This window comes from Schistocerca serialis, chromosome 4, assembly GCF_023864345.2.
Source record: "Schistocerca serialis cubense isolate TAMUIC-IGC-003099 chromosome 4, iqSchSeri2.2, whole genome shotgun sequence".
In the NCBI taxonomy this organism is placed as follows: domain Eukaryota; kingdom Metazoa; phylum Arthropoda; class Insecta; order Orthoptera; family Acrididae; genus Schistocerca; species Schistocerca serialis.
In genome coordinates, this window is record NC_064641.1 from 753445275 (window position 1) to 753517363 (window position 72089).

The window sequence follows — 72089 nt, forward strand, 5'->3', positions numbered from 1 at the left end:
TGACTTCAGTAACCAATGATGTGCATCTAATATTACTTATCTGGTAGCTGCTGTCATAAGGGGATTGAACATCATTTGCATTATCAATTTTCATATGTGTCATGTTTAATCCAGTCATAAAATTCTCAATAATTTTTGAACTGGATGTTTAATTGGTAGCTAATTTGAAATTACCCTGTGATAAACATATTTACAGCCGTGGACCAAGGTAAGAGATTTTCATTGGCCGTTCCAAAGAAAGAAATAAAGGGAGAGGGAAAATTGTCATTCTCCTCTCCCCCAACACTTTGGCTGCAGCACTGTATAATGACTTCTGCCATTTGTGATTATCTTATTATCTCTTCACTTACTATTTCTTAATCATCCCAATAGCATATGTCCTTAGTATTGTGCATGTATTTGTATTCATTGTTTTTGCCAAATGCATTCAGTTATTGTCCTTTTTCCGTTTCAGTGCTTTTGTGACAGTTGCAAGATACCTGTAAAACTTTGAGTGCTTGTATTTAACATTTTTGAGAACATGGAAACATTTCAAGAGAAACTTAAAAGAGAATCGAGTAAAATAATACAATGGCAAGTGAAAAAGGACTTGCAGTTTAAGCAAATGAAACAAAAATTACAAGAACTTGAAGAATTAGTAGAAAGACAAAGGAAAAGTCTATTACAACAGCAAATGAATTGTGAAGAAGTGTCTCAGGAATATGCTAATGAAGTGAAGCATCAAGAGGAACTCAAAGAAAAGTGAGAACTTTAAATATTGAATCAACACTCATTTTAAGGAAGGTTAAGGGTGTAAGAGGGTGCAGGAAAATGATATGGTGGAAGGTTTTTGTACTTTAGCTGAGAGAAATGTGAAACTGAAGATGGAATAGATTTTTTGGCCCAGTGTGTACTGTTTTCTGAAATAATGATGTTTCAAGGAATTTCTGTTATTCTTTATTTGTGCAACCAGAACAACTAGCTCAGACTTATTACATTTCCAACATTTAATTCCCTGTAAGGATCTGTAATTTGTCTTATCTTTCTGTGGTATGAACTCATGATATATCTTTTGTTGTACTCTACTGTTCGTGAAAATATTACCACCATGAAAAAATCAAGCAAGTGACATGTAAGTTTTAGCATTTTCATAACAAGCTGTGATACATAAATTATTAGAATTACAGGATAACAACAAGTGTGTGGACCCACTCTGAATGTGTGATCTGATCAGTATTTCCTGAAATACTTTCTTAGGAAAACAATTAAGTGCTGTGGAGCTATACTGATCATTGTGAATCATTGTCGGGCTGTGTCAAACATTGTTTGAGAGATTACTATCCCTTTTACATGACACTGTGTGACTTAAATACTGAGGTTTAAAGGAGACAGTTTATCAGCACTGATGAACATTTCCTGTCATGTTGCATCTTATTGGTTTTTATTTTGCTTTATCTTTCTAATATCCAAATAATAATGAGAGTAACTGAATATTTTTGTGTTAATGTCATTGACTGATTCATTTGCATGTCATATTCTGTAAATCCTATCATGAAGGGTAGCATTTAGCAATGTGGTTTGTGAAGGGGTCAAGTTGGTCCAAGTGTTACATACCTCGTATAAGGTCTTGATGACACTGCAGGATGGTAGACAGGGTGGCAAGCATGGAGAACCAGCTCCCTGGCCATCCTGGGATCATATGGGCAGTGTAAAAACAACAGATTTATTTAACAGAATTCATATAGCACCCAAAGACATTGTCTCGATAGTGGCCAATGCCTTCAGACAATGACACCCAAATCACCACAACACCAGTGACGGACGCCAATGGTCAGAGTCACTCGTGTCTGTGGCATAGTGATTGCAGCTGCAACAGAGGCTCATCGACAGCAGAGGTACATGGAAGCATCAAATGCCAACAGCTGGTGGCAGTAAGTCAGAAGCGAGGTGTCGTCAGGTGCAGTCTGCGAATCAAAGATCCCCAGGTAATGTCCTGGAGTCAACTGGAATCAGCCAGTAGTAGGCCACCTGCTAGAAGGCACCAGACTGCTCATATTTTTGGCATCAAAGGCATGAATATTGTAGAAAATTGTGTCAAGGTAATGCACTGCATGTTAGGTGGCTTCACTTTGATCAGGGGAAGAGATGGGAAATGCATGCATTCCCTAGAACAGGGGCGGGCAGGAATCCTGCACGTGTGTGATACTTGCTCGTGTGTAGTTAGCAGGTGTTCTGCTTGCACACAGGTGCAAGCTAGCCCCCCGCTTCTCTCCCCTTCCCAATATACCGTCTCTCTGCTCCTTCCTCTGTAATGCATTTTGTTTTCTAGCTTGCTTTATTGAATGAGGAAATATGGTTAGTAGGAGTGCTTGAAAGAAATCATGGTTTGAAAGAGTACCTATTACCTACGATACGTTTTATTTAATTATCACAGGTGGAGTTTACAACACGTTTAATGTCTGGAACAAAATTTCTACATACAGACAAATGCAAACAGTTACGTAAATTTTCATCACTGATGTTTGCTCTTAACCGAGACTTATTAATTTTCATAACAGAAAAAAATCTCTCACAAATGTATGTCGAGCCAAACATTGACATTATCTTTGAGGCTTCACGATGGAGATGAGGAAACTCTTGCTGGGGAAAGTCGTGATAAAAGTCTATTACACGTCTTGCCAAAAAGGAACTTGTCTCTGAGACGAGAGTTACACTGTAGATATATTAATTCCATTTGCAAATTGGGATGAATATCATCTACAGAAACAGCAAATGGTCTCGAGAACCATTCAAAAGCTTGGGATGAATATGATATATCCCCGAATCGCTTGAGAAATTCATCTTTTATTGCACTAAGTACGGAAACATATTCTTTGCAATTCTGTTCTCGCACAGTAGACAGAATAGGGAAATGTATTGCATTCCCTGACAAGAGCTGTCATTCCCAAAGCTCAAGCTTGTTAGTGAAAGCTTGCACCTTCTCAGTCATTTCACAGATTAGCTGATTTTCTCCTTGCAAACTTGTGATCAATGCATTCATGTGTCCGGTAATGTATACTAAAAATGCAAGGTCAGCAACCCACTCTGGATCTTTTAACTTGAGATCGTACCTTCCTTTGTTCTTTAAAAACGATTTATTGGTATTGTCAGCTCAAAAAATCTGTTGAGTACATTACCGCGGCTAAGCCAGCGGCCTTCACTGTGGTATGGTATGCCACCGTACTCTTTCCCAATTTCAGCTAAGTATGTATGATACTGTCTACGTGTAAGCCTGTGGGATCTCAAATATTTAACTGTCTGAAGAACCACTTGCATGACGTTCCCCAGTTTTGCTGGTTTTGCACAGAGTACTTCTTGGTGCAAAATGCAGTGGATGCTGTACAATGATTCTCCTGTACACTGTAGCTTTTTTCTTAGTAATCCAACAAATCCCATTTGTTCCCCTTTCATTGCAGGCGTTCTGTCTGTTGTCACTGACGCCAAATGTTACCAGTTTAAGCCAGCTGAATCGGCAGCTTCTTCAACGGCTTTTAGGATGTCTGCGCCAGTGCTCGTGTTTTTTAAAGATATCATATCTAAAAAATCCTCTTTTATGCACAGAGCAGTGTCCACGCCACAGACATAAATCACTAATTGTGTAGTGTCTGAAATATTTGTGGACTCATCAAGTGTGATGGAAAATGCAGTGCACTGCACTCCTTAATTGACGGTAAATGTCATCTGCCATGGCACTTATACGGCGACTTACAGTCCGTCAAGAAAGAGTGATAGCTCGAAACTGATTTGCATTCAGTGGGAAAAGTAAATCAGCAGCATCATTGATGCACTCCTTTATAAACTCGCCTTCAGCAAATGGTTTTCCAGCTCTCGCTATATTAAGCGCAATCTTATAACTTGAACGTACCACTGGGCTATCATTGTTGTCGTCCTGAAAAATTGAAAACAGTGATCCATACAATGTTAAATCAATTAGATGAGAGACATGAAGAAAGAAAGTGACAACAGCAACTTACGTCAGATTCATCTAGTATCGTCAGATCGCTCTTCTTATGCTTAGCAAATTTCCCCATCCACTCAGAATTCTACAATAAATTGTACTCGTCCTTGTGAAATTTATTATAATGGCATTCAATACTAAATTTCCACTGACCAGCAAGAATACTGCCACATATTAAACATTTTGAATTTTCACGTTCTTGCACAAAGAAAAAATGATTGTCCCATTCCCTTTTAAAAGATAGCAAATCTCCACTTCTCCGTTTCCTTGATTCACTCTGCATTTTCCAGTTCTTGAAATACAACGTTCACTACGTAGTGGCCACTTCGCATCAGCATCCACAGCTTAGCCTGGTTAGAGAGCCTGAGCCTGGTTCTACACTACTGCAACCTGCCGGCTGTCGCCACAGCCCCGGTCGATGATTGCACGCGTGCAGCACACGAGCAGCGCTGTGCAGTTATGAGCCTTGTGCAACGTTTGCCTTCCCCTGCCCTAGAATTAGTTACGTCATGCTTACATACAGACAAAATGGTTGCTGTTTGTCTAAGAATACGAAGAGGAGCAACAGCCAATCAGGCAATTAACATACGATGGTATGGCTATCCACTCAGAACATTAACAGAGGAATAGGTGTTGGATCCCACCATTTGTAAATAGCTTCAATAGATCAGGTGAAGTCATACCTGTGTGGTGAAATTTCTTCAAACTTATTTTTTATTGCTGTAGTGTTAAATGCAGAGGAGAGACTGGATAGGTGGAAAGAGTACATTGAAGGCCTCTATGAGGGGAAGACTTGTCTGATGATGTGACAGAAGAAGAAACAAGAGTTGATATAGAAGAGATAGGGGATCCAGTATTAGAATTAGAATATAAAAGAGCCTTGTAAGACTTAAGAGCAAATAAGGCAGAAGGGATAGATAACATCCCATCAGAATTTCTAAAATCACCAGGGAAAATGACAAAAAAATGACTGCGTATTCACAATGTTGAGTAGAATGAATGAGTCTGGTGATATTAGCATCTGACTCTCAGAGAAACATCATCCACACAGTTCCCAAGATTGCAAGAGCCAACAAGTGTGAGAATTGTTTCACAATCGGCTTAACAGCAAACGCATCCAAGTTGCTGACAAGAATAATATACAGAAGAATGGAAAAGAAAATTGAGGATTTTTTATATGATGCTCAGCTTGGCTTTAGGAAAGGTAAAGATGGTAGAAAAGCAGTTGTGACAAGGCAGTTGATAATGGAAGCAATGCCGAAGAAAAATCAAGATATGTTCATAGGATTTGTCGACCTGGAAAAAGTGTTTGACAACGTAAAATGGTGCAAGATGTTCGAAATTCTGAGAAAAATAAGGATATACTTTAGAGAAAGATAGGTAATATACAATATGTACAAGAGCCAAGAGGGACAATAAGTGTGGAAGACTGAGAACGAAGTGCTTGGATTAGAAAGGTTGCAAGGCAGAAATGTAGTCTTCCATCTCTGCTGTTCAATCTCTACATCAAAGAAGCAATAATGGAGATAAAATAAATTTTCAAGAGTGGAATTAAAATTCAAGGTGAAAGGATATCAATGATAAGATTCACTGATGACGTTGCTATCCTCAGTGAAAGTAAAAAAATTACAGGCTGTGTTGAATGAAATGAATAGTCTAATGATTACAGAATACGGATGGAGAGTAAATCAAAGAAAGATAAAAATAATGAGGTGTAGCAGAAGTAAGAATGGGGGGAAACTTAATTTTAGGATTTATGATCACAAAACAGATGACGTAAAGAATTCTGCTACCTTGGCAGCAAAATAACCCACGACGGACAGAGCAAGGAGGACATAAAAAGCAGACTAGCACTGGCGAAAATGGCTTTCCTGGCCGAGAGAAGTCTACTGGTATCAACCATAAGCCAATCTGAGGAAGAAATTTCTGAGAATGTATGCTTGTAGCAGAGCGTTGTAGGTTGTGAAATATAGATTGCGGAAAAACTGAAAAAGAAGAGAATTGAAGCATCTAAGATGTGGTGCTACAGAAGAATGTTGTAAATCAGGTAGACTGATAAGGCAAAAAATGAGGTGGTTCTCTGCAGAACTGGTGATGAAAGGAACATATGGAAAGCACTGACAAAAAGGAGGAACAGGATGGTAGGACAACTGTAAAGATATCGTGGAATAACTTCCATGGTTCTAGAGAAAACTGTAGAGGGTAAAAATTGTAGAGGAACACCGAGTTTGGAATACATCCAGCTAATAACTGAGGATGTAAGTTGCAAGTGCTCTGAGATCAAGAGGTTGGTGCAATAGAGGAATTTGTGGTGGACCACATCAAGTGATTCAGAAGACTGATGACGACACAAAAAAAAGTGTGAATCATATGTTGCAGGAAAAGGTTAGGTGGACCTGTAGAAGGGATGACCTATACTGTGTTTTGGAGATAAATTTTGAGAGGAACACTAGCACTGTCAGGATTGTAAATGATTGAGGAGTGTCCAAACAGTGCTTAGAAGGAATGGCAGTGAATTCTGTTTTCTCATTAGTGAAGAGTTCTCCAAACTAATGAAATATAATGAGACATAGCTTGATCATATGGATTAATGAAATAGATGTGTCCATACACAAATGAAAGTAGAAAGTATATCTCAGAGCTTTGCCATTAATAATATGGGCTTGTGATTGTCTCACAGCATGTACTTCACCAGATACTATGTTGCGAAATTCATTTAAAATAAATATCAATGGCCTATATATACAACTGGGTTAAATCAGTGCAGCAAGATGGTGATCGTCTCATTAAGCCTGAATAGGCAACACATAATTTTTCTTATATGTGTACTTTAATGTATAGCAGTGATATTGATAGAACCCTTATTTAACGAAATTGAAATACTGCTTATTGATTGTTTATAAAGCTAAAAAAGCAAATAGTTTGCACATTTTTCAGTAAATTTAGTTAAAACACAGCTTAAAACATAGCAATGGTATGCAATGGATGCATGCTGGAATCATTGCCTTAACTATAATTTAAGTAATAGATCGGAGAAATACCTCAAATGTGACCTGTGACAAAGGTGTGGTTACTGATTGTAAATGAAGTGCTGGCATTCACTATAGGCAACACAGTGAAAAGGGCTTAGAATGAACTTAACTGAATGAGTACTTGGTATAAATGAATTATGTTGATGATTTGAAATTGAAGGAATTAAATAGCTGATAGAAATGATGGATTAATGTGGCAGGTGTAATTCTACAGAGTGTTTTCTGGAAATAGTATCTTTTATTCTGTTAAAAATGTTACATATTTAGGGCGACATCTTTCATCAAAGGACAGGGATATGAGATGTAAGATATCACTTCCATGAAGTGATGTATTGCAGGGAGTTCTGTACATGTATATTGTGTGGAGATATGGTATGGTTTGTGCATGTTAATGAGTGTGAGGGAAGCAGTAATTCTGCAACAAGTGGCCACCTCTGTACTTTTGTTAACACTCAATGGAATTGTCAAAGGTAAACAGCATACAATTGCATATGGGCAGGGTGGCAATTCTTCTGGAAACTCTGGAATTGTCAGGGAACGTCAGGAATCTCATAAAATCTCAAGAAATTCTGTGTTTTTAACCTAGCATTGAAATTGAATTTTAGTGAGGTTTACAAAAGACAAATTTTAAAATAACTACTATTTCAAAATGTGTTAATTACAAGAACATTATCCCATATGAATTATTGATGTTTAAAAGCTGCAGCTAAATTACTGCTTATGGCTGGTATATAGGTGCCTCAAGAGGGAAGAAAAGTCATTATTGTGATGTGCTGCCCCCCTCCCTTCCCCACAGCTCACCATTAATTTATCAGTTTATCAGGGGCTTCTTGACACCATCTTCCTCCTCACATCTAGAATTCTCAGCAATTTTTTTTTCTTTCCTAGCTTGAATTGCCTCCCTGATGGGAATTTTGATAGCTGTAAGTTGGAAGAATATAACCATGTCTTCAGAATGATACTTCAGTTCAAACTCATTTCCCTGGCCCCCTCTCACTGTTATACATTTGATTAGTACTAACAGAATATAAAGCCAACTGTTCTGCGAGAATGCTATCCCAGTGTCCATCTTTGTTGAAACCCTAATTGAGTAAATTTTTACACGTGAACAATATTTGGAAAAGAGAGAGAGAAATACTTGAGTTAGATAAATATATGATTAAATAATAAAGTACCGGTAGTATATTAAAACACCAACAATGGAAATGAACAAAAAGAAGTAGGTAACAGATTTTAAAAATTCTATTAATTATTTTAGCACATACAATTTGAATATAGCAAAGTGCATTTCACTGAAGGCTGGAAAGAGATAAAGGTACCTTTAATGCCATGGGTATCACTGCTTATTCTGACACAACAGCTGAAATTGTGGCTTAAAGTTCATCACTGCTACTTTCATGGTCCCTTGATGTAGTGAAGAACTGAAAAATTTTTAATTGCCACCAGTGTTGAAAATGATGATTAACTGCTTAATCCAAAAGTACCATAACTTCTCTCTGAACACCAAACCAAAAACTATTCAAAGTTTTTCCTTGAAAATTCAGATTTGTGATTGGAGTCACAGGGCAGCTCTGCAAATCCTTCCTGAGATTTTAGGAAGAGGTGGTTCACATGTTCCATTCCAATAACAAAAGGTTTCTGAATACAATCTAACTAATTGTAATTTGGTTGTGATAGAAAATAAATCTGAAAATTATTTTTTCATATCAAATTATCGATTATAATATGCTTAACCAAATCAATATCAAACATAGTATCAAGAATAAAGCTATCTGTACATGAAAATATTTCATATTAGTTATTTTCTACTTTATGCTCCCAGATATTTAATTTAATCATAAGAGCCTGGTTTTCGTGTTTCAGTGTAAATATATTGCATTCTCCCCACTCCCACTCTCATAGAGACATATTTAGCTCGTTGAATTTTTTAAAGATATCTGACATGATAATTCGTACAGCCAGTTTGTAGTGTGGAAGATATTGACTTATTCAGAATTTCTTTTAGACAAAGATAATATTATTTGATCTTTTAACACCATCAGTTTCTAAGCCTGTCCTCATGGCATCCATCACACTTCTGTATGCAGAAAAACTGCACTGAAATTTGATTCTGTTTCATCAAATAAGTTTGAGAAGAGAAGACTTTTATATGCTTGACATATAGTCAGATTGATAATTTTAATTACATTTTGTAATTGAGCATTTAGATCTGCAGTAATTTTCTTACCCAGTAAAGCTTCTTGATGAATCAGGCAATCAGTAACATGAGTAGAGTCACTGCTTGCAGATTTAATTTTAATATGAAATCAAGCTATTCTCACAGTTGTTGTTCTTCCAGCATCTGTGGTATGTATGTTCAGAACAATTTCATTCATTTTTACTCCCACTGGTAGGTAACACAAGTTCTTTGCCTACAATATGTGGTTTCTTAACCTATTAAATAAGATACTTCATATGGACCAATTTTGGCTTTTCTGTGATTCCAGTAGCCATTCAAAAATCTCTACAGTTTTATTATGGTGGAAAGAATGTTTGTATAAGTTTCCGTTCTAAGGCTGTACAGACCAGGATCGGTAGTATGCCAATTGGGCAAAATCATGTGAGCATTGAGGCAATCATTCCTCTGATGCACCAGCATATATGCGTAATATGTGAGCATGCTTGTGTATAGAACTAAATGATTTTGTTACAAGTGTAAAAAATTACAACTTAAAAACAAAATTTGTTAAGGCAGCAAAAGAAGTGGCAAATAATAGATTTGTTTTGGGTAGTGAAAACAAATCAAAGGCATTAGGGTTAGTGATCAAAGCTGAAACAAGTGCCACAGCAAGTGGTGGTGATATTTCTGAAATCAAGATATAGGACAAAACTGTTGTAAACGTTGCTCAAATTTAAATTTCTGAATTATTTAATGCATTCTTTGTAAATGTAAACAAATTGAACATCAATGTAGCTAATTACATGGATAAGGTAAATTACTGTAATACTGAGCAATTTGAAGGTGAACTTTTCAGTACATTAAGCAAAACTACTGTAAAAGAGCAAAACTACTGTTAAAATATATAGAAAATATGATACTATCACTAAAAAGAAAATAGCAGGATGGGATGGGATACCTGTAAAAGTGTTAAAAACAGCCTCTAAAGTAATTGCACAACTACTATCTACAATAATTAATTAGTCCCTTCAAGAAAGTTACTTTCTAGACACACTTAAGTATGCAGCAGTTAAGCCACTATTCAAAACAAGGTGCAAAAGAATATATGGGAAACTATTGCCCAATCTCTCTTCTTCCATCACTATCAAAAATATTTGAAAAGGTAGTTACAATACAAATTCAAAATTTCATAGAAAAATTTAAGATAATCTCAAAGAATCAGTACGGATTTCAAAAAGGCAAAACGTGCAATATCTGCTATAAACCATTTTGTAAATAAAATTAGCTCCTCTCTAGACAACCGACTGCACGCCACAGCAACTTTTTGTGACCTATCAAAAACCTTTGGTAGTTGAACCACTCCTTGTTAGACTTTAAACTGGAAAAATATGGAATTAGGGCTACTGTATTAGAAGGGTTAAGTCCTTCCTAACCAATCGAAGACAAAGAGTGGTTATACCGTCAGAGAGAGGAACTTATACTTTAGAATGGAAAACTATTTCACAAGGAATGCCACAATGTTCTGTCTTTGATCCCATTGTGTTTCTATTTTACATAAATAATCTAGCACATAATATTGTCACTCAGTTTTATTTGCAGATGACACATCTGTAATCATTGAAAGTAATAGCACTGACCAAATTCCTCAAACTGTGTAAATACTTTAGAAAAATTAGATACCTGATTTGCTTTAAATGGATTAAAATTAAATGTATAAAAGACTCAGTTAATGCAGTTTAAAACAAAACAAGCAGGATTAAATTATTTTCAAATCAATCGCAAAAGCCAGGATTTCCAGGAAAGTAACTGTTTGAAATTCCTAAGAATGCAACTGGATAAAAATCATGGGGCTCACATTTACGGTACCTTGGAAATAAATTAAATAGCGTAGCATTTGCAATGAAAATATTGTACAATGGTAGCAGCATGGACATAAGAAAAGTAGTACATCACAGCTACTTCGAATTAGTAATATGGTGCGGAATTGTATTTTGGAGTACCTCTTGCCGCATGTGCCGAATACCAAAATTTGGGAAAACAGTTATTAGAAATATGCTACTTCAAAATATATATTTTGTAAATAACTCTCAAAACAGTAGAGAACAAAATATTTATATGTACAACTATTATACCAAAAGTAGTGGAGAGCTGCAGATGTTTTGTGTTAAAGCTACCTCTTAGTGTGTTAAAATTTAGTTGACAACCACACACTTATGGGCTCCCTTTAACTTAAAAAAAGACGAAAATATGATATTTAGGTTAATTTTTACACTTATATTTTTTTCTGATTTGGAAAGTTACATAATGCTATCTTTTCTGCCATATTACCAGATACTACTAATGTAGTTACAAACAGTATCTTCTCTGCTCCAGCTATCTGTATTATGTAAATATTTATTACTAAAAAAGTATGAGTTTTTATGAATTACTTAATCAAAAACCCCTGACTGAAAACTTTTGAGAATTACCAAAAATATTGTTTGGTTAATATGTTAGCAGTCAGTGCAAACAGAGTGGGCAATATTTTTCTGTGTAAAGTGTTAAAAAAGTTTGACATTTTGCATATTTTGCATAACTGAATTTATAGTATAAAATATGCATGTTGGCAACACTGTTTCCAGCACTCTTCTGTTTATAACAAATGAGTGAGAACTTGCGCATAAACTGTTCTGCATCGAGTTTTGTGTTTGGTTTGAACTTTTTATTACATTCAATGTCAGTGAGTAAATACAGTAGTGAAAGAGTGAGGGGGCTGTATGGACTACGAAACAGATACAAGAAGGTGGTGTTTAAGAAAACTGAAGAATACTTCACAGTTATTGGAAATCTGTCAGAGCTTTCCAGAAATATCTTCATCCTCAAGTAACGCTATTTTTATGACATCGATTGTGCAGGAATTGCTACGCTCACTACAAGAAGAAATTTAGTGACAACCCACCTGAACGATCACCATCACCTGAATGTGAAACTGAAGAAGACATTTCAAATGTTTATATACCTGGGTGTAAAGTTGTTGATGCATTGAACGTTAGCATTTCTGCTGTAGCCCATACTATACCCACTCTTAAACATCCAGGACAGGTAAGAAGCACAAGAAGAAAACAGTATGTAAAAAGAAAAGTGGAAGAAATTGAAACAAATTTTACACAAGCAAACATCATCAAAACTTTATGAAGTTTATAATGTAGATGCACTTGGTGCAGAACCTGAAGATAGTGTGCATGAATCTGATGTTTGGTCTCAAAACCGAAATACTGCTATCTCAGCAGCCACTTTACTGAGAAGGTACAGTCACTGACACTGATACCAGGTAGCTACTCTAAGCAACAGATACAGAAATACTTACCCACAGCCTCACATTATTTGATTTCAAAAGCTCATGAAATAAAGAATGAAAAAGGTATTTGGACATGCCCAGATTCTTACTGTGGGCATCCGTTGTAAGGTGATATGCTTACTGTTGCTCTAGAATATTACATAAGTGATGACCAAGATTGCAGCAGGCAAAGTCCTAACCAGGCTGGTGGTATCTCTGTTAGTGGAAATAGTGAAAAGGTTAAAAAGATATATGACAAAATTAATAAGAGAAGCAGATTTCCTAATGAAAAAGGAGAATACAAGTTTAAAAATTGGTCTCACAAAATTCTACTTCTTACGACCAAAATAGGTAAAAAACCAGCCAGTGCAGGAACTATGCATATGGGTTTACTGCACTAGTTTGAAACCTCTTTGCTTTGCCATAAGCAGTGTCACAGAAAAGAAGTACACAGAGATGGGCCTGATTCTTTTGTGTATACAAGAGTCACAAGATAAATGTTGCAGGAATGTGCATTGTGTCCTGGTGCTGAAGTGATGACTGTTGAAGCATTGACAATGATGTAACCTATGCATTGTGGGAGGAAGGAGAGTTGGTGAAGAAGACAGTAGAGCCAGAGAAATTTGTTACAGAGGTTAGACATTGGGTCGATAAAGGAACAGCTCACCAGCGTATCCGGAAGATTTGGAGACAGGCCATAGTAGAAGTAAAATCAGCCACATCCCTGAATACTGACACATTAGCTCTTCATTTCAACTTTGATGAGAACTGGTCTGTTGAACTAAATTCAAAGTTACCACTGCCACTTATCACAGGTATCAATATTCACATGCTGCTCACTTCCTCGGAACATCAAACTGTTTTGCTATTGTCAGCGTTGATATTATTCATGACAGTGCTCATGCATCCTACGCTGTCAGTGCGATAACTGGTGACATAGCATCTAGAGGCCATGCAATTCCTAAGCATGTGTATGTGACTGATGATGTAGTGTCTCATTTTAAAAACCGCTTTCAGCTTTATGATCTTGGTCAACACTGTACTACAGGGATTAAGACAAAAAATGGATAGTTGCAGCAACAGGTCATGGAAAAAGTGCATGTGATGGGGTAAGAGGTCTCTGTAAACATCTTGCAACAAGATGTAATCTTCAGCATGGAGCTGCTGACGCTATAAGAGATCTACTGGATTTGTACACACTATATCAACATTAGTAACAAACATGAAACTCTTAATTCTAATGAAAGCACATTAAGGGAATTCTGTTTAAAAAAGAGAGAAGATTGGTCTACTATGAAGCCTGTGGTGGGAATTCAATCAAGTCATTACTGGGTTGCATCCTGGAGTGATACATACATTGCAAGAATGGTCCTCCACAAAATGCAGCCTGTTACTCTGTGAAAAATGCAGAGAATGTAGTAAACATCAGAAGACTTTTTCATTTCCTGTGTGTATCACAATCAGTGGGGAGGGACTGATAATAATTGTGTCTCATGATCTGCAAGATATAACCATCTCCGTTATAACACCATATCATCTTGCCAGTACTTTCAAACGGCCATCATCAAAAGATCAGTGTGCAGTTCCCGTGTCCCAAGTACTGCTCTTGTTGGATCATCCTTGTCCGTGTGCAAATTCAGCTCAGTTATACATTTTCAATGAGAAGTAGGTGAAAAAAATGAATGAACTCTTTTCAGCAGAACAGTGTTGATTGTTACATTGTAGACAATTTTAATTCATGGCAACTCATGAAGAAGTAAAATGATGATAGAAGACAATAATAATTTGTGAATACTATCATAAAAAGAAAAATGGGTATAAAATTCTATACTGTATCTCATTTTTGTTATAAAATGTTTCAAGCAAAATTATGAATTGTTTTCCCACTCACTTATAATGCTGTAAAGTAATTGTTTTGATTCAGGAATATCAGTTTCCATGACATTTACTTAAAATCAGCAATCAATTTAAACAGTTAAGTGACCACAATTTTTTGAGCTTGTAAGTAGAACTATGTCTACTTAAAAATTCTCATGTTTTGTATAGATAGGTATTGTCCACACTGATTGTACATTCCCTAAGTACAATGACCAACTAATGCACCATGAAATTTTTAGAACATTTAGGATGGAGGTTTTGGAGAAAATAATTTCTAAATAACCAAAAAATTTCAGATTCTGTTCATCTTTATGTACAAATATTTTGATAGTTTAAGAATTTCATGCATTAATGTCATAGCTGACAGCAGTCCTTCCTCTTCATCATTTCTCAAGACAGTTAACATTCCCTAACTATTCATACGTTCAAAACATAATTATGAAATTCGAAAAAATTACAAATTTTCATAGTTTATAAAAATATTTAAATAAAGCTTAGAGGTGTGTATGTATTAATCATGTCTCATTGTATTGGGAATAAAGTATTTACTGAAAATAAATTCAGATCTCTACCAATTTTGGTTTCTTTATTGCATTTGTTCAGTTTTCCCTTTGTTACGACATTTTCACAAATACTCTCATTTAGAGAGGTCTGTATTGTTTTAATGAATCATCAGAAACTCAAAATATTGTAGTTTTGGAGAGGTATCATGTGGAACTTCAACATATATCATTTTCAGCAAACTTTGAAATAGTGATACGACACATTCACTGTTGACCTGCATGATTTGAGATGAAATCGACCAGCAGATCATTTTCAATATTATTACAACACCACAAATCAAAATAATTTTATGCTGCCCATCCACCATTTAAAACGTTATGCCTGAACTCCACACTAAACCTGATATATTTAAAAAATTCTGGAACATTTGCAATGTAGTGCCAGTGGTGTGTTGGAGCAAAATGCGGTTGGCATCTCTGCAAACACCTGTGTTTAATGTGTGATTGCCAGAAGTTTCATTGTTGTATGTCTGTTAGTTGCTGTTCAGTGTTGTATCGGGTAGAACATTGTGTCACATAGTTAGCTAATTTCGAGATGGCAGAGTTAGAGGAGCAACGTGTTTGCATTAAATTTTGTGTGAAACTCAAGAAAACCTTTACAGACACACACCAACTGATACAGGAAGCCTACAGTGATGAGTGCTTGATCTGTACTCAGGTGTTACAAATGGTTCACATGCTTTAAAAATGGAAGTTAAAGATGAACCTCATTCAGGACACTCTTTGACGTGTACAGACTGCGCTCATGTAAGGAACGTCAGTGAATTTATGCGTGCCAATCAAAGGCAGGCTGACTGAAAGATTGCAGAAGAATGTAACATTTCAGTTGGATCATGCCATGAAATCATGACACAACATCTTGTAATTCCTCATGTTGCCACCAGGTTTGTCCCACGGCTCATGAGTCAAAGCCAGAACGACCTTCGCCTTGCAATCTGTTAAGAGCTTTTTGATTGCTTAAATGAGAATGAGATGTTCCTCGAGAGAATCATAACTAGTGATGAGTTGTGGATGATGTTGAGACCAAGGTTCAATCTTCACAGTGGGCTGGGAAAGGTTCTCGAAGACCAAAAAAGCTCGTCAGGTCAGGTCAAATGTCAAAACCTTGTTGCTAGTTTTATTTGACTTTGAAGAATTTGTTCACCATTAATTAATGTCACAGGGACACACTGTCAATTAATGGTACTATCGGAACATGTTGTGATGCCTGCAAAAAAAAAAAAAAAAGTTAGAAGAAAACGGCCTGAAATGTGGCGAGACAGTTCATGGCTCTTGCATCACAATAATGCACCTGCACATTCGTCCCTGTTGGTGTATCACTGTTGCACAAAATATGATGTCACTGTGCTGCCCTATCCTCCCCACTCTCCAGATCTGGCCTCTGCAGCCTTTTTTTAATTTCCAAAGTTGAAAATCCGTTTAAAAGGGTGAAGATTTGCAGTGATGGACTAGATAAAAGAAAATTCACAGACAGCGTTTTGTGTGATCCAGCAAGAGGTGGACCAAGACTGCTTCCAGAAATGGAAACAGCATTGGGAACGGTGTATCAATCATCGAGGAGAGTATTTCAGAGGAGAACATGCACAGTAAGTAACAAGTAAATGTAGAAAAATTTTGTGGACAAAGTTCTGGAATTTTTTGAAAAGACCTCATATGGGTATGAAAATTTATAGCAAAGTGAAAGGAAGAAAATTGGTCAATATAAATTTTTAAATGCTGAAAAAAGCTTTATATGAGAAACTAGTGCAGAAATGTTACAATTCAGTAGAAGAATTCGTGAAGAACAACCTGAAAGTTTGAGGAGGAGAGAGCAATACTTAGGACTGTTAATATTTAAAATTTTGTTTCTTTCTATCAAAAATTATTAGTTGTATATTAAATACATATTCAGTACAGTATATTATGTTAATGATATCACAAAAAAAATGTAAACCAATTTTCATATTTTGGCTGAGATCCAAAAAGCATCTGACTCAGTGCCATTCCTATGCTTTTTGTCAAAAGTATGGCCATATGGGGTATCAAATGAAATTTGTGACTGGATTGAGGACTTTTTGATAGGGAGGACACAGCATGTTGTCTTGGATGGAGAGTCATTGTCAGATGTAGAAGTAACTTTGGGTGTGCCCCAGGGAAATGTGTTGGGACCTTTGCTGTTCATATTGTACCAGGTGGTTATAATTAAACTTTCCCTATTTAACACTTAATAACATGAAAACTAATTAGCATATTAGTACCAAACTTGATAGCATTAATGTCCAGAGTATGAGATGCATGATTTCCATGTGTTACAGTGCCCCTGTCCAGTTCCAACTATGGCCACCAGGTGCCATGATCAGTCATTGGGATTCATAGTCTCACACACCTGCCCAGTTGCAGTGCACTTGTTGACATGTCAACATGAGCTTGGATAAAAGGAGCAGGGCATTATTGGTGAAGCTTTATTATCAAAACAACAGTAATACTGCAGCTTTACTTCGAGAATATCACCTGCTGAAAAGTTTATGGAAGGGTTTTCTTTCTCTGTCTGTTGTACGGAGCATGATGAAGAAACTCGAATCAACTAGAGAACTGGGCATCACTCTTGGAAGAGGCAGATGACCATTTGCACCACATATGGCTGATAAAATCACTGTTGCTATGGCAGACAGCGGTGCACGCAATTCTGGATTGTCAGGCAGTGTCCATGCTGTGTCATGATGGTTGAACATCCCGTGGTCCACTGTATGGAAGATGCTTCGAATCATTCTCAAATAGTATCTGTACAAGATCCATATCATACAGCAGCTTGCACCACAGGATGCACAACAATGAGTTGATTTCACTCTCCACTTTCTCACAAGGATTGCAGTTGATGAGGGCTGGCCCTGGACCATCTTATGAACAGACAAAGCTCATTTTTCTCTGTTGGGTGAGGTGAACACACAGAACTGCCAAGTGTGGAGATCATCAGCTCCAATCACTGTGCACGAAGTTCTTCTGTATGGTGAATGTGTCACGGTATGGTGTGGCTTCACAGCTATGTTCATCATTGCACAATCCTTTTTTGAAGAGGTTGGTGCTCAAGGACCAAAGATGTGCAGTGTGACTGGCTGGCATTATTGCAATATGCTTCGTAGCATGTCATACTCGCCCTATGGGAGAGAGATGCATTGAACTCAACAGGTTTCATACAAGATGGGGCCCCACCACACATCACTCATGAAGATCACCTGCTTCTCCGAAACAAATTTGGAAATGATCAAATTATCAGCTGATCGTTTCCAGATGCTTGGCCAGCACAACCACTTGATCTCACTCCTTGTGATTTCTGGTTGTGGGGCTACCTGAAGGACAGGGTTTACCAGGGGAACATTCACACATGTGCTGATCTGAAGCATAGCATATCAAGAGAAGTAGCCAGCATGCATAAGGACATGATTCTTTCTACTATGCAGATTACAATCTTGCACTTTCAGACTCTTCTGGACACTGATGGGCGCCATATTGAGTCTCTTTTGGAGCAGTAATGGTACCAGTGTGTAATGGTGTGATGCATCATAGCAGCACATTAAAAGTGTTCAATTGAATGAATTCTGCTTTATTTTTCTTCCCCATGTGCTTGACATTAATACTACCAAGTTTGGTCCTCATATGGTAATTATTTTCCATGTTATAACATGTTGAATAGGGAAGGTTTAATTATAACCACCCAGTATATTAATGACCTTGTAGACAATGTTAGTAGTAAAATCAGGCTTTTTGCAGATGATGCAGTTATCTATAATGAAAGAAGCTGCGTAAATTTTCAGTCAGGTCTTTATAAGATTTCAGTGTGGTACAGAGATTGGCAAGTAGCTCCAAATGTTCAGAAATGTAAAATTTTGCACTTCACAAAAGAAAAGTAGTATCCTATGACTATAAAATCAGTGAATCACTGTTGGAATCATCCAATTTATACAAGTGTCAGAGATATGAAATGGAATGATCACGTAGGTTCAGTCATGGGTAAAGCAGGTGATAGGCTTCTATTTATTGGTAGAATACTGGGGAAGTGCAGTCAGTCTACAAAGGAGATTGCTTACCAATCACTTGTGTGAGCGGTTCTAGAATATTGCTCACGTGTGTTGGACTCATACTAGATAGGACTAACAGGGAATATTAAATATACAGAGAAGGGCAGCATGAATGGTCACAGGTTTGTTTAATCCATGGGAGAGTGTCACAGAGATACTGAAGTAACTGAACTGGAAGACTCTTGAAGACAGACATAAAGTATGCTGAGAAAGTCTATTAACAAAATTTCAAGAACCATCTTTAAATGATTACCATAGGAGTGTACTACATCCCCTACATATTGCTCACATATGGATTGTGATGATAAAATTAGAATAATTACTGCATGCCCAGAGGCATTCAAACAATCGTTCTTCCGTGCTACAAACATGAATGGAACAGGAAGAACTGTGCCCTCTGCCATGTACCTCACAGTGGTCTGAATAGTATAGATGTAGGTGTAGATGTACATCAAGTTAATGACTTGAAATTGTATGTTATAAGAAAATAAACTTCTATCCTTCTGTTCTATTTTGTCCTACAAGTTTTGCTCTCTTGTTCCTGGTTCTATACATCCCCTGCACTTTTTCACCAGTCACTTGTATAGGGGTTAAATGCAAAGTGAATAATGGAAAATCCAGGTTGGAGTATCAATAATATTTTGAAATGGATAGATTTCTACTCACCATAAAGGTAACACACTGAGCTGCAGGCTGGCACGACAGAAATACTGGAACACATTGAGCTTCTGACCAAAGCCTTCTACAGAAAGGAAAACACACACACATTCACACAAGCAGGTGCACCTCATATACATGATCACTGTCTCTGCTCACTGTGGCCAGAAACAGGACTCAGTGTGTCATCTTTACAGTGAGTAGCAGTCTGTCCTTTTCAAAATATTGTCAAGGTGCAAAGCAATATATATAGGAGAGGTATATATTATTCCACTGACTATTAACTAGAACAAACCAAAAATATTTTGTTCTTAAATGATAATTGTATCAATCTCTGATTTTTAGTGGAGCACTGTTTAGGACATTTAGGAACATATGGCACTTTTATGATTTTGTTTCCAAACAACTTATAATATTAAAACACAAGAAGAAAAGAGAACGACATGAGAATCATGGTCATTGCTCTACATCACTTTTGTTCTCACTTCATAGAAAGCAAAGATTGAATCTCATTTGTCAGGCACTGTATTTAGTACTTGAGTTTACAAATACGTTATATAGTGTTAATAATTTATTTATTTATTATATAGTTTTCTGGACTGGCATTACTGACATATTTTGATACTTTCAGAGTCCAGCACACCCGTAAAATTTCTGGAATACTGCAAGAATATTTTCAAAGTATGAATACCACTTTTGTGTCATTTGAAAGAACTAGAGACAATCTAATTTCTCGAAATGATTCCATTAAGGAGAATTATGAACAACTGATAGAAAAATTTGATGTTTTACATAGCAGACATCTCAATGAGGCAAACCACTACAGGAAACTCTGTATGTAAATCTCCATTGCTATATTGGGTATAGTTGCAAAGTTTTATAAATTAATTTGAAACTTGATATTTTGTACACTTAGATAATTTTAACTTGTTGTCACTTAAAAGTACCAGCATCATTCATCTGTGATTTCTTTTTATAGCATTTGAGGAATCATTAATCGGGAAATGCTTTCTCACCTTTTACAGAATTTATTCAAAACTCATGAAAGATTATGTCATCAGTTTCAGATTTACACTAAGGAATGTGCTGTAATTAGCTGGAACATTTTAAGTGAGCTAGATGTTTAACAAAGTAATATTATATAATTTTTTTAACCTGGTGCATGGAGAAAGCAAGCCAGCAAAACTTAGTTATTTATTGTCCTATTTTCTGCCAATTCCCTTCTGATAGTGTGTCATATTTAGCAGAGTATATCTACATAAATTCCTTCACTTGTAATTTGTATCTCTAGGATAATTTAATAATGGATGGCAACTTCTTAATTGGAAAATACCTCCAACATATGTTCCCTTATTGAGACAGACTGGTACAATGGTACAAATTGAGGGACTACCTAAACTATGGCGCACATAATTACGTCCTGAATACTTTAGGATTAAAAGAGACCAATCACCAAAAAACAAAAGCATTGAGTTGTCAATAGGGACACACAGAAGAATGAAAACTGGCTAGCTTTGGAGTTATCCTTCGATGAACTAGAGTAATATAAAATACACACACTCCTATGCCACTACATGGTACTGGCTAGGCTAATGCTATTTTTCTCTAATGCACTTGTTGTGATGGGGGTAGTGTTGGGTGGGGTATGGAGAGGGAGGTGGGAGGCAGGAGAGGGTCTGGGGATGGGTGGCCAGTGGCTTAGAGGGACGCAGCTGGTTTGCGGGCTGGGATGCAGAAGGGAGGGATGGTAAGTATATGGGCTGGCACAATTGCAGTCGCTGGTAGGAAGTGGCACACACTGAAGGCGACATGGGGACATGAACTGGGAGGGAATGGCAGTAGGAAGGAAGAGGAATCTGTTGGGTGGAGTGTGCAGGGACAGTGGATTGCCTGAGATTGAGGCCGGTATGATTACGGGAGCAGAGGATATGCTGTAAGGCTAACTCCTGTGTGTAGTTCATAGAAACTGTAGGTGGAGGCAAGGATCCATATGGCTTGGGCTTGAAGCAGCCTCTGAAATTGCACATTTTGTGCTCAGTTGCATGTTGTGCCACTGGGTGGTCAGCGTCTTTTTTTGCAGCAAATAGGTGGTGGCCATTCATCCTCGTGGACAACTGGTTGGTAGTCATATCAGGATAAAAGGCTGTGCAATATTTGCAGCAGAGTAGGTATATGACATGGCTGCTTTCATGACTTTGATTCTAAAGTATTTACATTCTACAAGAACTTCTGTACAAAATTGATAATTGCATCCTAGGTTCCTGAGACATTACTGTATTACCATTTAGCCTCCTGTGAAGGTGGGTTGTCACATTATAAACACCTCACCACCTATGTGATAGATCACTCTGTGTGTGTGTGTGTGTGTGTGTGTGTGTGTGTGTGTGTGAGAGAGAGAGAGAGAGAGAGAGAGAGAGAGAGAGAGAGAGAGAGAGAGAGAGAGAGACCAGCTGTTGCAAATCTTCAAAATCTACCAAATTATTACCAGCAACAATAACACTCATCATTGCCACAACATTAGGATGTACACAATGGTTTACCAAAAGTTGTCATTTACTTTTATCATTGCAGTGAGATCATTTGGTATTAACAGATTAGTACTTATTGCTGTATGTGATGTATGTTCACACCGCCTTGCAAAATGCTGTGAATTGTTTCAAGGCATAAACTGCGTTGAGGTGCAGTGACATTGATTGCTTGTTTTCTGTTTGCATGCTGGAATGATGACACAAATGTGCTGAAAGTTGATGATGCCTGCAGCAGTGGTCATTTTCAGTGCGTGTATGACCTTCATGATCACTTAATGAAAATAACCAATGTTTGAAAATATAATATGGACAGATAAAAAGCTACTCACCAAGCAGCTGCAGGAGAAAATGGAAACTGGCTCTGAAAGCTCATGTTCCCACATCTCTTATGTGTTCTCTCCTGCCACCTTTATTATCATTTGTACCACTCAAACACATGTATTCCATTATTCCATCATTTTTCAGGTGTGCATCTGGGATATTTTTGATTCAGGTGCTGATACTTTTGCTGACAACCTTTCAGCCATTCTCATGGTGTGCTACTTGCAAGTTTTTAAATCTCTTTACACACTGTGAAGTAAATGCACATTTTTCAGAGGTAACAGTGTTGGTTAACAAGAGTGTGAGTCATTGATTACACTTGATGTGTCTAATAATAAAACAAAGCAAACAGAATCTGCAAATGCACAGTGCTTATAAAGTGTGTTGTTGTTAATTACGGGTGACATATAAAGACCTGGAATATGTTCTGTGAGAGTGTAGACTTGAAATGAATGGTGGCTTCCATAATTTCTAGAACTGGAAACATTTATCTAGAGTGGGCAGGTTTTTGCTAATTGTATTACCACAGCCTCTTTGACTACTGAATCCTTGGAATGGCCAGTGGAAATACGGTGTTCAGCCACAGCTGATTTGTTCGGCTGTAGAAGGCAGGTGTATCACTGGTATTCAGTGCAACATTCTTTTACAAAGTATATTGTTTGTCTTATATATCTTTTATCACACTCACACAGAATTTCATATATACCCACCTTTTGTAGAAACAAATCATCCTTCACAGATTCCAGAAGAGTTGCCGTCTTGGTTAGTAGAAGGGAGTCACATCAGCTTTATGCTTTTTCATTATATTTGCAATTTTTGAAGAGATATTTCCCACTTTGGCAGAAAGGCTGTAGATTCTACATCTCTTTCTTCTTGTTCTTCTTTTGGGTGGTCTGGTGTAAGTGCTTGCAGAACTCTCTTAATTTGATGTTTTTTATATCCATTCTTATGAAATATTTCTTCCAAGTGTATCAGTTCACTTGGTAAGCTGTCAGTTTTGGACACTGCATGAACCCTCTGTACCAAAGCTTTAAGTGCATGAACCCTCTGTACCAAAGCTTTAAGTGCACTCATAGTTTGTGAAGGGTGATAGCAGCTAGATGCCTGCAACTATAAATCAGTATGAGTGGGCTTTTGGTAAACGCTATGCCTTGAAAAGAAAGAGATGTAAAGCCTGTGGCCTTTCTACTATTTGTGGGAAATAGCTCTTCATAAATTGCAAGAACAACAAAGAAACATAAAGTCGATGTGATTTTCCTTCCACCGGCCAAGATGGCAGCTCTTCTGGGATCTGTGGTTTCATAATGTATGAGGATACATATATAGGACAAACAATACAAACTGTAAAATAATGTTGCATTGAACACCAGTGATACCCACATACTATACAGCCCAATAAATCAGCAGTGGCTGAACATTTTATTTTCACTGACTGTTCTGTGGATCATGGGGAAGTTAAGATACTGCCATAGAATCATGCTACTGAGATTCAGTGGTCAAGAAAGATGTGGAAATATAATTAAATTGGCAGGCAACTTCCTCAATCGAGATTCCAGCTCAACAAATCATGGAAATGCCTCATTTCATGTTTGCAGTCGCAAAGAAAACATTCTAAATATTTGTGCCATCCATAATTATCAACAACGTACAAAACGTTCATAAACTCTGTGGATTCACGGATTCTGTGCTTGCTTTGTTGTACTCTTAGTTTAATCCATGACTGACCCTCTCATTACCAACAGCATTATGTCTGAAGCCTGTGCATTTACTCCACAGCCTGTAAAGTAATTATAAAAAATCGTGCAAGCAACTCATCTTTAGAATGGCTGAACATTTGTTGGCCAAAATATTCGAACATGAATTCAAAATATTCCAGATACACACCCAAAAAATGATGGCGTATTCGATCCACTGGGAAAACTTCAAGAAACCCAGATACTTCTACCAGATGCCTCATTTCTGGCCAGTGAAAATACAGTGTTCAGCCACTGCTGATTTATTAGGTTGTATAATATGTGGATATCACTGGTGTACAGTGCAAACAGTATGTGTCATTTTCTTTCATGTTTTGTACAGCAGCACACAAAAACAGATGTTTTACTTTGTCAAGTAGATGACTTATGGTAATTCAATGACAAGAAAACACTGCCTCAGCAAAGATGATAGTTCATCAACTGATGACAGTTGTGCATATTTTCTGTTACATATATGCTTTTCCTGTGGTAGCTACCCAACTAATACAAATTTCTGTTGATGATTGTGCTGACTTCATCTGCATACGAACTGCAGGACTTCTTTGGTTCTCTTCTGCATTTACTTCAAGATTAAATAGTTCTCTTTTTTACTTACCTTTATTAGAAACTTAACTTTTGTGAACTTTATTTGTATGCTGCTTCGCAATAAAATTTTTGGGCTACTTCTTAAATCATATGTAATATTGTAATATCAATTTTTAATTACACACCATTTTTTCAGTGAACAGTGAGAGAGAACAGCACACCAAAAATGAAAATCAGTGGCAGATAGTGTGTAATGCTTTTGAACAAAAACTCAAGGAAGCAGGTGAAAAAATTCTTCATATGTGCTGTGAAAAAAATGAAAAGGACCAAACATTAAAGGACACTAAGGTGGAAGTACAACTACTTTCTGAACTGAAAGAACGTGCTTCAAATGAATTAGCTGGGGTTAGTATATAGTATCTGAAATATAGAATAATCAGTTAGGCTTACAGGTAATAGAAGTAGTAAAGATAACCATTCACAGTATTGTTGTATCATTAAGGATTTAATAGAATTTGATTGACACACACACACACACACACACACACACACACACACACACACACACACACACACACACACACACACACACGGGCTTGTCAGTTGGAGAGCATAGGGTGGAAGTACTGGAGGGAAACATAGCTGATGGCTGGAATGAAGAGGCAGCAAGGAAATAGGATGAGACTGTGGTAGCTCTGGCTGTATACTCATACAAGTTGTGGAAGTTGCATCTGGGAAATGATGATGAAGTAGAAGAGTGGAATGGGTGCTGGATAGGTATTATTGATTTTTTTTTTTTTGGGGGGGGGGGGGGAGGTATAAGGGAAGAGAGAGATTCAGGAGAGAAGAGAAGAGTGTGATTGTGGATTAGTGGAAGGAAATGGATGGCTTGAAGGGGCTAGCAAAGATTAAAGCTAGGGGGATTAGAGGATATATTTCACATAAGTGTAATTCTTAGGTGGAGGGGTTAAGATCCAAATGGCACAGGTTGTCAAGCAGCTATTGAAGTCAAGCACATTGTGCTCAGGAGCATGTTCTACTACTGGATAATCAACATAGTTCTTACCTTCAGTTTGTTGGTGGCCTTTGATTTAGCCAGTGATCACGTCCAAGTAAATGTCTTTGCAGAAGTGTCAGCAGAGATGGTATATGATCTGACCGCTTTTATAGGTGATTCTGCCTCTGTTTTGGTTTATGTCAGTGAAAGGACTATAATAGGATTGATAGGCGGGTGTATGGATCAAGTCTTTCTCCCCATCTTCTAGAAAGATATGACACACGTAAGTTAAGGTTGAGTTAGGTGTAAATTGGATTGGTGGTAGAATGCCACTATGAGTAGAGACAGGAATGATTGTGAGGAGGATGTTCCCCATTTCAGGGCACAATGAAAGGCAGTTGAAGCCCTAGTAATGCAGATATTCTACTGCAGTGGGATACTGATGCACCTCTGTAGCTTGTACATGGAAATGGGTGAAAAATTATGTGGGTCTTTTTGCGAATGAAGTTTGGATCATAGAATCTTTCAGTGGAGGCCTTAGTAAGCCTCATAGCATGCTAGGCAGCTGATTCTTGTGATTGCAGGTGCAGTGTTTGTAGGTGGACATACTGTGTAGGAGATATTTGTTGGTCTGTACAGGATGACAAGTGTCATAATAGAGGTGCTTTATAGTTTGTGAGCTTCATATAGACAGAGGTTTTGTAGTTTGAAGCCGTGGTGAGATGGAGATCAACCTCCTGGAAGTTGGGATGCTGGGCTGAAGAGGACTGGGTGAAACAGACAGGATTAATGATAAGGTCCAGATCATGAATGCATCAGTGAATCTGAATGAGACAAGAGGTTTAGGATCTGGAATAATCAGGAAGATTTCCATTCATGGCATATAAGAGTGCCATGCAGGAGAACATCATCATCTACAGTTATACATGTACATCTTCCTCTCAAAGGAGAAGCAGTTGTGGTTAGGGATATAGAGACACGTATGTAGGTTTGGAGTTGGCTGGACATTGGGAAATATAATGCTTGTTAATGGCAAAACACTCTGGGGGTGGGTGATGATGTCATACAGACAGCTGATGTTGCCAGTGACTAGCAAGTATGAAGGTGGTAATAAAGTGGAGATGGTTGTGATGTGATGGTATAGGAAGCTAGGGTATTGCAGTGTGTTGGTGTTTTTCAACAAAACCTGATATTCTTTCCATGGGAGCAAAATTACCAACTAGAGTAGAGCATTGAGGAAGGTTGGGCATAAAAATTTTGGGAAATATATAGAAGATGTGTCTGTATGTGGAGGGAGGTGAAGAGGGAGTGAGTAAGGATTGGGGATTATGCTGGGCTTCTGAGACAGATGACTGGACCTGTAATTCGAAGTATCATACCAGTTATCATCCAAAGAGCTGAGTGAGTTCATTCGTTTGTTCAGAAGGGTAGGCCAACAAGCGTTTGCCATGTTTGGGCCGGTCAGCGATGATAGAATTGGCACACATTCCCTGCAGTCTTTCTCAGACAATATTACAGAAACTATTCGGTAAAAAAAATTAATTTGTTTTGCTTGTAGCTTTAATGTCAGGTTCATTATGATGTGCCCCTCATTTCATTAATGGTCATATGTTGTTGTTGTGGTCTTCAGTCCTGAGAATGGTTTGATGCAGCTCTCCAAGTTACTCTATCCTGTGCAAGCTTCTTCATCTCCCAGTACCTACTGCAGCCTACATCCTTCTGAATCTGCTTAGTGTAATCATCTCTTGGTCTCCCTCTACGATTTTTACCCTCCACGCTGCACTCCAATACTAAATTGGTGATCCCTCGATGTCCCAGAACATGTCCTACCAACCGATCCCTTCTTCTAGTCATGTTGTGCCACAAGCTCCTCTTCTCCCCAGTTCTATTCAATACTTCCTCATTAGTTATGTGATCTACCCATCTAATCTTCAGCATTCTTCTGTAGCACCACATTTCGAAAGCTTCTATTCTCTTCTTGTCTAAACTATTTATCGTCCGCGTTTCACTTCCATGCATGGCTACACTCCATACAAATACTTTCAGAAATGACTTCCGGACATTTAAGTCTATACCCGATGTAAACAAATTTTTCTTCTTCAGAAACACTTTCCTTGCCATTGCCATTTTACATTTTATATCCTCTCTACTTTAACCATCATCAGGTGTTTTGCTCCCCAAATAGCAAAACTCCTTTACTACTTTAAGTGTCTCATTTCCTAATCTAATTCCCGCAGCATCACCCGACTTAATTCGACTACATTCCATTATCCTCGTTTTGCTTTTGTTGATGTTCATCTTATATCCTTCTTTCAAGACACTATCCATTCCATTCAACTGCTCTTCTAAGTCCTTTGCTGTCTCTGACAGAATTACAATGTCATCGGCAAACCTCAAAGTTTTTATTTCTACTCCATGGATTTTAATACCTACTCTGAACTTTTCTTTTGTTTCCTTTATTGCTTGCTCAATATACAGATTGAATAACATTGGGGATAGGCTACAACTCTGTCTCACTCCCTTTCCAACCACTGCTTCCCTTTCATACCCCTCAACTCTTATGACTGCCATCTGCTTTCTGTACAAATTGTAAATAGCCTTTCACTCCCTGTATTTTACCCCTGCCACCTTCAGAATTTGAAAGAGAGTATTCCAATCAACATTGTCAAAAGCTTTCTCTAAGTCTACAAATGCTAGAAACATAGGATTGCCTTTCCTTAATCTTTCTTCTAGTATAAGTCGTAGGGTCAATATTGCCTCACGTGTTCCAACATTTCTACGGAATCCAAGCTGATCTTCCCTGAGGTCGGCTTCTATCAGTTTTTTCATTCATCTGTAAAGAATTCGCGTTAGTATTTTGCAGCTGTGACTTATTAAACTAATAGTTCGGTAATTTTCACATCTGTCAAAACCTGCTTTCTTTAGGATTGGAATTATTATATTCTTCTTGAAGTCTGAGGGTATTTCGCCTGTCTCATACATCTTGCTCTCCAGATGGTAGAGTTTTGTCAGGACTGGCTCTCCCAAGGCTGTCAGTAGTTCTAACGGAATGTTGTCTACTCCGGGGGCCTTGTTTCGACTCAGGTCTTTCAGTGCTCTGTCAAACTCTTCATGCAGTATCATATCTCCCATTTCATATTCATCTACCTCCTCTTCCATTTCCATAATATTGTCCTCAAGTACATCGCCCTTGTATAGACCCTCTATATACTCCTTCCACCTTTCTGCTTTCCCTTCTTTGCTTAGAACTGGGTTGCCATCAAAGCTCTTGATCTTCATGCAAGTGGTTCTCCTTTCTCCAAAGGTCTCTTTAATTTTCCTGTAGGCATTATCTATCTTACCCCTAGTGAGATATGCCTCTACATCCTTAAATTTGTCCTCTAGCCATCCCTGCTTAGCCATTTTGCACTTCCTGTTGATCTCATTTTTGAGACGTTTGTATTCCTTTTTGCCTGCTTCATTTACTGCATTTTTATATTTTCTCCTTTCATCAATTAAATTCAATATTTCTTCTGTTACCCAAGGGTTTCTACTAGCCCTCATCTTTTTACCTATTTGAACCTCTGCTGCCTTCACTACTTCATCCCTCAAAACTACCCATTCTTCTTCTACTGTATTTCTTCCCCCATTCCCGTCAATTGTTCCCTTATGCTCTCCCTAAAACTCTGTACAACCTCTGGTTTAGTCAGTTTATCCAGGTCCCGTCTCCTTAAATTCTCACCTTTTTGCAGTTTCTTCAGTTTTAATCTACAGTTCAGAACCGATAGATTGTGGTCAGAGTCCACATCTGCCCCTGGAAATGTCTTACAATTTAAAACCTGGTTCCTAAATCTCTGTTTTACCATTATATAATCTATCTGATACCTTTTAGTATCTCCAGGATTCTTCCATGTATACAACCTTCTTTCATGATTCTTGAACCAAGTGTTAGCTATGATTAAGTTATGCTCTGTGCAAAATTCTACCATGCGGCTTCCTCTTTCATTTCTTAACCCCAATCCATATTCACCTACTATGTTTCCTTTTCTCCCTTTTCCATTTCTTAACCCCAATCCATATTCACCTACTATGTTTCCTTTTCTCCCTTTTCCTACTCTCTAATTCCAGTCACCCATGACTGTTAAATTTTCGTCTCCCTTCACTACTTGAATAATTTCTTTTATCTTCTCATACATTTCATAAATTTCTTCGTCATCTGCAGAGCTAGTTAGCATATAAACTTGTACTACTGTAGTAGATGTGGGCTTCGTGTCTATCTTGGCCACAATAATGCGTTCACTATGCTGTTTGTAGTAGCTCACCCATACTCCTATTTTTCTTATTCATTATTAATAGTAATATCATAGTTATTGGGATATTTACATGGAAGTAAGACACTGTGTGTAATTCAAAAAAGTTGGCAATGAACAGTGTGCTGGACCGAGACTCAAATGTGGGACCTTTGCCTTTCAAAGATAGGAGACGAGGTACTGGCAGAAGTAAAGCTGTGAGGACGGGGCGTGAGTCATTCTTAGGGTAGCTCAGTTGGTAGAGCACTTGCCAGCCAAAGGCAAAGGTCCGGCACACCCTTTTAATCTGCCAGGAAGTTTTATATCAGCACACACTCCACTGCAGAGAGTGAATCTCATTCTGTAAACATCCCCCAGGCTGTGGCTAAGCCATGTCTCCGCAATATCCTTTCTTTCAGGAGTGCTAGTTCTGCAAGGTTCACAGGAGAGCTTCTGTAAAGTTTGGAAGGTAGGAGACAAGGTACTGGCAGAAGTAAAGCTGTGAGGATGGGGCGTGAGTCGTGCTTGGGTAGCTTAGTTGGTAGAGCACTTGCCCACAAATGGCAAAGTTCCCACGTTTGAGTCTCGTCTGGCACACAGTTTTAATCTGCCTGGAAGTTTCAGGCAAAAATAAATTGCTGCATTTTCAGTTGACTTGTTTTCAAATACGAACCAAAGAAGAGGTGACAAATCTTTTTGAATGGTCACCATGCAAATGTGGGCATGTAGGGACCCCGCTTAATATTTACAAACAATGTGAGTTAAGCTTCAGTTTAGAATGGCACTTTCCCTCCAGGACTCTCAATGATGCACATCAAGTGCCCGCATCAATTTGCATGCACTATACTGTTGGCAGACACCTTCTGTCAGATAATCTCTGCAGTTCACCACAATAATGGTGGACACTTTGTCCATGGAGAAGATGTGCAGATCAAGGCATATCTAGAGACTGTGTAGTCTTTCCTCTACCAAGAGGTTTCCGTTCTTAGAAACGGACCAGATTGAAAGTAGTGATTCTTGGAAGATAACCAGGGATTGGTCTGGTGGATATGGTTGGGTTACAACTGGATGAAGGTGTGAACTGAGAGGCAAGTTTCAGTGTTAGATTTTGGTCACAGTGACTGGTGGCAAACAAGTATTCCTGCCATAGGGATTGGATAAAGGAGTGAAAATATTTGATCAGTCCTTAGATCTCTTCAGATAAACGCTTTAAAATTAAATGACATATACTTGTTGTATATTTACCCTGTAAAACCATTGCCATTATGCAAATGGATCTCTTGGTGCCATATCCATCCAATCTGTTTTAGATAATAGCTTCACTGTTATAACTCTTTACTTTAAACATGTAGTTGTTTCTAATTCAATTGCACAGTCTGTGATGGTCGAACCAGTTATATTATTCTAAATGTACTGTTAGTCAAAAAGGTTTTCCTAAAAATAATTTTAAAAAAATCAATGAAATTTACTCTTTACTGACAATTATTCATAATACTCAGCATGTCTGTGGATGAATGTCTGGGAACTAACACAATGAAATAGTTATAATCTATACCAAAATATCAACTTGCTACCATGAGGTTCTTACACAAAACTCTGGGTGGAAAAATCACAAAGGCTTTATTTAGTATACCATTCTGAATGATACATGCACAAGCAGAGGAAGATGCCCAGGTAGCTAAGAACAATAAAACTTTATAACTACAGAGAAAGTGCAAATAACGTTAGCAACTGAAATTGCTTTGAGTAAAGCTACCTACATATTGTCCTCTAATTGGGTAGATAAAAAATCTACTCACCAAGTGGCGGCAAGAGAACAACATATAAAAAATGTTTCTTGTGTGCAAGGTTTTGGAGACAATGGTTCCTTCTTCTGTCAGAATAGCTGAAGGGGATGGAAAAGGGGTGAAGGAGAAGGAATGGAGGTGATTAGGAATAGGGATAGAGTTCGGAAAAGTCACCCAGAAGCCCAGGGCAAGGGAGACTTAGCGGACAAAATGATAAGGAAAGGCTGATTGCAGTCCTCAATACCCATGGCTCTGATACTCTTGTACTCCGTCATTGTGCACGCCTGTGGCTTTGTTGTCTTTCATAGTAATTTCCTGACTCAAGCACAGCCTTCTTTGTGATCTGCTTTATCAACTTTATTGTAACTCAATTAGTCAGTGTGTATACGACCCGGGAAATCTGGGAAAAACCTGGGAATTTTTTATCCAGGAGGAAACAAGGAAAAACAATGGAATTTCTTATAATTCTGGGAATTTTTCATTGTTTTAGTTTTCAGTTAAATTTTTGTAATTTTGACTGGTAAGAACTGATTCTCTAACAAAGGATATTATTGTATCCCACTACTGAAGAATAATACTGCAGCAATAAAACATGAACGAGAGAAAAAAATGAAAATAAATTTTCTGTTGCAAAGGAAATGCGCCACATACAACAAACTACATTGCTCATACAAGCATTTCCCGATATCAAAATGAATCAAAGGCTGTAGGAAGACTAAGCAATGGTTCGTAACAACAAATTGCCTCCTATGAGCGTGGCGTCACAACTGTTTACATTAAGCCTAGTTTACGTGATGACATTGGGTTGCACCACTCGTTGCATGGAATGAGTTGCATGCAAGTGGTTTCATATATGACTGTAGACACGGTGACATTTCGGTTTCGTCGTTTTGTGGGTCCCTGAGTTGTGTCTGAGACAAAAGTTTTGGCAGCTGCATGTTGCACAAGTTGTGATGGAGTTAAAGCTTGTTGCGTTGAATTGCTGCATAAGAAAAAAATCAGAAATGTGTTTCAGTTCATGACTGGATGAAGAAAAGACATCAGCTCGGTTGCTCAGTATCCTTGCTGAAATAATTTATAATGGAAGATCCAAGACGTTCTTTTAATTATCTTGGAATGTCACCAGAACTGTTCAAGTTTCTTCTAAATAGAGTTAATTATGTGACAACGAATAAAGGTACTGTAATGCGTGAAGCACTGTTGCCAGAACTGATATTACATACCATATTGCATGCATTACAATCGAGAACACTTGGCATGCTATAAGATACGGTTTTAGTTGGTGATGACACTATTTCATTAACATCAATAATTATTAACATTAACAGTAATAATTATTAACATTAGCAACAATAATTATTCGAAGCAGGCCGCATTAAGAAGAGAATGGTTTGCAAACCACTCTCTTGAAGATAGATCTGTACAGTGGCAATATTTCAAAATTCTAACGTATGTGAATGGGGAGCACTGCAGCGACGTTTTAAATAGATGAATCTTGAATAAAGAATGCAGCTTCTTGAATTAGTATAGCCTTCCCTCCTGTCAACAATATTCCTTAACAAAGAGTTGGTCTACTCGAACGATGGGATTTTAGTCTTGTAGGCAAGAGCATTGCCACAGCTAGAATTACACTTGCTTGTATTTTTCTTAATTCAGTTGTATATGTGCTCCTAACTCAATAAATTTTGCCCTGTACATTGTCAAACCATCTATGTTATGATTGCATATGACAGTCTCAGCAGCAGCAATATGTTGCTTATTTTTGTAATCAGCATCACTGAAATCCCACAAACACCTATGCAAAGCATAGATATCCAAAAAGCGAACATAATTCTCCATTCCCCATTTCATATTTAGTTTGTCTACACTCTACGAACACACATAACCTCGAAACTCATGCAACTAGTGTCACCAAAGTTGGAACGTGCCCAATGTGTTTAGTTTCACCAACGAGTTGCACAAACGCGCGGTGTGCATGTGCAGAGGCCGGTAGCACAGTTGCCTGCAACCTAGTGTCATTGTGTAAACTAGGCTATAGGTTCGTTCGAGCAGTTGCGAGTGGGCTCATGCACATGCGGGGTGTTTGCCCCGAGTGGCAATTTCGGGGTGGGGGTGCCAAATTCATATTCTTGAGGGGAAAAACCTTGTTTCACAAAGTGCATAGCATCCAGCGCACATTGGTCTATTGATTATTCATATGATTTTTAAACGCATCCCTGTTGATTTTTAACATTTTTGAACACATTCTAAGTTGATTTCTGAATGAATCATAAGTTGGTTTTTGAATGCGTGCATAGTGTACGTGATGTCTCCTCTTATTTCCACCTTTCTGACAGTAAAGCATTAATTGCTTTGCAGAACAATGAAGTTATTTTTGTCTGTTTGCTGAAGAAATTTGGCTTTTATTAATCTTTTCTGCTGAAGCAGTAAATTTATTTGAAACAAAGTGTTTAATTATTCTGCACTGTTGTTTAGTTTCAGTGTTTGCTGCGTTTCTAGTGCATGTTTTCATCTTCTAGCACATATGGTATTATGCCATAATAAAGAACGAAACTTGAGATAATACAGTACTGGCACTCCAAGAAAATTTACATTCTGAAAACCACACTGTAAAGCTTAATATCAGGTTGTGGTCTACTTCATTGGGAATCTGGACATGCGAAGGTGCACTATAAATTGAATTAAGAATTTTAGTATGCTTCACAAAATTCTGATGCTCTTGGAGTATCCTCTGATGTCTTGTTTCTTTTGTGACATAATGTAAGATCTCTTAATGTTTTACACGTACAAACATACGGGCTCCCTTCGTCATCGTAGCTGGGCCAGCGTGGTGACACCTGTTATCTGGCTGGTGCTCTCTGGCAACTGCTGCAACGAACCTATTTCTAACAGGCCATGGGAAAATATTGCGAATTGTGGTTTGAAAAGCATTAAGCCTAGTTTACACTATGACATTCGGTTGTGCAACTCGTTGCGTTGAATGCGTTGCAGGCAAATAATTTCGTATATGACGATAGACACGACGACACCAACATACACTTGTGTCGTTTTGTGGGTTCCTAAGTCATGTCTGAACTGAAAGTTTTGGCAGCTGCACGTCACACACACACACACACGCAAAATAAGAAACCTGTTTCGATTTGTGACTGAATGAAGAAAAGACATCAGCTCAATTGCTCAGTGACCTCACAGAAATTATTTATAATGGAAGACCCAAGTAGTTCTTTTAATTATCTTAGAATGCCACTAGAACAGTTCACGTTTCTTCTAAATATAGTTAATTATGCAATAAGGAAAAGATACTATAATGCATGAAACACTGTCACCAGAATTGGTGTTACATATCACATTGTGTGCATTACAGTCAAGAACACTTGGCATGATAGAAGATGCAGTTTTTAGGTGGTGATAATGCTTTTTCATTAATGCCAATAATTATTAACATTAAAAGTAATAGTTATTAACATTAACAGCAGTAATTACTTGAAGCAGGGTGCATTAAGAAGAGAATGTTTTGCAAATTACTGTCTTGGAGATAGATCTGTACAATGGAAACATTTCAGAATTCAAATATATGTTCTGCGACATTTTAAATAGTTGGACATTGAATAAAACATGCAGCTTCTTGATTTGTCTGTCCTTCCCTCCTCCTACCACTATTCCTTAAAGAAGAGGAGGCCAACTCAAACGATGGGATTTTAGTCTTGTAGATGAGAGCATTTCCACAGCCAGAATTGTACTTGCTTGTATTTTTCTTAATTCAGTTGCATATGTGCTCCTAATTCAATAAATTTTGCCCTGCAGGTCAGATCTTGTCAAACCATCTATCTTCTGATTGCAACTATCTTCTGGCACCTAATGTCGCCAAAGTTGGAACACGCCAAAAGTAATTAGTTTCACTGAGTTGGGCAAAAGCGCGGCGCGCATGAGTGGTGGCCGGTAACGCAGTTATAGTGTCGTCATGTAAACTAGTCTTTACTTTCAAAGTAAATTTCCTTTTACGCAAAGAAGATGAACTATGTGCGAGAATGTATGATGAATTTCTTAAATCACAGAGCGTCTGACTCTCATTTAAAAATCGACTCTTTGAGGACGAGCCATTGAGAAGAAGTTCGAGCCCAGATCAGACATTTATGTTGTTATTAAACATTTCACTGGCACATTTGTGTGATGTATCTTAAAGTGTAACATACACAAAAAAATATCAACATTATATCAGGAAACTTAGCTTCTCTTGCAGCTCATTAATGTGTAGGTAGTGGGGCACAGGCGTGGTAATTACACTCACACTCCCGTCACTTACAATGAGCACTCTTATTCTTGCAGCATATACACAATTCATGTAGCGTAGAGTGCGTACTACAGAGAACTGTTCTACACCCCCATGCCCCCACAAATCTTCGAGACCATTATTATATGCGAAAGCTTTGCTTTTCTTGTAGCAACACTATGTGTATTAACTTAAACCATTAACTTTTCCTGTTGGTGGAATTCGAATTTATACTTTCATAATACTAAAATATGCAGCATACATGTTGCTGCACATCAAAGATCTTTCCAAAACGTGTTTTTCCCCCCTGAGTTCCGTTTTCTAAAGTGCCGAGAAATTCTAAGCTGCTGTGTAAAACCATATCCATTCAAAGAATTGATAAGTTTTACAGTTACGATGGAAAGTATACTGTCACTTAACATGGAAAAAGTGTATCTTCACCTGGGAGACAATGTATTTTTAACAGGGAGATCCAGAAAAAATCTGGGAATTTTTTTTTTTCTTGTCCACCGTTACACCCTGCATTAAATTTTTCTATTTGTGTGTTTGCACTACTCAACAGTGATGTTGCTATTGGCTGACTACATCAAGTACCCTATACTTTGAATATCCGCTGTCATTGGCTAGTGAGATCACATGACATGAGCTGTGACTGGCTTACAAAAGCACATCACAATCTCGATTTCAATGCTTTGGAAAGTAACATGCGGTGTTTGTTGGAATTCACATTTATACTTTCATAATATGAAAATATGCAGCATACATGTTGCTGCACCAATATGTAAAACCATAGCTATTCAAGGGATTCATAACTTCTGCAGTTCCGAGGGAAAGTGTACTGCCACTTAAGACGGAAAAAGTGTATTTTCACCTGGGAGAAAATGCATTTTTAATTGAGAAATCTGGGAAAAATCTGGGATTTTTTTCCTTGTCCATGTATACACCCTGTAAGTACTTCTACTATGAAGTCCAAATTTATAGTCAAATCTATGGAACTACCATGGGTATGTGTGTGTGATGGTCTTATGACAACTTAATCATGGGACACTTAGTGGTATCATTACTATCCACTTGGTACCTTAAACACATTGTCTTGTTCAGATTCATTGGTGACATATTTGTGTATGGCAAGATAAATATCTTCTCTCTGAACCTTAACCTTTCAGCTCAACAAACTCCCAACCTGGTTGCTAATTTCTGTCTCTGTAAAGGCTCCATAGACTGTCTCTACCAAACCCACTAATCACCGAAAGAGTAACAGCATTTGCCCTTCCAGTATCAAAATATCTGTTCCCTACAACCTTTAAACACATAGAGGCCACATAAGCTGTGGGGAACAGTGGGTGGAGCTGGGGTGGGTTGGTAGTGGGGGTATCAGTTTCTGAGTGGTTTGATGCTGGCCACCATGGATTCCTCTCCTGTACCTCATGGACCATTTCCAAGTGGATGATGCAGCTGCAAGACCTGTTGCACATTCACACAAACACACACCACTTCAAATTGCCATCCTGTCACAGATATTTCTTGTCATATCAGAGGTTTGGAATCAGTCATGTCATCTACCAGTTACGCTGCACCTGCTGTGCAGAATTCACTATAATGATTACTTAGGTTTCTCATCTACATTGTGCTTCAGAACAATGATTTAAAAGTTTGGGAACAGATTCCTTACACTAAAACTAGAAAAAAATCCAGTAAACATGTGATCTAAAATGCATACCTTAAAAGCTACTGTGAACAACAGCTCTTCTATTGTAAGTTCTTTGCTTTTCATATTGTGGGAGGACATAGTATGGACCAAAACAAGAAAAGAAAGGTCCTGTAAATGAAGCCTCTAAAATGCATACCTTGGGAGTTATGAGCACCTTTCATCTTCAGTGAAACACATCTCATTTATTGAACAAGTGCTCGCAGTTATGAAGGTATGCATTTTAGATCCCATGTTTACTGGACTTCCTTTTTCTTGTTTTGATGTAAGGAACCCATCCACAAATTTTTAAAATGTCATTTTGAAACACCCTATATAAATGGCCACCATTCGATAGTGCCTTACCAGAAACTGGACCACGTAGTTGTTGAATGTGCAAATACCACACACTAAGGATTTCAACAGCTACTTCAGTATCCATCCTACTTGAATCCTCGTCTCCAGCACTAGCTCTCCTCATGACTACATATGACATCTTAGTCTCGGACACTACCTTTGTTCCTGCTATCTCCATAGTAAATACCTTTACACATCTGTACTTTCACCCCCCTACTCCAACTCCCCCCCCCCCCTCTCTCTCCCCCCCCCTCTCCCTCCCCCCCCCCTCTCCCTCCCCCCGCCCCCTCTCTCTCTAACTCTATGTTGTCACTTTCCAGTTCTGCTGCATTCCTCCCTCTTTCTAACATCCTATGCCTCATTTTTTTCTCTCATACCCTATTTGCTGAGTTTTATTACTACTAACAATCCACAGCCATCCACATACCTCTTCCTCGTCATCTTGCCAATTATTTTAATTTATAGAACTAGATTTGTTTATACTGTGACAACCAGTATACTAGTTAGACTCTTGTTAAGCTGACAATATTGTTTCAGACTGAAACAGGTGTTCGATTTTTATATGTACTCATTACTTGACTTAATTGTATGCATTTGTTATTCATTTACAGGAACTGGTAAAGTTAAAAGAGTTGTTAAGCAACATTACAGTGGAAAAACAATCTCTTTTAAATGAAATTGATAATCTGAGGAAGATGTGTGAAGATTACACTAACTTAAGGAAGGAATTTGAAGCTTCAACACTGCAGTGTAAGGTGAGTAGGAAATTATATGTTTTTATGAAACAAAATAAATAAAATATTCTCTAGCAACTGTTCTCCAAATGTGTTTTATTTGGTTATTATATATGTTACTTTATGTTTTGGTTATACAGCCTTTCACTTTTAATCTTCAAACATTTAAAAAATTTTATGTTTTGGAAGTCTTAACTCCAGTGGTGTTAATGATAGCGAGTACATTTAAATAAACTGATTTTTCAAGTATCTTCTTTTCTTCTGTGTTTTTCAAACAATCAGTTTGAACTGAACCCTTGTATTGGTTGTAACTTTCATGGGCTCAAGTCAACACATACTAGTTTATATTTAGCAAATGTCAAAGTTTATGGAAATACTGCAGAGCAACAACGCAAAATGACTGACTTGTACAGGTAAAAGTGCTTCCGCACCCCCCCCCCTCCCCCCCCCCCCCTCCCCCGACCATTCGGCAAAAGGTGACTCTTTATATGATGTTTGAGGAATAAGGGCCAGAAACCATCTAAAGCATCAGACAACAAACTACTGGTTTCTGTGAATGGGCATAATTGGGGAACCATCTCATAAGTGCGACAACTAGAGAACAATAAGAAAGCTTATTGGACATGTGTACCTGAAATATTACTAGTCTTTGTAACAAATTAGGCAGTGTGTCAGACACTACAATACTATTTTTCCATTATTGGGTGCTACAGTACTGGTTTGTATATCAAATATAGGCAAATAAAACCTGTAGGTGAAGAAATACTCATCAGACTGTTGTCTTTGATATTTATGCTTTTAGACTTTTGTAATGTTCACCTTAGATTCTTGTGTATTGATAAATTCTGACCTATAGTAATTACAACCATATTTGTGACCGTCTATATACAAAGGTAATATCTTGTGAAGCAAGTTAATTGTGGGTAATACTGGATTCCTTCCAACAGTGACCATATTTTGTGTAAAAAACTGAAAAACCATCAAAACTATTAAGGGGTACAAATTTATACATAATATGTTAAAACACTGGGCTTCAAAACTTATATATTTTAAAAAAAGTTATTACCTTTTGATGCTTTATATCTCAGTGAAAATATCGGAGGACAAAGTACACACAATGCATATTCTATTATGTAAAAACTATTGAGCTGGGATACAACATAAGTAATAATTGCATAAATTGCATCATCATCATCATTTAAGACTGATTATGCCTTTCAGCGTTCAGTCTGGAGCGTAGTCCCCCTTATAAAATTCCTCCATGATCCCCTATTCAGTGCTAACATTGGTGCCTCTTCTGAAGTTAAGCCTAGTACTTCAAAATCATTCTTAACCGAATCCAGGTACCTTCTCCTGGGTCTATTCCGACTCCTCCTACCCTCTACTGCTGAACCCATGAGTCTCTTGGGTAACCTTGCTTCTCCCCTGCGTGTAACATGACCCCACCATCTAAGCCTGTTCACCTTGACTGCTACATCTATAGAGTTCATTCCCAGTTATTCTTTGATTTCCTCATTGTGGACGCCCTCCTACCATTGTTCCCATCTACTAGTACCTGCGATCATCCTAGCTACTTTCATATCCATAACCTCCACCTTATTGATAAGGTAACCTGAATCCACCCAGCTTTCGCTCCAATACAACAAAGTTGGTCGAAAGATTGAACGATGCACAGATAACTTAGTCTTGGTTCTGACTTCCTTCTTGCAGAAGAGAGTAGATCGTAGCTGAGCACTCACTGCATTAGCTTTGCTACCCCTTGCTTCCAGTTCTTTCACTATGTTGCCATCCTGTGAGAATATCCATACTAAGTACTTGAAACTGTCCACCTGTTCTAGCTTTGTTCCTCCTATTTGGCACTCAATCCGTTTATATCTCTTTCCCACTGACATTACTTTCGTTTTGCAGATGCTAATCTTCATACCATAGTTCTTACATTTCTGATCTAGCTCTGAAATATTACTTTGCAAACTTTCAATCGAATCTGCCATCACAACTAAGTCATCCGCGTATGCGAGACTGCTTATTTTGTGTTCACATATCTTAATACCACCCAGCCAGTCTATTGTGTTCAACATATGATCCATAAATAATATGAACAACAGTGGATACAGGTTACAGCCTTGTCTTACCCCTGAAACTACTCTGAACCATGAACTCAATTTACCGTCAACTCTAATTGCTGCCTGACTGTCTATGTAAAGACCTTTAATTGCTTGCAAAAGTTTGCCTCCTATTCCATAATTTCGTAGATCAGACAATAACTTCCTCCTAGGAACCCAGTCATATGCCTTTTCTAGATCTATAAAGCATAGATACAATTCCCTGTTCCATTCATAACACTTCTCCATTATTTGCCGTAAGCTAAAGATCTGGTCCTGACAACCTCTAAGAGGCCTAAACCCACACTGATTTTAATCCAATTTGTCCTCAACTAATACTCGCCCTTTCCTTTCAACAATACCTGAGAAGATTTTACCCACAACGCTGATTAAAGAGATACCTCTGTAGTTGTTACAATCTTTTCTGTTTCCATGTTTAAAGATGGGTATGATTACTGCTTTCGTCCAGTCTGATGAAACCTGTCCTGGCTCCCACGCCATTTCAGTTATCCTGTGTAGCCATTTAAGACCTGACATTCCACTGTATTTGATGAGTTCTGACTTATTTCATCCACCCCAGCCGCTTTATTGGACTGCAATCAATTGACCATTTTCTCCACTTCCTCAAATGTGGTCCAATTTCCATCATCATTCCTATCCCATTGTACATCAAAATCTAAAACATTACTGATTGTATTTTCACCTACATTGAGCAACTCTTCAAAATATTCCCTCCATCTTCCCAAGGCATCAACAGGATTCACCAGCAGTTTTCCTGACCTGTCCAAAATACTTGTCATTTCCTTCTTACCTCCCTTTCAAAGACTGCTAATTACACTCCAGAATTGTTTTCCAGCAGCTTGACCCAAAGTCTCCAACCTGTTTCCAAAGTCTTCCCAAGATTTCTTATTGGATAATGCAATTATCTGTTTGGCTTTGTTTCTTTCTTCAACATAACTTTCTCTGTATACCTGAGTTCTAGTATGTAGCCATTTTTGATACGCCTTCTTTTTCCTTTTACATGCTGCCTTGACTGTGTCATTCCACCAAGCTGTTTGCTTCATCCTACCTTTACACACTACTGTTCCAAGACATTGCGTAAATTGCATATGAAACTGGAATTCTGAAACATTTTTAATCCACACAAATACTGGTAGTATTGTCATGTTTGGATTTATGTAACACTGAAATAGTATTTTAAACTTGGAAAGCCATGTTAAAAAAAAGACAACATTAAATTGTAATTTTGTCTCTACGAGTATTTGCAACAACCACTGTGATTTAGTTCCTTGAACTGCTGAAAATAGGAATCCAAGATTGTGTTCATATAGAATGTTGAAGTTATCAACATATTTAACCTAAATTTGAACAATTATCAGTGACCTGCTTAAAGAAGTCAATATGTAAAGGTTATGTTGACTTTGAAATGATGCATCATGTTTGCCATGGAAAAATGAAGAAAGTAGATGTTTTTCAAGTGCGTTATTGAGAAAGACATTTTTTGTAATTTCTATAAATGTTAAAGTGCTAATGTTGAAACTTTAATGTGTTTGTTGCTTAAGTGGAGCAAAAAGCAACATGTAAATCATGAAGATTACTGAAACCAATGGCCTTTTTTTAATTTGTTGCAATTAACATCACAAAATCCATTATGCAAACTTGTGTGAAGCTGCAGCTGTGAACCTGGAGATACTAATTATGCAGTTTTGACTTTTACAAGACCATCAAGAATAAAGTTAAGTATATTGTTCACCCTCATTTCCTTGGCCACAAACAGAGTCTGTAGTGCTGACATCACATCAGTCATGGTAGCACGTGCGAATTCCCCAGAAAATTCGAGGGGATGTCACACCTTGCAAAATGTCAGAAACTGTTGGAGATATGTATTCCAAGTTCCAGAAATATGGTTGATGACTGCACTGTCATAGATACCACTGGTGTTTATGCTGTTAATGGAAAACTGTCCCTCTCCCATGCACTCCAGCAAGTTTCTCTGCTGTTTCTGTAATGTTGCAAACTATCTCTGTATGTACTGCTGCTAAACTTGTCACTTCAGGTACTGCTGCTACAACAATTTGATAAACATTGTCTTCATTCTGCACTAATAACACACTAGGATACAATGTTTATCTGCACCCTGTTAACAATTTTTTTCTTTTCTTTTATCTTTGTAGAGAAAGTATCAAACTACTTGATATCAAATGCTTTCATGAAAACTAGCTCATTTATTCATCAGTAGGTAGAAATCCTGAGGAATAATCACCTAAAAAATATTTTTTTCCTCTGAGTAACCCTCATCAGAAAATTTTAATAGTTATAGTCATTGTTGTGATCTAGCATATGTGTTGGCCAGTGCACTAAAAACTCCGTTGCAGGCAGACACAGTGGAAATTCGTGAGACACACTGCTGCTTACTACATTGCCACTCGTCATTTTGAAAACTTTGCAAGCACACACTAATGCACAAAAAATATTTCCGATCTTTTTCGTAATAATAAACATTTCTTGAGGCAGACATCACTCAATTTAATGCCTTTTCTTTTTAACTAGCTAACTTGTGAGTGTTTGCCCTGTGGCAGTGCAAAAGTGTAATAAAAATACTTTTGTGCTGTTACAAAGGTTGGAGTTTTCATCACCACTTTTATGTCAGCCTGATACAAATTAGGTGGATCACTGCTGCAAACCATATAGGTGTGGAAACTAGATGGCTGTTGTATTTTAGGAGTCTTCAGTAATGTACAAATTGCCAGACCATCTGTCCTGTCATATATTTATTTGCTATGGTGGACCAACTGAGGTCCCTATTTGATACATTTACCCAAGTCTGTGGAGTTACAGCTCTTGGAAGGAGAAATATCTGCTAAACAAATAAAACTGCTGCCACTCTCTGAGTCTATATCCATATTTCTGGAGTAGAGGAATATTACATCTGCTGTGACTAGTAGAAAATGTGCTGAGCCCTAATTACAGAACTACGAGATCTGTGTTGTTTCACATAAGTGTGTACACATGTAAGTGATTTTTCATCCTTATGACAGCATGGTATTTAATTTGTGTTCATTCACAGAGTTTATAAACTACATTTACTTCCTGTTAGCTCACAATTTCTAATTAACTCACTGTTTCAAGACAGAATTTTTGTGCAACAATATCACATCCATGTTATTTATCTCTTAGTCCTCTTAGTCATTAATTTTTGCTTACAGAAACTAGAAACTGATTTGAGTAACATACTGGGCCAAATACCAATAGCTGAAGCACACTATAATGAGACAAAATGTTCACTAGAAGATGCTGTTGTGAAAAGTAAGGAAGTGTTGAGTAAAGTCTCTGAAATTTCTGCAGAAGTGGAACAAGTACAATCTCAGGTTGAAGAAGAGCGCAAGACAAAAGAAAAGCTAGAAGATGATCTTGCGAAGAACAGGAATGTATTGAACCAGAAAATGTGAGTACACGTTGCATGCAAATGAATGCAAATTATAAATTAACAGAAAATTTTCTGTGGACCATGCTTACATGGTCATGTGACATGCACATAAATTGAAACGTAATCAAGAGTTTCTGTCAGAAGTGGAAAACACTAGCACTGAATGCAAATAAGAAAATGAAAATAAAAAGAGGAAGAGAAAATGTGAAAGATATTACAAACATTTTGCAAAGCCTCTGTTAAGTATTTTTGGTCTGACACTATCACATAAGCTATGTTCCAACATTTAGGCAGCGCAGGGTAGCCATGCGGTCTGAGGCACCTTGCCCCAGTTCATGCGGCTCGCCGTGACATAGGTTCGAGTCCTCCCTTGGGCATGGGTGTGTGTGTTGTCCTTAGAGTAAGTTAGTTTAAGTTAGATTAAGTAATGTGTAAACCTAGGGACCGATGACCTCAGCAGTTTGGTCCCATAGGAACTTACCGCACATTCACCAACATTTAGTGCCGCCATCCAGAGCAAAGTAGTGTTGTGGTTAAGACATTGGATTAGCATTCAGGATGAGAGTGATTCAATCTCCAGTCAACCATCCAGATTCATATTTATTGTGGTTCCCCTAAATCACTTCCAAATGTTTGGATGGTTCATTCAATTTGGCCATGATGGATTTTCTGTCAAATCCCTGTCAAAGTCCAATTAAAACTTGTCCTGTATATCAAATAGCTTCCTTGTCATACGAACATTACACCCAAATCTTTCTTCCTTTTTTGTTTATAACTTGCGATAAATTTATTTCTGTTACAAACAAAATTGTATAATTTTGATTCTAACTCTGCAAGAATGTGGAATTTACTCTCATACTTAGTGGAAATGTATGTTTCAAATATACAAAACCTGTATTTCAGTCTTACAGTTTGAAACATACACAAGGTTTTAAAGTAGTTCTGGGAATGGTAGTTTTTTTGAAGTGGAAGACAGCGTTTAATCTGTGCAAAGTTTTCTGCAAAAAGGAGAGGATATCACATTTAACATACATTATTGCATCTTTTTTTCCTCTAGTCTTTATTCTCCCATACATTTGATTGACCTAATCTGTTGACCTAATCTGATAACAAACAGAAGCAGTTTGATAAATAGAAATTCCTACTTCATCTTATGTGACATCAAGAACTGTGAAACATGGTACTTCCTTAATGTATTATACTCTGATCAGAGGTGTGGGAGAAGAGCCTCATTCAGAGAGACATACCCCAGAGCAACTTGTTTGACTGAGTCAACTGTAAAGCACCAGAATATTAGAGGACTGAAAAGAAAGTTTTTGAACTTCTAGTCAACTTGCATGAACTAAGAAACCAAAAGTATTTTGATGCAATGTGTCTGTCTGAGTAACAAATAAATACCATATGCTAAACACAGATGCCTATAAATTAGCACCATATTTGGGTAGGCCAAATATGGAGAAGTGTGTAGTTCTCACGTAGGTTAAAAATAGCATCAAGTTCAAAAATATTGAAGCCGGTAGCGTCTTCTCAGATGAACAACGGGAAGCATGTGCTTGTGGATTGCTGCTATTGGAAAACTCATTTATAATTATTGCAGTATATACACTGAAGCACCAAAGAAACTGGTATAGACATGCGTATTCAAATACAGAGATATGTGAAGTGGCAGAATACAATCTTGTGGTCAACAATGCCTATATAAGCCAACAAGTGTCTGGCACAGTTGTTGGATGGGTTACTGCTGCTACAATGGCAGGTTATCAAGATTCAAGTGAGTTTGAACATGGTGTTATAGTCGGTTCACGGGTGATTGGAAATAGCATCTCCGAGGCAGCAACGAAGTGTGGATTTTCCTGTACGACCATTTCATGAGTGTACTGTGAATATCAGGAATCCAGTAAAATATCAAATCCCCAACATCGCTGCAGCCAGAAAAAGATCCTGCAAGAACTGGACCAATGACCACTGAAGAGAATCATTCAATGTGACAGAAGTGGAGCCCTTCCACAATTTGCTGCACATTTCAATGCTGGGCCATCAAGTGTCAATGTGCAAACCATTCAATGAAACATCATCAATATGGGTTTTCAGAGCCGGAGGTCCACTCATGTACCCCTGATGACTGCGTGACACAAAGCTTTACGCCTCACCTCGGTCCATCAACACCGACATTAGACTGTTGATGACTGGAAACATATTGCCTGGTCAGATGAGTAGATGGATGTGTATGAGTACGAAGACAACCTCATGAATCCATGGACCCTGCATGTCAGCAGAGCACTGTTCAAGCTGGTGGAGGCTCTGTAATGGTGTAGGGTATGTGCAGTTGGAGTGATACGGGAGTATGTAAGCATCATGTCTGATCACCTGCGTCCGTTCATGTCCATTGTGCATTCTGATGTACTTGGGCAATTCCAGCACGACAGTGCGACATTCCACACGTCCGGAATTGCTACAGAGTGGCTCCAAACTCCACAGACATGAACATTATTGAGCATATCTGGCATGCCTTGCAAAGTACTATTCAGAAGAGATCTCCACCCCCTCGTACTCTAATGGATTTATGGACAGCCATACAGAATTCATGACATCAATTCCCTCCAGCACTACTTCAGACATTAGTCAAGTCCATCACATGTCATGTTGTGGCACTTCTTGTGGCGACCCTACACAATAGTAGGCAGGTGGATCAGCTTCTTCGGCTCTTCAGTGTAGATCCTCACTGGGAAATTTTCAAATATTTCTAGAAAAAAATTGAGTTATTGTGCTACCTGGGGGCCAAAGAATTGAAATTTACAGTTGGATGTTGTATGATTTAATGCAGTTTCTTCATTACCTTTTTATGTTTCTCGACCGTGACCTCTTGAATATTCGCACCGGACTGCATCTCCAACTTCAGTGTTAATGCTTTCAGGAAATTCATAACCACAATTCTAGTTCCTTTTAAAAAACACCAGATGTTTATTAATATGAATAAACTGTGTATTGCCAATACACATGTACATCATTGAATGAATTACTGCAATAACTTCTGTCAATTGCACTGTCCTGACACTGAATGTTGGCATGGAAAGAATGTATGAATAATTCTGTAAGATTTCATTTATTTATTTAGAACATCACTTTCATCATTAAAAGTATTTATTAGTTTATTAGAGTTAAGACACCTCTTAAGAACAGGTTGTCAAATGGTTCAAATGGCTCTGAGCACTATGAGACTTAACATCTGAGGTCATCAGTCCCCTAGAACTTAGAACTACTTAAACCTAACTAACCTAAGGACATCACACACATCCATGTCCGAGGCAGGATTTGAACCTGCAACATGCGGTCGTGCATTATCCTGCTGAAATGTAGGGTTTCACAGGGATCAAATGAAGGGTAGAGCCACAGGCCATAACAAATCTGAAATGTAACGTCCACTGTTCAATGTTCCGTCAGTGCGAACAAGAGGTGACGGAGACGTGTAACCAGTGGCACCCCATACCATCACACCGGGTGATACGCCAGTATGGCAATGACGAATACAAGCTTGCAATGTGCGTTCACCGAGATGTCGCCAAACATGGATGCGACCATCATGATGCTGTAAACAGAACCTGGATTCATCTGAAAAAATGACATTTTGCCATTTGCTCACCCAGGTTCGTCGTTGAGTACACCATCGCAGGTGCTCCTGTCTGTGATGCAGCGTCAAGGATAACCGCAGCCATGGTCTCTGAGCTGATAGTCCATGCTGCTGCAAACATCATTGAACTGTTCGTGCAGATGGTTGTTGTCTTGCAAATTTCCCCATCTGTTGACTCAGGGATCGAGATGTGGCTGCACGATCCATTACAGCCATGCGAATAAGATGCCTTTCATCTCAACTGCTAGTGATACAAGGCCGTTGGGATCCAGCACGGTGTTCCGTATTACCCTCCTGAACCCACCGATTCCATATTCTGCTAACAATCATTGGATCTCGACCAATGTGAGCAGCAATGTCGCGATATGATAAACCGCAATCGTGATAGGCTACAATCTGACCTTTATCAAAGTCGGAAATGTGATGGTACGCATTTCTCCTCCTTACATGAGGCATCACGCCATCGTTTCACCAGGTAGTGTCGGTCAACTGCTGTTTGTGTATGAGAAATTGGTAGGAAATGTTCATCATGTCAGCACGTTGTAGGTGTCACCACCAGCGCCAGTCTTGTGTGACTGCTCTGAAAAGCTAATAATTTTCATATCACAGCATCTTCTTCCTGTCAGTTAAATTTTGCTTCTGTAGCACGTCATCTTCATCGTGTAGCTATTTTAATGGCCAGTAGTGTAATATGTTCATGGGTAAACACTTTCTCAGTTATATAAATGACAATCCAGTCAGATAATGAAGCACAACTAGCTATACTTAATAACTTGCCTGAGCACAATTAAGTAGTATCCTAGAAAATTCATTAGAGTGATTACTGTAAAAGATCTGACCATACCACTAGAAGAAATGCATCAGGGAATGCCAGTAAATAGCACAGAGTATTCCACATTACGTGTTTGTATTGACAATAAACCTGAACAGGAATTTGCATATTAAAGATCTTTTGAAAGGTCTAAGCTCTGCAACTTTTTCACTTCAAGTATGTTCAGTCTTTAGCAGATGAAAGCATCAAGAAGGTGGTTTATTTTCTTTTAATTTTCATACACTAATGTCTTATAGCATCATTTTCTGGGGCAACTCTTCTCTGAGGACACAAGTGTTCATAGTGTAGAACCATCTAATGAGGTAATATGTTGTGTCCAGTGTCGAATCTTTTGTAGATATCTTTTTTAGGAGTTGGGTATGCTGATAATAGCTTTACAGTGCATGTATATTCCTATGAAATTTATTGTCAACAATCAATGTTAGTTAACAAATACTAGTGAAATTTGGAAATATGATACTATATGGAGAAACACTTACCATCACTCAGACTTAAAATGCACACTCATCTCTATTCTATTGATACCCTGATGTCAGCTCAGTGTATACTTTCCGCTTATCAACTGATGTACTTGGTTTTACTGACATTTTATTTCCGGTATTGCCAACATATTCATTGTGAGAGAAATAGCAACCATTTTGATATTTAAAATTTATTGTCTAATTTTTGTCTCGGTTTCACATTTATTTAACAGTAGGATTTTTCTATCGAAGCTTATCTTATTCTGATCTAAATAGTTGTATAAGTAACCCATAGTGCCCATGTGAGGCTAACATGAGAATGTTAGTCATACCACAAAAATAAATGTGCAACTAAAATGGAACGATAAACAATAAATGTTAAAGATATTATATATATGTAAAATAAAGGAAAGGCAACTGCTCACCCATAACTGATGAAGTGTGGTGCATAAACACGTACAACAGAAAACCATTTATACTAGCTCTCGCTCGTTCTTTAGTTGAAGTACGCACTTTCACACACACCCACACAGACACCCAAAATCACACACATGTACCCACAGGCTTGCCATGGCCATGGGTGTGGGTGTTTGATACTTTTTGTGTCTGAATGTGTGTATTTCATTTCAGAAAATCTGGTAGTGGAAGGCATGGGTAGGCATGAAAAATAAAACGCTGAAGGATGTGAGGATGTAGGGGGAAGTGGGATCAATAATAATAAATAAATTTGGGGCATCAGATGCTGCATCAACAATCTGCACAGTCCTGAAGCTGTGTGTTGTGTGCGGACCTACTCTCCTATTCCAAATACCTACAGTGGAAACACTTCTTTTGCCACCAATCCCTCCAACCAGAACCGACCTAATCCCAACATTGAACACTGCCTCTCTCAGGTCATACCACCATCCATCTGTGATCCTGCTCCCCCTCCCAGCTGCCCACCTGCTGGTCACCTTCTGGAAATTTTTTGCCACCAACTTGGCCTCTCATCCTCCCCAAGGTCTGTCCCTCAGAGCACCAACATTTCAGCAGAAGACAGGACAGCCATACACAATTTCAAAACAAGTCATAGCCTTATCATCCTACCTGCACACAAAGCTTCTACCAGTGTTATTATGAACCACAGTGACTACCTGGTGGAAGACCTCTGCCAATTATCTGACTCCTCCACCTACAAGCTCTGGCAGAGTGATCCCATCTCAGAAGTCCCTGCTTAAAGCCTTAGGCCCTTTCCAGAACCTCTCCTCTGAGTCCATGTCTCTCCTCATCCCCCGTGACAACCCCCCCCCCCTCCCCCGTCCCCCCCCCCCACCCACACACACCACACACACCTTCTACTTGCTCCCCAAAATCCACAGACCCAATAATCCTGGATACCCCATTGTGGCTGGTTATTGTGCCCCCACAGAAAGAATTTCAGCCATCGTTGACCAACAATTCCAATCAATTGCTCATATTATAGCCTCCCACGTCAAAGAGACCAACCAATTCTTTCACCGACTCTGCACCATCCCCACCCCTTTACCTTCTGAATCCCTACTCATCACCATTGATGCCACCTCCCTGTATATCAACATCCATCATGCCCATGGTCTTACTGCTGTTGAACACCAACTTTTGGAACATCCTTCCAGATACACTACCTCATTCCTCATACAATCTACTGATGCTATCCTAACACACAACTACTTCTCCTATGAAGGGAACGTATACAAACAAATCTGTGACACAGCCATGGGCACCCACATGACAAACATGTGTATGGGACATCTAGAGAAGGAGACCTTCCTAGTCTCCCAAAATGCCAAAACCCTAGTCTGGTTCAGTTCATTGATAATATTTTCGTGTTCTGGACTCAGGGCCAAGACATCCTATCTTCATGCTGCCACAATCTCAACACCTTTTCTCTCATCCCACTTTCCTGGAGATTGACCTCCTCCTCTCTGATGGCTCCATCCACACCTCTGTCCACATTAAACCCTCCAAACACAGCACTGCATTTCGACAGCTGTCATCTCTTCCATAGCAAAAAATCCCTCCCTCACAGCCTGACCACTCAGGGATGGCATGTTGCCCATTATGTTGAGAGTCTCACTAAGGCCTACACAGACCAACACTATCCCCCAGACGTAGTCCACAGATCTTCTTTTCCGTTTCCCCTCACACCCTCAATCCTCTCACCACCACTCACCAGCCACAACGGAGCACCCTCCCTTCTCTGCTCAGTAACATCCCAGACGGGAACAATTGAACCACATCCTTTGCCAGAGCTTTAATTACCTATCATCATGCCCTGAAATGAGGGACATCCTACCCAAAATCCTTCCCACCCCTCCTAAAGTGGTGTTCCGTTGCCACCCATCCTCTACAACATCCTAATCCATCCCTATGCCATGCCCTCCCAGCCCCTTGCCACAAGGATCTTATCCCTGTGGAAGACCCAGGTGCAAGACCTGCCCAATCCACCTACCCAGCACTTCCTATTCCAGTCCTCTCACAGGCTTATTCTACCCATCAGAGGCAGGGCCACTTGTGAAAGCAGCCATGTTGTATACGAGCTCTGGTGTAATCATTGCACAGCTTCTTATATTTGTATGACTACCAACCAGCTGTCCACCAGAAAGTACAGCCATCGGCAAACTGTGTTCAATAGCAAAATAGACCACCCTGTGGCACAACATGCAGCTGAACAAAACATGTTCCATTTCAGTGGTTACTTCACTACCCAAGCCATCTGGATCCTGCCCTCCACCACCAGTTTTTCTGAACTATGCAGATGGGAGTTATCCTAACAACACACACCCCACTCCTGAAATTATCCCAGCCTCAACCTACAGTAACATACTGCCCCACACCCTCCAACCAATTTTCCACCCCCAGGGTGTATACGACCCGGGACAACCGGGAGATCCGGGAAAAACCTGGGAATTTTTTCATCCGGGAGAAAACTGGGAAAAACCCGGGAATTGTTTAGAATTCTGGGAGTTTTTCATTGTTTTAGCTTTCAGTTAAATTTTTGTGATTTTGACTGGTAAGAACCAGTACTCTAACAAAGGATATTACTGTATCCTGCTACTGCAGAATAATACTGCAGCAACAAAACATGAACGAGAGAAAAAAGAAAACGAAAATAAAACTTAAGTTGCAAAGGAATTGCACCGTATACAACAACAAAACAGTGCTCATACAAGCGTCTGCCAACAGCAAAGTGTGTCAAAGGCTTTAGGAAGACTATGCAATGCTTTATAACAACAAACTGCCTCCAATGAGCGTGACGTGACAACTGTTTAAATTAGATTCATTTGAGCTGTTGCGGCCCGGGCTCTTGCGCAAGCGCAGTTGAGTCACGTTTGAGTAGTACTTCTCCCGCTTCTGGTTACTGAAATGTGGCTGGGCGCCACTATTTAATATTGCCCCAGTTGGGAAATAATAGTAAATCTGGGGCTGATGCACAGAGCAGTCTGAGTTGTGGTGGGGAGGTGGGGAGCATCCACGTGATCTGTGTTTACGTTCAGTGATTTTGCTGTTTCCTCTTCGTTTATTGCGCTCACGTTAAATGATAACAAAACGGATTTTTGTGGCCGGGAGCTATCAAATGAATTAAAATATGTTTGCATAATTATGGAAGTCTAAAATATGTTATTAGTTTCAGATTTTATTTCTACCTTTCCGACAGAACAATGAAGTTACTTTTGCCGGTTTGGTAAAGAGATTTGGCTTAAAGTTAATCTTTTCTGCCAAGGCAGTCAATTTATTTGAAACTAAGTGTTTAATTTCACACTATTGGCTAGTTTCAACTGTTCGCTGTATTTCAAGTGCACATATGGCATTATGCCATAATAAAGAACCAAAAATGAGATACTACAGTACTGGTACTCCAAGAAAATTTACATACGAATGTGCATTTTAAGCCAAATTATGAGTTTTAGTATGGTTCATGAAATTTCGATGCTCTTGAAGTATCATCTGATGTCTTGTTTCTTTTATGCCATACGTAAGATCTTTTAATGTTTTACACGTACGAACATATGGGCTTCCTACGTCATCTTAGCTGCGCAAGTGCAGTGACGTCTGTTACTGGCGTTCTCTTGCAACTGCTGAAACGAACCTATTTCTAATAGGTCGCAGGAAAATATTGCGAATGGTGGTTTGAAAAGCGTTACATTCAAAGCAGATTTCTTTATGCAAGATGAACTATGTGCGAGAATGTACGATGAATTTCTTAAATCACAAAGCGTTTTACTCTCATTTAAAAATCAACTCTTTGAGGACGCCCATTTAGAAGAAATTTCGAGCCCAAAAGATCAGACATTTACATAATTTTACTGGCACATTTGTGTGATGTATCTTAAAGTGTAACACGCGCAAAAAAGATCAACATTATATGTGGAAGCTTAGCTTCTTTTCCAGTTTATTAATCTTCAAGACCAATATTATATGTGAAAGCTGTGTATATTAATTTAAACCATTAACTTTTCTAATTTGTGTTTTCACGCTACTTAAGAGTGATCTTGCTTTTGACTCACTACATCACGTGTCCTATGCTGCCATCAGCCGGTGAGATCACGTGACAGGAGCTATGACTGTCTTACAAAAGCGCATCGCAATCTCGATTTCAATGTTTCGGAAAGTAACATGCGGTGTTTGATGGAATTCAAATTCATACCTTCGTAATACGAAAATATGCAGTGTACATGTTGCACATCAAAGGTCTTTCAAAACGTGTCTTCCCCCCCTCTGAGTTTCGTTTTCTAAAGTGCCGGGAAATTCTACTCCCGCATATAAAACCATAGGACTGATGAGTTTTACAGTGCCAAGGAAGAGTATAACATGGAAAAAGTGTATTTTCATCCGGGATAAAGTGTATTTTTAACCTGGAAATCTGGGAAAAATCCGGGAATTTTTTTTCCTTGTCCACGTATACACCCTGACCTCCCTGTCCTCTGACCTACACTCTAATCTCATCTCCCACCCTCATTGTGTGCCACCTTCTATCAGCACACCCGTCCATCTTTTCCCACTCCTCTCCTTTTTCACTGCATTCCACCTCCCCCTCCCCCTGCCCCTTCTGCACCTCCCTGCCCACAGCCTCCTGACACTGCATCTGTTAGCAGTCTAGTCTCTGCACACACTAACAGCTCCATTCTCTCATCTGTGTGTGTGTGTGTGTGTGTGTGTGTGTGTGTGTGTGTGTGTGTGTGTAGTGTGCTGTGGCCGAAAGCTAATGTGTAAGTGTCAAACTATGGAAAATCCAGAAAGGAGAGAAGGAAAGTTGCTACTCACCATATAGCGGAGATACTGGGTCGCGATAGGCACAACAAATAGATTCACATGATTATAGCTTTCGGCCATTAAGGCCTTTGTCAAATTGAGTATAATGGATACAAAAGAATGTAGTTACAAAGGAAAACAGCACAGGGTTAGGATCGAAGAAAAGCCGTCAGGCAAACATTAAACAATGGCCAAAAGCTATGATTGTGTGAATCTCTTTGTCATGCCTATCACGACTCAGCATCTCTGCTATGTGGTGAGTAGCAACTTTCCTTCTCTGGTAATGTGTAAGTGTCTTTTAGTTGTGCCTGTCTGCAACTTAATGTGTTGTCTTTACAGTAAGTAGCAATCTATCTTTTCCTTACATTATTTTCATAAAATGTATTCATACATTTTATACTTCGAGTAGATTTGTTGTTATTAAATTGTAGTACAGGTCTCAATTACGGCGTGTAGCTCACAATCCACTTTTCATGCACCTGCTACATTAATCATCACAATGTCTACTCTTTCTAGTAACCTGCCTGATCGATTGTGTCACGAGATCCTTTAGCACACCATACAATTCACTGTCTTTCATTAGGATTCCCACTATTTCGTACCATCCTTCCCTCTCCTCTGACAATTAAATACTTAGTGACTTTGTAAACTGGTTTTTGTTGTAGTCGTGACATGACTTTCCTTCAGTTGTTATCAAGTTTCTCAATATACTATAAATAATAAAAATTACAATTAATATGTTGTTGATGTTTTTCTTGACATATGATGTTATGTTAATACAGTAATCCATTCTCATGTTCCATTCAGTTTTCCCCTACTCTCTTTGGCTTTCTCTCCATATGCATAGTACACTGACATATTGTAATATATTGTTGGTAACAAAACAAGCTGGATCCTACAACAAGAAAAATGACTATAAAGGAAGATGAAGTATATGTAAAATATAATAAGTTCAGATGAAATTGATAAAATTATCTTCTGTAACTAATGTATACAAATTTATAAAATTCAAGAACTTGAGTTAATCATCAGCATGAACATAACTGGTTTCCACATTTTGTGTGCTTTGTCAACTTCTAGCATAGTACATTGTTCCTTGAAAATTAATAAATTCCGTACACTACTTTCCTGTACATTCTTAAAATAACTCACAAGGGGACTGCAGCTACTCGTCACACTGATTTTGTCCAAATTTGTGGTATGTACAATGCTTGACCAGAACAGGAAGTAACAGTAGTGGGAACTCCAGATGGCTAATGAGTTAGGGGCAAAAAAAAAAAAAAAAAAAACACTTGAGTCAGGCAAGAAATAAGCCATTTATGTTAGTGTTGTTTCCAGGCAGTGACTGTCACAGCAGAAGTAGTACAGAGTGGTAATGTTAGGACATCTTTTTTAATTTTTTTGTGCTACTTACACTGCAAATAAACTGAAATAATTCTTCTATATCTAAAAACAAAGATGATGTGACTTACCAAACGAAAGCACTGGCAGGTTGATAGACACACAAACAAACACAAACATACATACAAAATTCAAGCTTTCACAACCAACGGTTGCTTCATCAGGAAAGAGGGAAGGAGAGGGGAAGACAAAAGGATGTGGGTTTTAAGGGAGTGGGTAAGGAGTCATTCCAATCCCGGAAAGGGAAGGAGAGGGAAAGACAAAAGGATGTGGGTTTTAAGGGAGTGGGTAAGGAGTCATTCCAATCCCGGGAGCGGAAAGACTTACCTTAGGGGGAAAAAAGGACAGGTAACACACACACACATATCCATCCACACATACACAGACACGAGCAGACATTTGTAAATGCAAAGAGTTTGGGCAGAGATGTCAGTCAAGGCGGAAGTACAGAGGCAAAGATGATGTTGAATGACAGGTGAGGTATGAGCGGTGGCAACTTGAAATTAGCGGAGGTTGAGGCCTGGCGGGTAATGAGAAGAGAGGATATACTCAAGGGCAAGTTCCCATCTCTGGAGTTCTGACAGGTTGGTGTTAGTGGGAAGTATCCAGATAACCCGGACGGTGTAACACTGTGCCAAGATGTGCTGGCCTTGCACCAAGGCATGTTTAGCCACAGGGTGATCCTCATTGCCAACAACCACTGTCTGCCTGTGTCCATTCATGCGAATGGACAGTTTGTTGCTGGTCATTCCCACATAGAAAGCTTCACAGTGTACGCAGGTCAGTTGGTAAATCATGTGGGTGCTTTCACACGTGGCTCTGACTTTGATCGTGTACACCTTCCGGCTTACAGGACTGGAGTAGGTGGTGGTGGGAGGGTGCATGGGACAGGTTTTACACCGGGGGCAGTTACAAGGGTAGGAGCCAGAGGGTAGGGAAGGTGGTTTGGGGATTTCATAGGGATGAACTAAGAGGTTACGAAGGTTAGGTGGACGGTGGAAAGACACTCTTGGTGGAGTGGGGAGGATTTCATGAAGGATGGATCTCATTTCAGGGCAGGATTTGAGGAAGTCGTATCCCTGCTGGAGACCCACATTCAGAGTCTGATCCAGTCCCGGAAAGTATCCTGTTACAAGTGGGGCACTTTTGGGATTCTTCTGTGGGAGGTTCTGGATTTGGGGGGATGAGGAAGTGGCTCCGGTTATTTGCTTCTGTACCAGGTCAGGAGGGTAGTTGTGGGATGCAAAAGCTGTTTTCAGGTTGTTGGTGTAATGGTTGAGGGATTCCGGACTGGAGCAGATTCGTTTGCCACAAAGACATAGGCTGTAGGGAAGGGACCGTTTGATGTGGAATGGGTGGCAGCTGTCATAATGGAGGTACTGTTGCTTGTTAGTGGGTTTGATGTGGACGGACGTGTGAAGCTGGCCATTGGACAGTTGGAGGTCAACGTCAAGGAAAGTGGCATGGGATTTGGAGTAGGACCGGATGAATCTGATGGAACCAAAGGAGTTGAGGTTGGAGAGGAAATTCTGGAGTTCTTCTTCACTGAGAGTCCAGATCATGAAGATGTCATCAATAAATCTGTACCAAACTTTGGGTTGGCAGGCCTGGGTAACCAAGAAGTCTTCCTTAACACTTTTACAAAAAGCATTTATGAAAATATTAATAAATACAATATAGTCACCATTATTTCTTTTTATTTGCAGTGTAAGTAATGTAAAAATTAAAAGGCAAAAAAGAATAATTGTTACCATGTAGGGACTTGATGCCACAACCCATGTATTACCATTCTGTACTCTTTCTGCTATGCAACTGCTGCATGGTAGCTACAATAACAAAAATGGCTCATGTCTCATCCAACCTGCACCAAAAATGGTATCTTTTTAACTACTGACTATCTGGAGCTTCCACTTCTGTCACTTTCATTTCTGGCCAGGCCTTGCACATACCATCAATCTGGATGAAATTGGCAGCGACAAGTAATTGTGGCCCCCTTGTCAGTGAGGAAGATGTTTCCTCCAGGAATAATAAATACATCTCAGTCTTTAGTCAAGGATTTGCGATATGGGTTAAGATCACTACCACATTTGTTTCTCATCTTACCAAATGATGTTGTATGTTTAGCCTGTATTAAGTTTTTATTTACTTTTCTGTTACAAATTATGATTTCAAGATGACCATGTGGTTTAGATTGCAAAATTATCCAGTTACAGAATACAAAATACAGCATTAATTTGTTTTCTTATTTCATGTGCAAAATTATACCGGATTGAACAGAACTTAATACCCATAAGCATACATCAACATACTGCTGTCTGTTTTTTGTACTGTGGTGTTACTCTGAAGGATACAATGTTCTTACTCTTTAAACATACAACACCCATGCAATTGCCATCCATACATCTCTTTCATTGTAATTCATAACTTAATCTCTACTAAAGTACCTCTTCACTGCTTCAGCAATAGCAGTTATGCAGGTCAGGACTGGGAGGAGAGATACAATATAGGAAGAATGAGACTGTGGACAGGAGGTTTCAAGCACAGGATCTCAGGATAAGTGAAGGGAATTGGGGGGGGGGGGGGGGGGGCGGGAGAGGGGGGTCAAAGATCTTGGAGCAGGTCTGGAGATGGTTTTAGGATAGGAGCTAACAGAGATTTAGGCCAGGACTATTACAGGATTGAATGATGTGTTGCAATGACAATTCCCATCCACGCAAAGGTTGTGTGTGTGTTGGTGAGATTGGGGCGGGGGGGGGGGGGGGGGGGGGGGGATGGAGGTTCCATAACATGTGATTTGTGAGGCATCTGTTGAATATTACAACAAGGATTTCCAGTAGCATAATGTATGCATCATTCATCATTATTGTTTTCATATCAGCTCAAAGAGACTGTGATCATATAATTATTTATATGTTCCAAGCAGAACATCATCATTCATAATTACACTATGTGGCTCAAATGGTTGTAGCATTTCAGGTAAGATATTTGTAAAGTATATGCAACATTTCATAACTCAGTCAGAAGCATGATAATCCAGCAAAATAACTGGTTTCTCAAAAAAATAAGTCATTTCATGAATGTGATTTGTAACTCGATAATACCAAAACATAGTTAGCATGTAGCTTTCACTTTAACATGTGTCTATTGACATTCCTACATCTTTCATCTCTTGAAGTACTGGCTAGCAGCTATGTCTCATAATTTATCAGTTTTAAGGAATGAATTTTCCTTCACTACAATTAACCAAAAATTATTTCACTTAAGACCTCAATAAATTTATCACTATATAAGTTTTTGTTGTATGTAGTCATATAATACTGTAAAATAGAGACTATGGAATCCAATTTGTAAACCAGATAGTCACAATGATTGTCAAATAAGAGTAGTATGAAAAACTCAGCACTGTTGCTTAGCAGTCCAGCATCACATGTGCATAAATGGAGAAAGTATTTTGTGTCATATGTAAACATATGAAAACATTTGGTATGATTTCACAATCATAAGTATGTCTTAGCATGGAGTGGACAGTGTATATAGAATAAAATAACTGTGACAGATGAATAGGAAAGTTGAAATAACATATATTGTTGTTGTTTTGGTCTTCAGTCCTGAGACTGGTTTGATGCAGCTCTCCATGCTACTCTATCCTGTGCAAGCTTCTTCATCTCCCAGTACCTACAGCAACCTACATCCTTCTGAATCTGTTTAGTGTATTCATCTCTTGGTCTCCCTCTGCGATTTTTACCCTCCAAGCTGCCCTCCAGTACTAAATTGGTGATCCCTTGATGCCTCAGAATATGCCATACCAACCGATCCCTTCTTCTAGTCAAGTTGTGCCACAAGCTCCTCTTCTCCCCAATTCTATTCAATACCTCCTCATTAGTTATGTGATCTACCCATCTAATCTTCAGAATTCTTCTGTAGCACCACATTTCAAAAGCTTTTATTCTCTTCTTGTCTAAACTATTCATCATCACGTTTCACTTCCATACATGGCTACACTCCATACAAATACTTTCAGAAACGACTTCCTGACAATTAAATCTACACTTGATGTTAACAAATTACTCTTCTTCAGAAATGCTTTCCTTGCTATTGCCAGTCTAAATTTTATATCCTCTCTACTTTGACCATCATCAGTTATTTTGCTCCCCAAATAGCAAAACTCCTTTACTACTTTAAGCGTCTCATTTCCTAATCTAATTCCCGCAGCATCACCAGATTTAATTTGACTGCATTCCACTATCTTCGTTTTGCTTTTGTTGATGTTCATCTTATATCCTTCTTTCAAGACACTGTCCATTCCGTTCAGCTGCTCTTCCAGGTCCTTTGCTGTCTCCGACACAATCACAATGTCATCGGCAAACCTCAAAGTTTTATTTCTTCTCCATGGATTATAATTCCTACTCCAAATTTTTCTTTTGTTTCCTTTACAGCTTGCTCAATATAAAGATTGAATAACATCAGGGATAGGCTACAACCCTGTCTCACTCCCTTCCCTACCACTGCTTCCCTTTCATGTCCCTTGACTCTTATGACTTTCTTCTGGTGTCTGTACAAATTGGAAATAGCCTTTTGCTCCCTGTATTTTACCCCTGAAATCTTCAGGATTTGAAAGAGAGTATTCCAGTCAACATTGTCAAAAGTTTTCTCTAAGTCTACAAATGCTAGAAATGTAGGTTTGCCTTTTCTTAATCTATTTTCCAAGATAAGTTGTACGATCACTATTGCCTCACATGTTCCAACTTTCCTACAGAATCCAAACTGATCTTCCCCGAAGTCAGCTTCTACCAGTTTTTCCATTCGTCTGTAAAGAAATTGTGTTAGTATTCTGCAGCCATGGCTTATGAAACTGATAGTTTGGTAATTTTCACATCTGTCTACACCTGCTTTCTTTGGGATTGGAATTATTATATTCTTCCCAAAGTCTGAGGGTATTTCACCTGTCTCATACATCTTGCTCTCCAGATGGTAGAATTTTGTTAGGCCTCGCTCTCCCAAGGCTTTCAGTAGTTCTAATGGAATGTTGTCTACTCCCGGGGCCTTGTTTCAACTTAGGTCTTTCAGTGCTCTGTCAAAGTCTTCACGCAGTATCATATCTCCTATTTCATCTTCATCTACATTCTCTTCCATTTCTATAATATTGTCCTCAAGAATATCACCCTTGTACAGACCCTCTATATACTCCTTCCACCTTTCTGCTTTCCCTTCTTTGCTTAGAACTGGGTTTCCATCAAAGCTCTTGATATTGATGCAAGTGGTTCTCTTTTCTCCAAAGGTCTCTTTAATTTTCCTGTTGGCAGTAGCTATCTTATCCCTAGTGATATGCGCCTCTACATCCTTACATTTGTCCTCTAACCATCCCTGCTTAGCCATTTTGCACTTTCTGTCGATCTTATTTTTCAGACGTTTATATTCCTTTTTGCCTGCTTCATTTACTGCGTTTTTGTATTTTCTCCTTTCATCAATTAAATTCAATATCTCTTCTGTTACCCATGGATTTCTACTAGCCCTCATCTTTTTACCTACTTGATCATCTGCTACCTTCCTATTTCATCTCTCAAAGCTACTCATTCTTCTTCTACTGTATTTATTTCCCCCACTCTTGTCAATCGTTCTCTAATGCTCTCCCTGAAGCTCTCTACAACCTCTGATTCTTTCAGTTTATATAGGTCCCATCTCCTTAAATTCCCACCTTTTTGCAGTTTCTCCAGTTTTAATCTACAGTTCATAACCAATAGATTGTGTGGTCAGAGGCCACATCTGCCCCTGGAAATGTCTTACAGTTTAATACCTGGTTCCTGAATCTCTGTCTTACCATTACATAACCTATCTGATACCTTCTAGTATCTCCAGGCTTCTTTCATGTATAAAACCTTCTTTCATGATTCTTGAACCAAGTGTTAGCTATGATTAATAACATAACATAGTGTAGAAGAATTAAAAATGGAAAATAGGGTTATGTGGCTCTGAGCCATGTGCTCACAAGAATAAAAAAGTGTGGGTGTCCCCTTGGACAATAAAATTTTTCTTGAAACTCGAATCCTAGTTAATTGTATTACAACATCCTGATAAAAATAAATGTAATACAACAACAAAAATCTTACTATTTAGTGAACCTAAAAAATTAGTACAAGGGAGTAGTATAATTAATGTACAATCAGTAAACAGAATTAATTCTCTACCATAGTAGACAGATTTGTATACTTTGATTTTCTTGCTGTATACCCATATTCTACTAACTAATGGTTTTTTATTGTCCTAGTCAAAACATCATTTGATGTCTGTACTTTCATTCTCATATCACCATACAGAACTGTAGATTTATGCTTTACAGTCATACGGAATTGTAGGTTTACACATTACAGTCACCTTCTTCTTTAACTTAACAGACAAATCAAAACCTTTCTGAAAGAATCAAACTGTTAAATGAGCCAACATCAGTTAATACATGCATACCAGTTCTTTCTAATTGACTGTAAACTGTTTCTAAAATTTTCTCAAATTGTTTACTAAATTCTCTTTAGTCAAGATGCAATAGTTTACCAGATTTAGCTAGTTGTTAACACACTGATTCTTTAGATGCAGTAGATTTTAAATTACTTTCAGTTCACCCTGCTGAAAATCTATTTAATAAGGAAACTTTATCACTGTGGGATTAGAGGGACAGCTATTATCATTAAACAGTACCTGCAAAACAGAAACAAGCAGTAGAAATAAAGTTTGAATGAAAGAAATATTTGTATTCTTCCAGTAAATGTTTGTCTTGTTTCTCCAGTGATGTCTGTCTGCTTGATATAAGATATGACTGTCAGTATTCTAAGACAACAATATTATGAAAAGTTGGTACTCGCCATATAGTGGAGATGCTGAGTCACAGATAGACACAACAAAAAGACTGTCACAAATTGTTACATGCCATCTTGGATTTTCCATTGTTTGATTTTTGTATTCTAAGACAAATTGTTTGTACAATTGCACTGGAAAATTTTGATATTGTTCAGCTTCAAAGGAATATGGGATGCTTTTAACTAATCTGTTGTACCCTACATCCTGGATGGTGGTTAATAACTGAACTGATACAAGATGACTAATGGGACAAATAAACACCTGATGGTTAAAATGCATGTTATAAAATACTTCATGGCTGTTTAACATCACCTCATGGAAACATTACAAATATTTATCAGAGTTTCAACAGAGTAGTCATGGTGTAACACAAGGTGGTATATTAGGACCTCTGTTGTTTCTGATAAATATATAAATGATAAATATATGAATGACTTAAGTTTTAACACTGAGAGTAAAATGATTCTTTTTGCAGACTATTACACCAGTATAACCATTGGCACAAACCTACATGACACTATAACAAAAGAAAAATGATACGTGAGTGTATCCATCAGTGGCTAGGATCCAGTAGGCTAACTCTAAATAAAGAGAAAACTAAAACAATACTATTTAGGAACCACAACAGAAGAGTAATAGAAGAATCCCCACAATTACAAGAAGTTGAAAACACAAAGTTCTTAGGGCTCACGATAGATAACTGTTTACTGTGGAAAGATCACATTGCTAACTCTACTAAACAAACTAAGTTGAGCTATATTTGTTCTCCGAAACATTAAACCATCAGTAGCTGATGATGCTATGCAAATGGTGTATTTCTTGTATTTTAATGCTATCATGACCTATGGAATAAAAATATCAAGTCAGTTGACTGTAGAAAAAAAATTTTCGAACTGCAAAAAGTAACCATCAGAATAATCGCTAGTGCAAGAAAAACAGATAGCTCTAGGTCACTATTAAAAAGGTTAAAATTTCAACTTTTTACAGTGTACATAGATATAAAATACTACTGTTTTCATCAGAACAAGTTCAATAAAAATGAAGATATATCAAACCATGCTACCAGAAACAGTATAAAATTAAAAGTTCCACGACACAACACAGCTAAACTAGAAAGAATTACTGCTTATATGACAGTAAAGCTGTGCTTCTGCTTACAGTTTCACATTACAAATATTAGCTAGAAAAAAGAAATTGAAACAAACAGTAAAGCTATTGTTTATAGAAAGTCCTCTCTGTTCAGTCAATGAATACTTACGAATTGCAAAAATCTGGAAATTGTGATACAATTTAATGGAATTAAAATGGATGTAGGTAGATAAATAGTAAATTTGAGATGTGTTGTTATGTATGGTAGAATAAAAATAAAATGTATGTAGCTAGACTGTACAGTAGATACAAAATGTGTAATTATGTATGATGCTATTGTGTTTAAAAATGATGCACTTTGATAATTAAGTAATGTTTGTAATTATTATCGTGTTAAACTAACAGTGCAGATATATACTTTGATCTGATCCATATATGTACTGCCCAGGCTAAATAAATATGTGCTTCTGACAACTTCCCACATTAAATTTGTCATTTTGTCTTTCCTCTAACAAAAAAAAAAAAAAAAAAAATCTTGGTTTAAAACCAGAAAATATTTTACATCATCATCTGTATTTTCTACTTCAGTCAAAGCTAGCTCTTCAACTTCTATGTAATCATTACGTAAATTATCTCTCTCATCTTTTCATCTTATGCACATAAAGGTTTCCAACATGAGACACAGTATTCATTTCAGAATTTGAACCAAATCCTATCTTGGATATCTTCTGACCCACAAAATTTTGGCAAAGATTCAACTCTGGTCAATCTGTTTTTTGAACTACTTACTTCATCTACTAGATTGTCTGGTTTATAATTCCAAATTACAGTTTCCTTACTTAACTCGTTTTTGTCAGTTTGGAAATTAGCTTTTAGCTTATCTCTGAGATCCATTACATTGTCACTCATTTGTGTTACCTTTGTTTTTGGTGATGGGGAGGGATTGGAGGGGGCTATGTTATTTGATCACTCAGTCTCTTTCTTTAATCCTACAACCTCCTTATTCGGTCCTGTTATCAAATCGTCCAATTCCCTCAACATTTGTTCTATTACAGAATTTACTCCTGAAAATGAACTATCTGTACTTTGATCTAATCCCGAATTACCTCTGCCCCTTACCCTCAGATTGTTTATGATCACAGTTCAGACTTTATTTGTGTAATTTACATTGAAAAATTTCAAAATTTGAAATCAAGAGAAGTGTCGCACTTTCTTTCTTTTTTTTCTTTTTTTCTTTTGTGTGTGTGTGTGTGTGTGTGTGTGTGTGTGTGTGTGTGTGTGTGTGTGTGTGTAAAAACACTTCACACAAAAGTCACTCAAATTAAAATATACAGTACCTGCCACATTCTTAGACACACTTTCAGTTTTTAACATAATATGAGGAGCAAAAAGGTGCAGAGATTATTTTGACCAGTCTAAATGACATGATTTATAACTGATAAACCTCACTGTTTTAACTGTTGTTGATTTTAAAGAAATGTCAAATAAGTGTAACTGGCCTAACTTCTTGATTCTTTGTCACACTGCTGTTAATTCTTCAGCCCACAGTGACATACTGGTAGTACAGTGCCCTGAATCAGTGGGCGATGATACCAGACTTGAATAATCCTTTCACTGGACAAATTTTTGTGGTGATTGTTTACTTCACCACTTCCCTTTTCACCAGCTTCCAAACATTTTCAATTGGGTTCATGTCAGATGAATTTCCTGACCAGGATAACAAAGGGCTATTTTCTTGCTGCAAAAAGATTTTTACTGATCATGGTGGGTGATATGGAGCTCCCTCCTGCATAAACACAAATGTTTTTTCTTTAGGGGACCATTATTTTATGTTAGCTAGTAACCTCCCCCTTAACACTTCCTTGTGCCAGCCTTGCCACATTGTTCCCTCAGCCAAGTAGAGACATCCAGTGCCTTTGCCACTGATGACAGACCATATTGTGACTTTGGTGGTATGTTACACAGTCTGCACAATACTGTCAGGATAGTTCTTTTCACCAGGACACCTTCATATAGACTGAGATCTACTTAACAAAATTTCAAATGGTAGCTCACCACTAAAACAAAACTGTAACTAAATGAAAAAGCCATTAAGATTTGCTTTAGGATTAGACTTAAACTCAGAAAATTTACTTATCACTACTGTATGAAGGCAAATACTATCAGATTTAATGGTACTCAGCCAATTTCCAGAAGTCCAATTCTCAATTCTTGTGCTCCATTGCCCATGCAAGACATTTTGACATCATAGTAGCAGTAAATTTTGGCTTTTGGGCAGTCCAATAAGCCTTGAAGTCTATTTGTGAGTTTGCTTATTACAGTTCTTTCAGATGCAATAATGCCACTGTGTTCCAGTTTCATTTTGATGTCTTTTGTACAAGAAAACCAGTTCACATAGCATATCTTGTTCAAGCATTGTACAGACCTTGGTGAAATTATTGGTCTTCTGCCAACACCTGTTCTTCATTTGAGGATCTAATTCCTCATCAAAATCAGTTTTCTGCTTTACACGCCTTACGAATTATTCTGATATGTCTAACCTTTGAAAACCCCCTATTTGAATACGTATTTGTGTCAATCAGTGCTCCACAATCTTTTGAGGTGCCATAATGTCATAAACGATCATTTTCTGAAGTAATTCATCAAGCTAAGCTAAAGTTTTCAGAATCCAAAAATGTGTAATGGAAGTTATTTATGGTGTGAAGTCAAGAACATCCTGCAGAGGTCTGTCGAAGGAACTGTCAATACTAACTAGGGCTTCCCATTATATTTATTCCTTAATGAAATTTGTCAAAAGAAATATCAAACACACACACACACACACACACACACACACACACACACACACACACACACACATACACACACATAAACACAACTTGCACACACGTCTGCATTCTCAGAGAGCTGAGACCACACTGCGAACAGCAGCACCAGTGCATGATGGGAGTGGCGACTGGGTGGGGTAAGGAGGAGGCTGGAGTGGGGAGGGGGAGGGATAGTATGGTGGGAGTGGCGGACAGTCAAGTGCTGCAGTTTAGACGGAGGGTAGGAGAGAAGGGGCGGAAGGGGGAGATGGTAAGTAGCGGAAAGGAGAGAAATAAAAGAAATTAAAAGACTGGGTGTGGTGGTGAAATGATGGCTGTATAGTGCTGGAATGGGAACAGGGAGGGGGCTGGATGGGTGAGGTACAGTGACTAAGAAAGGTTGAGGCCAGGAGGGTTACGGGAACGTAGGATGTATTGCAGGGAAAGTTCCCACCTGCGCGCGTGTGTGCATGCGCGCATGTGTCATCTCTTTTTGACAAAGGCCTTGTTGGCCAAAAGCTTATACTGTGACAGTCTTCTTGTTGTGCCTATCTCTGACTCAGCATCTTCACTATATGGTGAGTGGTAACTGTCCTTTTCATAATAATGTTATATTCCATCCTGGATTTTCCATTGTTGACATTCAAATCTTATTTTTTCTTGCACAAAGTTTACGTATATAAAACAATTATGTCTGGTTATACATTTCTGTAAGAGAGGACTTGACTTCACCTTGTCATGCTATAATTACTATACAGTTTTCAAAGATTTTCTGAAAAATAATTCATTGATTTCTAGTATTCATTCATTACAGTATTTTTATTTTCAACTTACTGTCTGTGTCTAAAGGCTACTGGTCTGTCATGGCCTTTAGGACCTTTTCATAGATTACTACCTCCTCTGTGCCTCTGTTCAGAGGTCAGTGAGCTGACATATTATCTGGACATTGGTTTAATATGGTAGTTCTAACATAAATTTTCCCACAACAATCTTTATTACCAAATTAATTGTATAGAATTCTCAAACAATCCCTGCAAAATTTGCATTGCCTGCAACAGCGTGTTTATATAACCAATGTAACAAGTGTTATGCTTACATAAGTCATGGCAGAAAGCTATGTCAAGTGCCTGGAGTGCATCATCTTCTCATTTTCCCCGCAACTCTACAAGTCATCGAGCTGTGTGATAACATGATCTAAAGGTAATTCTAAATTAAACAAGGAAATGTTTGTCTTTTCATTATGTATTACACAACAGTTGAACTCCAAATCAGCTTGTGGCATTATATCTTTCTTGGTCATGTTTATGCATATTGCTCAATCTGTCCATCTGAACACTCTTGTTTATACCCTTTACATTTACTGTAAAAACTTACTATTCCAGCTCCTTTCAACAGTACATCCCTTGGAGCCTGCTTTCTGCATAATATTGTAAGATATTCCCCTTTAGTAGCTACAGACAACCACTCACTATTATTTAAATATGTGCAAATACTCTGATTCGAAGTTAGTATTGTTTCTACACAATCATTGGGAATTTCACCTACTGCATCAAGCAATTGTTCTTCACACTGTTCCTGGTCAAAAGCTGAGAGTAGTGCAATGTTTGTCTGCATAAGTGTCTGTCCTTACTTAATTCCTTACAATTTACTTGTTCAACTGACATCTTTGTGTACTATTTCTTTGGCTTCACCAATTAACAAAAACTGTCTTTCAGACTGACGAATATGTACTTTTCTTGACTGGAGAATCTCTTTTGAAAATTCAAAATTTAATACAAATTAAATGTATTATTATTAACTAAAGGAACGATTGTTACATAACCTAATATACTTTGGGCTGTGAATATATCTACATCAGTCAATCTTTCCTCTGCTCTTGTACCTTGTTAGCTGCTGCAGTGGTTGCTGTAGCCCTGTGACTTTCTCTGTATGTGATGTTACTTGTTGGTCTAACATTTAGCACTCTATTAATCCTACATTCAGTTCTTTCAGTGTGTCCCTACATCTCTGCACTGCTAATTTTCTATACCATTCAACCTATTATTGCATCTATAATATACATACGTAACTGTTCTCCAAGTGGCACTGTATTTTTCAACTCCCCCTAAATTATTATAATACAGTTCTGAACGCTTATGTATGTTCGCTACTTTGAAATTCCTGGTCATTTGTTCTGTGTTGTAATGTGTTGTGATTACTGCTAGTAGTAGTAAAATTCTTCCTGCATATGTCACAGCTGATATTAAAAGTACTGTTTCAGTCTGTTTGCATGTATGTTTGTTTCTTTTAATGTTTGTTATTACATTTGGAGTATTAACCTTTACTACGTTGTATGGTGATCACCACTGTGAATCGGGCTTTCTAGATTTTAGCCTTGGTTTACTGACTCATCAAAGAGCAGTATTTTGTCACCAACCTTAAATTATTTTAGATTATGTTTCTTGCCATATTGTTCCTTTTTTGTTCTCTTATTGTTTACCATCAACTCTCCCAGTACTCAGGTGTTTCCTGCATTCTTTATCTTAATCTGTTCACATCCAGTTCATAATCATAACTTTGATTCCTGTTGCAGTATTCATGCTAAATTTGCTTTTTCTCTCCTGTTGCAGTATTCATGCTACATTTGCTTTTCCTCCATATAATAGTTCAAGTGGTGAGTACCATGTGCTGCTGTGTGGTGTGGTATTAAATGTAAAAATTGTGTATGGCACCCAGTTGTCCCAAGAACTTTGATCCAGTTACAAAATGTCATAGATATTCGACAAGTGTACAATGACTTCTCTCCAGTGCACAGGTGGATTCTGGATGATTATCTGTAGTCTTTACACACTTTATTCCTACCAATTTGCACACTCATCTGAAAACATCACTCAAGAAATTCAAACTTTGTTTCTTAAAAAACCCAATGGAATTCCATATCTTAATACTTTTTGTTTCATGAACACTTCAATTGCTGTGTCTGCATCTTGTCTTTCTATTGGAACTGATAAAGTAAATTTACTTAAATCATCTTTACAAATCAACATATATGTCTTATCTGTACTTGAAACATCTAACGGACATGTTATTTCCATTGAACACTTTTCAGTCACTGACTCAGCTGTGTTTGTAATCTCTAAAGGTGTTCTTGTTTTCACTTGTATGTACTTAGCTCTCTGACGTGACATACATCCGTATATAAAGTGAATCACCTAAAACTTGCACTGCAAATATTGTGAAAATGGGAAGTGCTATTGCTGAGCAGTTTTCACGTAATGGATTGGTAATCAGTGGCTCGTATTGTCAGCCATTAAACAGATTGTAATAAAACTTAGTAGTGTATCTTTTGTGCAAACATATACTTTTTGAATGGAACAATGCCTATTGATATTAACAAACTAAAAGTAGTGTAAATTAGAATGTCAGTGGCATTTGTTGCAAGATTCAAGTGCAAGTCATTTATGAGATATTGTATTTTGAAAAGTTTCCAAACTGACGTTTGTTTGTGCCATTCAACCTGCATAGGTGCTAGGTACGACATTTCTGTGTTTGCTTTCAGTGTGCTTATGTGTTCCTTGAGTGCATTGTAACTTAATAGTTAGTTAGTGTGTGACAGTCCCAGCAGTAGGTCATGAGTGGACAATGGGATTTACCAATGCAGCAACAGTCGACATACTCATGGTGTATGGAGAATGGAGGAAGAATGCAGTTCGTTCTTGTATGGTGTATGTGGCATGATATCCTGATAGACGTCATCCATTTCAGCAGTTATTTATCAACCTCTTCAACCAGTTACATGAAAATGGTAGTGTAACACTTAGATAATGTAACAGAAGGCAAAAGTGGTGACAGGAGGGGGCCAAAAATTAATTGCTCCACATGTTAGTCCCCAAGCAAACGCACGAGGAAGTGACACGAGTCAGGCAAATGTCCTGCTCATTCTCCATCAACATAGTTTCCATGCCTATAGCATCTCTCTCCATCAAGAGCTGCATGGAAACAATTATGAAAATGGTGTTAATATCTGTAGATGCCCGTTAAGACAGGATATTCCAGACAAATCATGTATCTTGTTCAGTGATGAAGACGCATTTATCAATCATTGACCAGGTAAACCTCCAAAACACATGCTATTGGTGTGTTGACTATCCCCTTTGGCTTTGACTCTTGGAATATCTGTGTCCATGGAGTTTAAATGTGTTGTGTGGGATAGTGAACCATCAACTCATAGGCCCGTTTCTTTTTTCATAGATAGAACACTGAACATGCAGCCTCCTAACAGACCATCTTCCAAGGATGCTAGAAGACTTTCCTCTGCAGACTATGAGAAACCTGTGGTGACAACATGATAGCTGTCTGGCCTATAGTGCATGAAGTCAGAACTGCTTCAGTGCATGTACCATATGCAACAATTCTTTATCTGTGGTACTGTAGTTTAATTCCACTGTGTCCAATGACCTGGATGCATATGCAGTGGGCAAGTCATCACCAGTTTTCTTGCCTTTTGACAAAACTGCCACCCAAAGCTGCACTGTTCACATCAGTCATCAACATGAATGGCTTCTCGAAGTCTGGATACTGAAGTAGTGGTGGATTAACAAATTTCTCCTTCAGTTCCTCTAAAGCATTGTTTGTTATTTTCCCAATTCGTATGATGCTCTTTTCTCTAACAGGCTCATGGAGCGGTTTCACAATTTTTTTGCATTTAATAATAAATCTCCATTTGTACCTGATTAAGCCTTGGAACCCTTTTGAAGTTTCTTTTTTTTTCTTTTTTTTTTTTTTTTTTTTTTTTTTTTTTTTTTTTTTTTTTTTTTTTTTTTTTTTTTTTTTTTTTTTTAGAAAAATAGGAAGAACTGTACCTTGTCCACTTTTGCAATGTCTGGTGTGATTTCCTTATCTGTAATACAGTGGCCTAAGAAGATCACTTCTTTCCTTAAGAACTCATACTTACTCAGTTGCGGCTTTAAATTATGCTCTTGCAGCCTATCAAAGATTTCACAGAGCTTCACATTATGCTCCTGCAAGTTTTTTTTCATAGCACACGTCCTTTTAGTCCCATTGGCATTCTATTATACTCATAATGCTGGTAATTTGAACTGAACACAGTTTTTTCTCTATCCTTCTTGTCCATCAATATTTGATAGTATTTGCTTACCAGATCACGTGTCAAGAAGTACTTTGTCTGCCCCAGTTGGTCAAAGAAATCAGAGATAATCGGTATGGAAATGTGTTGTCTACAGTGATATCATTTAATTACCTGTAGTTCACAATGACTCTCACTTCTGTTTACCAATGGCATTTATCTTTTGTGGAATCGACAATAACAGTGTATTCCAGGCACTCTTGCTTTTGACAGTTATGTAATCTTTCACCATTT

The 72089-nt window shown here is 38.1% G+C and overlaps 1 protein-coding gene across 1 annotated transcript; it reads left to right on the forward strand.

The window, feature by feature from the left end:
* The first annotated feature begins 520 nt into the window (after positions 1–520).
* On the forward strand, positions 521–39448 carry LOC126474744 (GRIP1-associated protein 1-like). Its single transcript, XM_050102221.1, has 7 exons — positions 521–741; positions 20267–20469; positions 24960–25168; positions 38741–38884; positions 39004–39066; positions 39146–39276; positions 39364–39448. Exons 1-7 carry the CDS (start codon positions 521–523, stop codon positions 39446–39448), a joined length of 1056 nt encoding a protein of 351 aa, XP_049958178.1.
* The last annotated feature ends 32641 nt before the right edge of the window (positions 39449–72089 follow it).

What these genes read in the sequence shown, in the direction of transcription:
- LOC126474744 (XM_050102221.1), top strand. Translation starts at nt 521, where the DNA reads ATGGAAACATTTCAAGAGAAACTTAAAAGAGAATCGAGTAAAATAATA. An exon ending in AAACCACTACAGGAAACTCT is followed by an intron (nt 20,470 to 24,959) that starts GTATGTAAATCT and finishes CCATTTTTTCAG; the next exon opens with TGAACAGTGAGAGAGAACAG. An exon ending in CTTCAAATGAATTAGCTGGG is followed by an intron (nt 25,169 to 38,740) that starts GTTAGTATATAG and finishes ATTCATTTACAG; the next exon opens with GAACTGGTAAAGTTAAAAGA.